We start from the raw sequence: 72,089 nt of genomic DNA on the forward strand, positions 1-72,089 counted from the left end.
GTTTAAGAACAGACTTTCAGGGTAATTCATAGAATTTCGCACAAAAGTGGCTCACGCGTCTGGCGCACAGTGTCCCCGTGCGATACACTGCGCCAGCCGCGTGCGATGAAATCCTTTTCATCGCACAGCGTATTCATGGATTTTAGCCTCAAAAACCAGCCGTGGCGCAGAGTGGCGCAGCGACCCTGCAGCAATGCCAGTTACGCCCCCAAGAACGCCCTCGCGCAAGGAAAAGCCTTCAAAATTCCCAAATCATCGCAAAGGGCTGCGCTAACCCTGGACCAGTTCACAGGGCAGCCAAACAGCAAACGCCAAGCGGGGAACGTGTATTTCAGTCGTTCGCGGGAAGTTTCACACGCGATTGTCCTGGGTACGTGTACATCAGGGGTGCGCGGGAAGTAACACACGCGATTCCATCAGAGTACGTGTATTCCAGGGGTGCGCGGGAAGTATCACACGCAAAAGCAGCAGGGTACGTGTATTTCATGGGTGCGCGGGAAGTATCACACGCGATTCCATCAGGGTACGTGTATTTCAGTAGTGCGCGGGAGGTATCACACGCAAAATCAGCAGGGTACGTGTATTTCAGGGGTGCGCGGGAAGTATCACACACGATTCCATCAGGGTACATGTATTTCAGTGGTGCGCGGGAAGTATCACACGCAAAATCAGCAGGGTACGTGCATTTCAGGGGTGCGCAGGAAGTATCACACGCGATTCCATCAGGATATGTGTATTTCAGTGGTGCGCGGGAAGTATCACACGCAAAATCAGCAGGGTACGTGCATTTCAGGGGTGCGCGGGAAGTATCACACACGATTCCATCAGGGTACGTGTATTTCAGTGGTGCGCGGGAAGTATCACACGCAAAATCAGCAGGGTACGTGCATTTCAGGGGTGCGCGGGAAGTATCACACGCGATTCCATCAGGACACGTGTATTTCAGGGGTGCACGGGGAGCACTACACATGAATTGCCCGTGTGGGTCCTCCCAGGTGTTCCCTCTACACCCTCCATGGCCCCTGCAGGCGCCCACACCACAGGGGACTACCCTGCACATGTCCCGCAGGAAGCCCATCCACCATGCCCCCCAGCCAACCCACATGTCACCTTGCACTACTGCCCACCAACGCATGTCGCCCTGCACCCCCACCCCCCAGCACTTTGGTGCACCCTCCACCAGGCCCCCACTCATGCCTCCCTGCACCCCCACCCTCCAGCATCCAGGGGCACCCTCCACCAGGCCCCCACTCATGTCCCCTTGTACCCCCACCCCCCAGCACCCAGGGGCACATTCCACCAGGCCCCAACTCCTGTCCCCCTGTACCCCCACCCCCCAGAATCCAGGGGCACCCTCCACCACACCCCCACTCATGTCCCCCAGCACCCCCACCCCCCAGCATCCAGGGGTACCCTCCGCCAGGCCCCACTCATATCTCCCTGCACCCCCACCCCCCACCAGTCAGGGACACCCTCCACCAGGCTCCCACTCATGTCCAACTCATGTCTCCCAGCACCCCCACCCCCCAGCACTGTGGGGCACCCTCCACCAGGCCCCCACTCATGTCTCCCAGCACCTCCACCCCCCAGCATCCAGAGGCACCCTCCACCAGGCCCCCACTCATGCCTCCCTGCACCCACACCTCTCACCAGTCAGGGGCACCCTCCACCAGGCCCCCACTCATGTCCAACTCATGTCTCCCTGCACCCCCACACCCCCTGCATCCAGGGGCACCCTCCACCAGGCCCCCACTCATGTCTCCCAGCACCCCCACCCCCCAGCATCCAGGGGCACCCTCCACCAGGCCCCCACTCATGTCTCCCTGCACCCCCAGCCCCCACCAGTCAGGGGCACCCTACACCAGGCCCCCACTCATGTCCAACTCATGTCTCCCAGCACCCCCACCCCCCTGCATCCAGGGGCACCCTCCGCCAGGCCCCCACTCATGACCCCCTGCAACCCACCCCCCAGCATCCAGGGGCACCCTCCACAGGCCCCCACTCATGTCTCCCTGCACCCCCACCCCCCACCAGTCAGGGGCACCCTCCACCAGGCCCCCACTCAAGTCAACTCATGTCTCCCAGCACCCCCACCCCCCAGCATCCAGGGGCACCCTCCACCAGGCCCCCACTCATGTCTCCCAGGACCCCCACCCCCCAGCACTGTGGGGCACCATCCACGAGGCCCCCACTCATGTCTCCCAGCTGTCATGATGCCTGCCCCCGGAAGACCAGACCAGGCCCAGCAGCCCCGGAAGCAGGCATCATGCCACTTGGAGCATGCCCAAAAGCCCCAGTTAGGGGCTGTTTGGGTGCAGTCATGGCACCTATGGCGCCAGGCTCATAAAGATAAATATTAATAAATATTATTGATAACTTACCTGAAGCAGACCATGCTGCATGAAGACTCAAGCCAAATGAGGCTTAGGAGGGACTATTTTACTGAAGGGACTATTTAATGACTTGGGTGGGGCTGTGGAAGAATACTTACCTGGATCTTCTTCCAAGGCTATTTAAACCACGCCCGGACAGCCACACGTGCTTCGCGTTATTCTGCTTGCTGCAGCGTAACGTTCACCGTGTTTTCAGCAGCTCCAGTCTTCAGCCACGCCCGCTTCAGTCCTGGGACTCCTGAAACAAGAAGAAAAGACGGATAAAGGTTAGAACAGGAGTTTTAATTTTAATCCTTACCTGAATCCTGATCCATTTCGCCACGGAGCTGAAAGACAGAAGTCTTTGAAGCATCGCTTCGCATTCCTACGGCGCCGCGCTGAACTCACCTGCTTGGCGGTACTTCAACATTCCATCACGCTCTCTCCATCTCGCGGCCGCCCTCCGACACCTAAGGAGACAAAGACAGCAAGGTGAGCAAGGGGACTCTCTAAGGCTATACAAGCTACCCCCAAGGACTTACCTGATTTACCACGGGGGGTACTCACCTCATCTCGGGTCGGCGCAGTCAACTCTGCTTCATCGCCGTACCCCGGCCCCTAAGGGGAAAACCACAATAGACTTACCTGAATCTTACCAATTGCCATTTGGAAATCTTCGAGTGGATTAATCGGCAAACTGCAAGGAATCGGACAGAGTGAAGATCAGACATTTGAACTCTTATGAACAATTGGACTTTAGAGTCAATACTGGAACTCACCAATTCCTCTACGCCAGTGAAGTAACTTGTCATCAACGCGCCCCTGCGGTCGACGCAGGATGGAGAGCTCATCCTTCCAAACCATAAGGTGAGACTAAGGAGGGGACATCAAGAGTGATCTGTGGGAAGACAACGGGAGTGGGGAGGGTGGGTTGACACTCAATTCCACGGGTGGTTAATTCCTCTTCTCCTTTGCAGAAGAATATTCCTGCGAGCCAGACAAACTAGGCTGAGCGGGCCAGTCCAGTCAGTCATCTCGGCGCTACACGTCACGCTGGTGGAAACAACAGCGGCCCAGTTCCGGTCGACGCCCCCGTGGGAACCAGGTGAGCGTAACAGAACGCGAAGCCTACCCACAAATACCCACCTGGGCGTCATGGAGACCTCGGAAACTGATCAGTTGGCCCAATTATTAGGGGAATTAAGGGCCGAAGTGCATTCCGCCCGCCAAGAAACCAATGCCCTCAGGAGGGAACTGATAGTGTCCAAAGAACGAACTGATGAGTTGGCCAGACAACTATTACAGAGCCAGGCTGGACAAACACCTCTACCAGGACTTGGGGCAAGTCCAGCTCCTGTACCATCGAGTAACCCGGTGCAGATAAATTTACCTGGAGCCGTTCCTTTGGCTCCGCCTGAACGCTTTGCCGGAGACCCAAAAGGGTTTGCAACATTCATGAATCAATGCCGCTTGCACTTTTTATGTAGACCTGGAGCTTTCCCAAACGATCAGGCCAAGGTAGCCTTTGTACTGTCATATCTCAGCGGCAGTGCAGTGGATTGGTCCATTCCACTAGTTCACCAGGATGACCCGATTCTTCGAGATTTCCAGGGTTTTCGAACAAGCATGGAAAGACTATTCGCCCGACACTCCCGAGGACAGGCTTTGGACAACAAACTTTTATCCCTACGTCAAGGTAACCAGGATCTTTTATCTTGCATTGCAACTTTCAATAGATTAGTAGTGGAAACCGAATGGCCTGAAGCCAAGCGAATCACATTATTCCATCGAGGACTTCGGGGAGAACTCATAGATGTTTTGGCCCAAAGCGTGAACCCACCTCAAGACTGTGCTGAATATATAGATCTAGTGGTCCAGCTCGATCACAGACTTCAAACCAGGAAGGCTGACCGAACCAAGTTTGAGAACAGGGTGTTGGTTAAAACCCACGTAAGCTCCAAGGGAGTAGATGTCTCAGAACCTATGCAAATCGGGGGGGTTAAAGGACCCTTAACCCAGAAGGAAAGAGATAGAAGACGGCAACTGCAATTATGTTTATATCGCGGAACTACTGGTCATTTTCTTCGGAACTGCCATGTAAAACCACCCAAGAAAGTTATAGGAGCAGCAGACAAAAACCATGTGAAATCTGACTCGGGAAACGACCACGCCCGGCAAGCGTAGAGGTCCGCTTGCCGAGCTTAAAGAAGGACACTCTGACCTCGCATTTCACCATACCCATGGTCCTTGTAGATCCAGAGCCGCCATCACGCATGCACGCGGTAAAGGCGTACGTAGACAGTGGAGCCATAGGAAATTACTTGGACTGGGAATTGGCTACCAGGATGAATCTATCTCTCACCCGCAAGACCACGGCCGATGTTGTCACCACTGTAGATGGAACGGAAATTGCCTCTGGACCCGTAACTCATTCCACTGCAGAGATGACATTGCTGAGTCAAGATGGGCATCAAGAGGCCATGGTGTTTGACTTAATCAAGGCCCCACAGTTTCAGCTGATACTGGGGATACCTTGGTTGGAAAAACATAATCCCTCTATTGATTGGCGAGAGAAGAGACTAACCTTCCCAGAATGTGCTCACACCTGCTACCCAAGGAAAACTCAAAACTCAGTCCTGGCCCCAGTAATTCCAGTAGCCATACAATTACCTGTTGAATACCAAGACTTTCAGGATGTCTTCCAAAAGGAACAGGCAAACACCTTACCACCTCACAGATCGTATAATTGTCAAATAGATCTTGTACCTGGAGCACAACCACCTTGCAGCAGAATCTATGCCCTTACGGAACCCGAAAATCTCCATTTGCGCCAGTACCTAGACCAGTACCTTGCTAATAGCTTCATTCGCCCGTCCACGTCCCGTGCATCTTCAGCTTTGTTCTTCGTACCGAAAAAGGAAGGCGACCTTAGAACATGTATAGACTACCGCGCACTGAATCAGATAACCATCAAGAATCAATACCCACTGCCTTTGATCCCAGAACTACTAGACCAGGTGAAGGACGCTTGTATATACACTAAACTAGACCTTCGGGGGGCATATCATCTGGTACATGTCAAAGAGGGTGACGAATGGAAGACTGCTTTTCTCACCAAGTACGGACTATTTGAGTACCAGGTGATGCCCTTCGGACTATGCAATGCACCAGCAGCCTTCCAGTTCTTCATGAACGATGTCCTCCGAGAGCTTATCGACGTTTGTGTGGTCGTTTACATCGACGACATCTTAGTATACTCTTCATCAGAATATGAGCATGTAAAACACGTCCGAGCAGTCCTAGAGAAGTTACGCCAGCATAAAGTGTATGCTAAACTGGAAAAGTGCATCTTCCACACTACGGAAGTGGAATTCCTTGGATTTATTCTGACCCCGAGAGGAATCCGGATGGATACACGAAAAGTGGATGCCATTCTTAATTGGCCTGCGCCAAGTTCAATCAAAGTAGTTCAAAGCATATTTGGCTTTGCCAATTTCTACCGCAGGTTTATCCCAGACTTCTCGCACATTGTACATCCCATTACGACGCTATTGCGAAAAAACAAACGCTTTGTGTGGACAGAGGAAGCCGAGAACGCCTTCCAAGAGTTAAAAGCTAAATTCACATCTGCTAACATATTAAGATACCCGCGCCCCGAGCTTCCCTACATAGTGGAAACAGATGCATCCAGTTCAGCCATGGGAGCAGTCCTTTCCCAAAAGGATCCCGAAACTCACCAGCTTCACCCAGTGAGTTTTGGTCAAGAAAATGTTCAGCCCCCGAATTAAACTATGCCATAACCGACAAGGAGCTGCTGGCCATCAAGTCCGCCTTCACGGCTTGGCGGCACTATCTTCTACAATACCTAAAGACAGCCAAAGCCCAATCTTCGCGCCAACTCCGTTGGGCATTGTTCTTCGCCGAGTTTGATTTTGTAATAACCTATCGACCAGGTTGTAAGAATGGTAAAGCAGACGCCTTGTCCCGGATTGGAATGGGAGAAGCAGAAATAACTCTAGAACCCGTACCCATAATTCCGGAATAGAGAATCCTTGGCCTGACATCCATACAGACACTGGAGGACACTGGAGGACATTCGAAACAAGATCCGCCAACTCTTTGATTCCGTTGCCCTACAGGACTGGGCAAAGAAAGGTCCAGAGTACTCTGTCATCGATGATTTACCTTATTACCAAGGCTGGCTATTTTTACCGCAAAAAGAACTTCAGGAACTTGTCAATTCCCATTACCATGACACCTTAATAGAAGGGCATCCGGGTATTGCAAACACCGAAGCTAAAATTAGGAAGCAATTTTGGTGGCCCACCTGGCGAAAGGATGTCAAGTCATTTGTCAAGTCTTGTGGCATTTGCGCACAAAATAAAGGGCAAAAGAAAAAACCTGCTGGATTATTGCAACCATTAGACATACCACCTACCCCTTGGCATACCTTGTCATTAGACTTTATCACGGATTTACCCCCGTACCAAGGTTACAATACCATTCTAGTTATTGTAGATCTTTTTTTCTAAAATGGCCCACTTCATTCCTTTAAAAGGGATACCTTCAGCTTCAATCCTGGCCAAGGAATTCCTTGAAAATGTTGTCCGCCTGCATGGCTTTCCTTCAGTGTTAATTTCAGATCGGGGCAGTCAATTCATTTCACATTTTTGGAGGAAATGCTGCCAACTGGCAAAAATTGATGTTAGGCTTTCGACCAGTCACCACTCTCAGACCGACGGTCAAACGGAGAGGACCAACCAGACTCTTGAACAGTACCTCTGTTGTATGCTACATCAGTCTGAGGGGAATTGGAAAGACATTCTGTGGATCGCAGAGTATGCGTACAATAATTCCGTACACTCAGGAACTGGACAAAGTCCTTTTTTTACCATTTATGGGCACCATCCTCGAACCTCGGATTTGGACTCACCCCAGCATTTAGAGATGCCCGCAGTGGACCATCTCCACGCTGTTATTACACAAGCCTTTAAAGAAGCAACCATCCATTTGCAAAAGGCTAAGGAAAAATACAAAAAGGATGCGGATCAGCACAGAAGTGAACCTCCTCAATACCAAATAGGGGACCAAGGATGGTTAGCAATTAAGCGCTTATGATTCAAGGGGACTCGGACCTTTAACCCCAGGTATTTGGGACCTTTTTCTGTCAAGGCAATTATTAACCCAGTGGCCGTCAAGTTGGACCTACCTGCTCATATGCGAATCCATCCCGTCTTCCACGTGTCTCTTTTGAAGCCAGTGCAAACAGGAACTAGGCTAACCACTCCACCTGAACCTATCCTCATAGACGGGGAGCCCGAGTTCGAAGTCAAGAATATTTTGCACTCAAAAAGAGTGAGATCAAAACTCTTTTAGCTAATTGACTGGAAAGGTTATGGTCCGCAGGAAAGGTCTTGGGAACCTAGTGAGCACGTGCATGCACCTCGTTTAGTGAAGAGGTTCCATCAGGAATTTCCAGACAAACCATGGCCAAGGGGGAGAACGACTTTAGGAGGGGCCTTGAGGGGGAGTGCTGTCATGATGCCTGCCCCCGGAAGATCAGACCAGGCCAAGCAGCCCCGGAAGCAGGCATCCTGCCACTTGGAGCATGCTCAAAAGCCCCAGTTAGGGGCTGTTTGGGTGCAGTCCTGGCGCCTGTGGCGCCAGGCTCATAAAGATGAATATTAATAAATATTATTGATAACTTACCTGAAGCAGACCATGCTGCATGAAGACTCAAGCCAAATGAGGCTTAGGAGGGACTATTTTACTGAAGGGACTATTTTGTTACTTGGGTGGGGCTGTGGAAGAATACTTGCCTGGATCTTCTTCCAAGGCTATTTAAACCACGCCCGGACAGCCACACGTGCTTCGCGTTATTCTGCTTGCTGCAGCGTAACGCTCACCGTGTTTTCAGCAGCTCCAGTCTTCAGCCACGCCCGCTTCAGTCCTGGGACTCCTGAAACAAGAAGAAAAGACGGATAATGGTTAGAACAGGAGTTTTAACTTTAATCCTTACCTGAATTCTGATCCATTTCGCCACGGAGCTGAAAGACAGAAGTCTTTGAAGCATCGCTTCGCATTCCTACGGCGCCGCGCTGAACTCACCTGCTTGGCGGTACTTCAGCATTCCATCACGCTCTCTCCATCTCGCGGCCGCCCTCCGACACCTAAGGAGACAAAGACAGCAAGGTGAGCAAGGGGACTCTCTAAGGCTATACAAGCTACCCCCAAGGACTTACCTGATTTACCACTGGAGGTACTCACCTGATCTCGGGTCGGCGCAGTCAACTCTGCTTCATCGCCGTGCCCGGCCCCTAAGGGGAAAACCACAATAGACTTACCTGAATCTTACCAATTGCCATTTGGAAATCTTCAAGTGGATTAATCGGCAAACTGCAAGGAATCGGACTGAGTGAAGATCAGACATTTGAACTCTTATGAACAATTGGACTTTAGAGTCAATACTGGAACTCACCAATTCCTCTACGCCAGTGAAGTAACTGGTCATCACCGCGCCCCTGCGGTCGACGCAGGATGGAAAGCTCATCCTTCCAAACCATCAGATGAGACTAAGGAGGGGACATCAAGAGTGATCTGTGGGAAGACAACGGGAGTGGGGAAGGTGGGTTGACACTCAATTCCACAAGTGGTTGATTCCTCTTCTCCTTTGCAGAAGAATATTCCTGCGAGCCAGACAAACTAGGCTGAGCGGGCCAGTCCAGTCAGTCATCTCGGCGCTACACGTCACGCTGGTGGAAACAACAGCGGCCCAGTTCTGGTCGACGCCCCCGTGGGAACCAGGTGAGCGTAACACCAGCACCTCCACCCCCCAGCACTTTGGTGCACCCTCCACCAGGCCCCCACTCATGCCTCCCTGCACCCCCCAGCATCCAGGGGCACCCTCCACCAGGCCCCCACTCATGTCCCCCTGCCTCCCACCCCTCACTAGTCAGGGGCACCCTCCACCAGGCCCCCACTCATGTCTCCCTGCACCCCCACCCCCCACCAGTCAGGGGCACCCTCCACCAGGCCTCCACTCCTTCCTACCACCCCCCACCCCCCAGCAGTGCGATTCACCTGTGTACGTGTATATCAGGGTTGCGCGTGTAGTCTGACACGCGATATCAGCAGGGTACATGTATTACGGGGTTCGCGGGAAGTTCCACACGTGATTGCCCTGGGTACGTGTATTTCGGGGTGCGCGGGAAGTTCCACATGCGATTTCAGCAGGGTACGTGTATTCCAAGGTGCGCGGGAAGTTCCACACGCGATTTCAGCAGGGTACGTGTATTCCAATGTGCAAGTGAAATTCCACACACGAATCCAGCAGCCTACGTCGATTCCGGGGGTGCCGGCCAGCCCTACAGGTGAATCCGCCGTGTGGGTCCTCCCAGCTGTTCAACCAACAACCTCCACGGCCCCTGCAGGTGGCCCACACCACAGGAAACTACCCTGCACATGTCCAGCAGGCAGCCCATCCACCATGCCCATGCCCCCCAGCCAACCCACATGTCACCTTGCTCTACTGCCCACCAACGCATGTCTCCCAGCACCCCCACCCCCCAGCACTGTGGAGCACCCTCCACCAGGCCCCCACTCATGTCCCCCTGCACCCCCACTCCCCACCAGTCAGGGGCACCCTCCGCCAGGCCCCCACTCATGTCCAACTCATGTCTCCGAGCACCCCCACCCCCCAGCACTGTGGGGCACTCTCCACCAGGCCCCCACTCATGTCTCCCAGCACCCCCACCCCCCTGCATCTAAGGGCACCCTCCACCAGGCCCCCACTCATGTCCCCCTGCACCCCCACCCCCCACCAGTCAGGGGCACCCTCCACCAGTCCCCCACTCATGTCCCCCTGCACCCCCACCACCCAGCAGTGCAGGGCACCCTCCACCAGGCCCCCACTCATCTCCCCCTGAACCCCCACCCCCCAGCACTGTGGGGCACCTGCCAGCAGGCCCCCACTCATGTCCAACTCAGGTCCCCCAGCACCCCCACCCCCCAGCACTGTGGGGCACCCTCCACCAGATTCCCACAGATGTCCCCAGGCCAACATGTCATCACAATCTAGATCCCTGGCCCTTATGGTCAGCCTCCAAATGCCAAACACCCACCCGAGTATTGCATCCACCCACTTAGAAATGTCAATAACATGATAGAACCCCAATTGCAAGTTTGGAAATGAACACATGTCCCTCACATACACCCAATGGATGTCAGTGAATGTCAAAACCCATATCATGATATGCATGAAACCAATGAGATGATACTACACATTGAAGGTTGAAGAAATAATATGTATTAAAAGCAACATAAATTGAATCAAAAATAAACAAACAAAAATGGGAATTAAAAAAAAAAAGAAAAAAACAGCATGTCCGTGAAATAATGCAAAACCACAAATCAAAATCCAAAGGAAAGGTGTCCAAAGTCACAGTCCACAAAATTAAATCCAATGGAAAATTAAAATTGAAAACCATTGCTCCATGGGTAAATCATAAAAACAATTGAAAATCCAACAGTCAACTATATACAGATAAACAATCCAGCGTCCATGATCCCAACAGAAGAAATGAAACCTATCTAATAACACTACCTAATAAAAAAAACCACATACAAAAAAGTGGCCCATTGTCCAAAAGGTCCAAAAAAATGCAAAACCAAAGTAAACCTAACACTAACTACAGAACTATTTACAAGGGCAGCGGGCGACGGCTCACTTCAGGATGTTCCGGCCCAGGGCATCATCAAACTCCTGCTCAATGTCCCGGAGGCGGTCCTCCTCCATGGTCCCGAGGGTCTGCAGGGCCGTCGACATGTTCACCTCCAACTCCCTGCGGATTGCCTCGAGGCACTCGGCCCGCCTCAGGGCCCTCCGCATGGAGTTCTCCGCCCTGACCATCGTGAGCCGTGCCTCTTCCGCCTGCTGCCGCTCCGCATCTATGGCGTGGCCCAACCGCTGCCACACGGAAGACACTTCCCGTCCTGGGTCCTCCTGCCCTCCAGCTGATGCCTGCCCCTCCGATGTCGAAGGCCCCGAGCCATCATGGCTCCCACCTCGTTGCTGCTGCTGCTGTGCCTCTGCCTCCGCACTGCCTCCTGCTGCCTGCACATCCTCCACTGGCTGGGGTGCAGTCGTTGATGTGGCCACCCCTGCTGGACGTCCGACTCCCGACTGTGGCAGGGATGCCTCCTCCACCAGCCTGGCCGCACCGTCAGAGGCAGCTCCACAGGGCACCCAGGTGACTAATGGGTGGGAAGATGGCACGGAGGACGACTGGCGCATAGGGGGTTCAGTTGAGGAGGGGGTCTGAGCAAGCCCCATCAAACGGAGGAATCTGGCCAGGGTGACCTGTCCCAGTAGGCCGACGCGGACAACGAGCCATTTGAGATGACGTTCAAGCTCCACATGAAAAGACTTCAGGTCACCTCGCATGGCCCGTTGACGCAACGCCACACCAGTCAGGACAGGCTCAACCCGGACCCGGATAGCCACGTCCGCAGGCAGAGGAAGGCCAGTTGTTGTGAGCTCAGCCCCTGCCTGAAAATGGGTCTGGACGTAGGCATCCCTGGTGTCCAGACATTTGGTCGACCTAAAACTGGTCGAATGACATTTGGTCGACGCAATTTGGTCGAAAACCAAATGGTCGAATTTTTTTTTTTAATTATATATTTATTTTTCGGGTTTTTGTTTTTTATAAAAATGGGTTTTTAGAAAAAAAAGGGGGGGTTGGGGGAGGGGACCCCCCCCCCCAAAAAAAAAAGGGGTGAAAATAAAAAAGAAAAATATTCGACCATTTGGTTTTCGACCAAATTGGTTCGACCATTTGTCTGGTCGACCAATTTTTTTCGACCAAATGTCTGGTAACCGGCATCCCTGCAGGTGCAAGATGATGCAGTGACAGGATCAGGGACAGGATTGCACACAGGCACCTCTGCGGCGGCCTGTGCTGCCTCCTGTCCCTGGTCCTGCACTGCACCACTAGCACCAGTGGGATCCCCACCTCCAGACCCCGTCTCTGGTGCTTGCACGGCCTCCTCCTCCACCAAACCCCCCACCAACCTGGATGACTCTGTGCCATCTTCCCCTGTTGGGCCCTGTGGGGTCCCAGCTGCCCCTTCTCCTGCCGAGGAGTCCAACTCCAACCTCCGCCTCTTGGACCTCCCCCCGGCAGCTGCGGCCTGGGACGCAGCACCGGACTCCTCACTCCCCGACGAGATCACAACCTGGGAGGGGAGCCGGGGCTTGCGTCTCCGGCTGGCGGTGCGATCCCCGCCACTGTGCTCCACAGCACCTTCTCCGCCCTCTTCATCAGTTGACGCTGCAGACAGGGAGAAATAAAACACAGGCATCAGGGCACTGTACAATGGACACATACACACATGACAGTTGTACATGAGTGGCATTGGCAAACCTCAGACATGGCATCACAATCGCCAACTTCACATGTCACTTCAATTTGCACACATGAGCCATACCACAGCCATATCGCAACTGCCAGCACCATCCATACACATAAAACAGCATGAGCAGCAAAGGTGAGCCAGACATCACATGCAACACAGGGAGTGCACTACACATGCACACACACCACCACACTTGCATGCATGTGTACACCTCTGCCAACTGTCGCAGTGTTCAGATGGGCATCCATGTCACATCTGCCAATCAGGCTTCCACATCCCGCTGTCACATGCATCCATGTTGCATCACTGTTGTACCCTGTCAAATACACACACATGCACATGTGCACAGTGCTGATACATGCAGCTGAAAACAACATACATGTGTGACATCACGAACATGCCTACTTACATACACATTCATCCAAACATGTGTGCCCACACAACTGCATTTGGCATGCAAGCCTACACACACAAGCACCATCCATGTCTCACACATGACAGCCCTCGCATGTGTTAGCCTCACGGCCCTGTACACCCCCACCCATACTCGGCCCCATACAAACAGATGTGCAACCTGCACACTACTGGCACATCACCACACACACAGCTTACAATCATGATGCATGTACACTTACTGCTCGCCTCCAGGCGGGTCTGCCTCTCAAGGACCTGGACATGAAGCGCTGGGGATATGCGTTCCAGGACCCTCATCTGATCTTCTGACAAGTGGCCCCGGCGCCCCTTAGCATCCGCTGCCTTCAAGAGGCGCCGGGCCCTTTTGAGGGTCCTGGACCTGAAGTCCTCCCAGCGCTTCTTGACATGTTGGAAGTCACGGACTGCCACCCCCTCCGCGTTGATGGCAGTCACGATGTCCATCCAGATCCGAGTCTGTCCTTCCTTGTCGGCGCGGGAACTTCCGAAGAGGGCATCATATTGCCCCAGGACTTGGGGCTGGGCTGTGGAGCGATGGAATCCCAGTCGGGAGTCTTCGGTTCCAGCAGGGGTGGTCACAGCAACAGCACCCCTGGCTGATGTGCAGGCAGCAAATGGCAGGGCACGTGGGCAGCAGGCAATCAGTCAGCAGCAGATGGCAGGTGGGAGCATGCTCGGGGTTCTGGGGGGCAGTAATTCAGCCTTTTGGGTAGGAGCGTGGTCTTCCGTGTGCTTACGCGTGGCCAGCTTGATACGGAGTGATTTGGCACGTGAAAATCCAGCACGTCTGCGTGTAATTCGAGGAAGAGCCTTAGCGCGTAAGCGCGTCAGCACACGTACGTGAATTCATTGGCCCAAAGGCCAACAGTGCGTATGCGCGTCTGTGACGTGCGTGCGCGGGCGTTTCCCTGTACTCTGGTGCATGTTACACATCCAATGACTGCACGTAAGAGTGTCAGCGCGTGTAATTGGAGGATGGAGCCTTAGCGCGTACACGCGGAAGTGACGCTGGACGTGTGGGCATGTCTAAAAGGTACGTGTAGAATGCCATTTCTTTGTATGTGCTTTTTGTGGAGAGCGAGTGGGTGAAATCTGTACTTCTTGTCGGTTCACACGCGATTTACTTCACGGCGTTCCAAGTTCGTACTCCCTGTTACCTCTGACAGCTTTTTCTCTTCTTGTCTTTTTCCTGGGCCTGTTTCCTCAAACAGCGTTCACTTCTCCTGTTGTCCTGTCTCCTCAGACAGCGTACAATTCTTCTTTTGCCGGGGGTGTTGCCAACGCACCCACGTGCGTATTTTACACGCGATTTTTACTGGCAGATGGTGAGTTGCGCACATATTTGACATCTGTGCTTGCCCCGTGTGTTGCCTACCCCTTCAGAGGTCAGTCTAGGCTGCGTGTGACACGCATACGTTCATTTTTGTGTTTGTGGGTGCCACAGAGTAGTGCAGGTTTTTTTTCCACGCACGTGGTCTAGGAGGGGTTGCGTGCACATTATCTACCTTTTTTGGGGTGCCTTTGTGTTGCGTGACCCGTTATTTTCCCCCAGGGGTCACATACAGCCTTGCTAGAGCACTAGGGTATGAATTCCATCTCGTACCCTACCCCTTTGACTCCCAATTGCCCAGGGCAATAGTTTACTGCAACTCCCATACGCACAACAACATCAGTGCCATGGTTGGGAGGCGAGCACCCGGTAAGGGTGGCAAAGGTGGGCGAGCCACAAGAGGTGGCCGTGGTGGATACGGTAGGGGACGTGGCCAGGACTTGCAGGGTGCCCCTAGCCCCCCATGTGTGGGTGACCAGTCAGGGACACCCATGCCCGCCCCCTTGTTGAAGGTAACGTGGCTGATACAATCCCTACTCAACCCCTGTTGGATCAGCCCATTGTGGCACCAGACCTGGCACTGGATGACTCCATGGCTGACTTCCAGGTCAGCAGCTCTAGGCCACGTGTGGCGGTGCACGTTGGTGTCACCAGCCCACGTGGATCAGGGGCAGCTATGTCATCTGCTGCCCCGAGTAGGCAGGGTGGGGAGGCTGCAGGGGCAGCTGCGGCTCCATCCACCCCAGCTCTGAGTGTCCCAGCCAGGACAGTGTCGGTCCTAGTCCATCCTGCTGAGGTTCCCCCTGACCACATCACACTTCAGCTAATGCCTGCACCAACTCCCATTGTGAGTGTTCATTCCGACACTCCTAGTCCACAGTCCACCGGGGCTCCTGCCCCTAGTGTCCAGAGCGGCGTAGGACACTCAGTACCACCACCACCTTCCAAGCGGAAGAGGAAAAGTGCTCGTCCAGTACAGGCTGATGCCCCAGACACGGCTACACAGTCCGGCCCACCAAGGAAGCCCTGCTTCAATCGGGTCGAACTTGATGCACTTGTGGAGTATGTGTCCGCACATGACACTGAAATGGTGATTACTGCAGGATACAAGACCACACTTGCACAACGTCAGGCACACTGGCAGACCATTGCGGAACTCTTAAGTGCCCTTGGATTTGTGAGGCGCACAGCTAATGATTGCTGCAAGCGCTGGAATTACCTTAAGCGCAGGGCAAAGAAAAAGCTGGCCTCAAGTCATGCCGCAACTCTAGTGACTGGAGGTGGGTCTCCGGCAGAGGGCATAGAACTCACTCCACATGAGTATGTTGCTGGGACCTACGTCACGGAGGAACAAATCCAAGGCGTGGAAGACCTGTCAGATTACGAGGCATTGTCCGGTGAGTGCACATGCATGTGTGTGTCATCCATGTGCATGGCGTGTGTGTGAGTGCTTCTGATTGAGTGCCAGGTGAGGGGGTGTGTGCCTGAGTGGTTTGGGTCACCCATGTCCTTCATCCAAAACATTCTGCGCACCAGGATTTGGGTGTTGCAGTATCCCTTCTGGCAACAGTAGACATTCAGCCCAACCTCACGCCAGTTGCCCTTGAATTGTCATCTTGCCACAACATAGTTGCATGTTATTCTGTGTTCATTCAGGCTGATTGTCTGCATTCCACCACTTTCACTAGGCATTTCTCAGTCCTATTGTCACATGTGTGACATGGGTAGGGTACATGCCATCTGTGTGATGGCATGTGTCATGTATGTGTATTGGACATGCCAATCACAGGCCAATGTGTGATGGCACTGCTAGGCAGCATGCAGCAAATTTGTTGGTCTTCCATCTTGGTGTCATCAATGTGTGCCATTTGCCTTCCCTTCATACGCAGTGACAGTGCATGCATGAGAGGGTTATAGTCATGTGGAACATGTGTCAATGAAGTACTGTTTCTGTTGCTTCTCAGCCCTAATTGTGTTCCATGTTGCTAATGCCTGTTCCCATTTCTTTTCTTTCATGTCTTTGCAGGGGATGACGCACTTGATACTGCTGGGGTTGTGGAGATGGTGCAGACCCAGGAGGGGACTCAGGCCCGACCGGGCACCAGTGAGGGATGTGGTGTGGTGGTGGGTGAGAACCCACACTTGCTGCAGGCCGTCATCTCAAGGGGTGTCTCTGGGTGCACCTCCCCCGAGCTCTATTCAGGTGTCGATTTGGATGATGAGACCTGTGGCCGTCACAGGTAAGTGTCTCTGGGAGGGATTCTGTACTGTACAACCCACCTGCACCAGGGGTCGAACCCTCAATGGGGATGTCAGTGTTGGTAGGTCAGCCTTTGGTGGTTACGGATGCAGGGTCACACTCCGCTACATCTGATCCTGTTCCTGGGCCAGCAGATCAGAGGGGGAATGCAGTCCTGCAGCCTCAGGCAGTGCCGGCACAGCAAGGCGCAGTTCGCCTTGCCCGAGACAGGTGTGGTGCCCGCCGGCGCGGTGACCATACGCCACCAGGCAATACCGCATGGGAGCAATCCATATACGGTATGGCAAACCAACAGGCAGCATCAACTGAGATGATGGCTCAAGCCATGGATAGGGTGGCCACTTCCATTGTCCCCCAAGAAAGGCTAATTGAACAACTACAGCAGGCAACAGATTCCATTAGCCAGTCACACAGGGAGGACATGTTGGCGTCCAACAGGGACAGGCGGGCGGCACTGGAGACTCTGCGGGAAGCCATTTCCATTGAGTCCCAGGACCACAGGGAAGCCCTGAGGGTGGAACTCTGTCAGCTCAGGGCAACTCTGGTTGAGCTTGAGGCTTCAGCTAACACGAGGACAGAACATCAGCTGGAGCGGCTCACACGTACGCTCTCAGCTGAGATGCAGGCAACTAGGGCGGAGGTCCGGGCATCCCGTGAGTTGTTGCATGGGGACCTCTGCACAATTATCCTCCAGAACCAGACCTTCCACACCCGCATGCTTGCTGCCATGGAGGACCAGACTAGGGCTTTGCGTGGGCTGCCTCCCATAGTGCCACCACCTCCTGATGCAGCTGCAGAGGGTGAGGAGAGTGACAGCAGCGAATCTCTCACAATAGGGTAGCCGTGCAGGCCATGAGCCCATGGAGGTGTTTATTTATCGCAAGATCCACAAAGGTGGGTTTTGGTGTGCATCCTGTCCTTGGACCTCCTGGGTGGCCTCCCCCACCCCCCCGGGCCCATTAATGGCCATTTTTGATTTTTTTTATTTATTTTTTTTTATTTTTGATTTTTTGGACAGTGTGTTGCCTTGTAGGGCTCCCGTGGGCATACGCTGTATTGTGGCTGGGCACATGCAGGCTTGTCCTGAATTTGGTCAGATGCTTGGGTTTGTGTGACACACACCCATCCTGCTTCCCGTTTCCATGGGCTTGCAAAGGGTGTGCCCAAGTGACATTGACGTACACGGTGACGTTGGACTCCCATTTGATGTGTGGGCAGTCTGTAGTCAATATTGTGTATACATTCCTAGTGCATATTGTTGTTGTATTGTACACTGCATGGTGTATTGATATGTGCCTCTGCATCCATCTCATCCTCCTAATTTGCAGGTTCATTCTCATGTCTTCACAAGACGGTCTACTTTGGGACTGGAGTCCATGTTGTAAGCTGTGCACCGACACTCTTGCGTGGCGCTAACACTGTATACTTGGAAGTGTTCGAAGTGCTGGCATTATCAGGTAGTGAGGCTACCAATTTTTTAAGTCTGTACTGTGTATTGGTATTCTTGGTAAGTATTTGGTAATGTGTGTTGTTGGTCCTGCATTACTGTGAGCATTTCATGTGTGGCCAGTTTCCATTAGGGACACTGTAGTTGGTGACACTTGGGGCATGTTGTGGGGATTAATTTGTTTGCTCTCACATTGCATGACATGCCATGGTGTGTTGTGTGGCCGTGCCGGGGAGGGGTTGGGTGACATGGCACTGTTCTCATGTTGTATTTTGCAAGTGGGTGTTCATTTCTGCTGCATGGAAGTGTGTCTTTTGATGACACTGCATTGGTGGTGTTTGTGTAGGTAGGGATGCACACATTCTGACACTTCCAGATGAACAATCTGAGGCTGCTATGGTTCTGACAGTTGACTGTCCCTTTGTTCATCATAATTGTCAGATTGAGTCATCATTGATTGTCAGATGGTATGTGCCAGGGCAGTGTGCACTCCACAGGGGTGCGCTTTCTATGTGAAGTAATTAGCCGCCAGCTGCGTACGGGCTGCCTCACCCCATGCCCTTTCCCCTCCCATGTGCAGCGGGCGTGCATGTGGTTGGGGATGTGGGGGCACCACCATGTCCTCAGCCAGGCCCCGTCGTGTTGCAACATTGTGCAGGACACATGCTGCCACAATGATCCTGCACACTACTGGGGGAGCATATAACAGCTGCCCGCCAGAACGGTCAAGGGAGCGAAAGCGTGACTTGAGCACTCCGAATGTGCGCTCCACTATGCCCCGTGTTGCAATATGGGCTGTATTGTATCTTACCTCGGGAGGCGTGATGGGGTTCCGAATTGGCGTCATCATGTGTGTGCTCAGAGGGTAGGCACTGTCCCCTGGGGAGGTGGTGATGGGGATCATTAGTGGGGTATTGGCATTACTATGTATCTGTCATGCATGCGTGTCCTGTGGCATTTCTACTCACCAAGCAGCCACGCATCGCCATGCCGCCCAGCTTCCATGTCCCGGTTTAGGGTTGACATCCTGTAAATGAAGCTATCGTGGGTGGACCCTGGATAGTTGGCATATACTGAGGTTGTGATTCCCTTGGCATCACATACTACCTGGACGTTGATGGAATGCCAGTGCTTGCGGTTTCTATAGATGTGCTCAGATGCCCTGGGGGGACGTAGAGCCACATGGGTGCAATCAATGGCACCAAGCACTTTGGGGAATTGTGCCACCCTGTAGAAATCCTGGCTGACAGCCTGCCTTTCTGCAGGTGTTCTGGGCAGGTATATGTGCCTGCGGACTGATGGGCATGCAGTGATGATGGCCAACACCTGGTGTAGGCACCGTGGCTGCGTGGCCTGTGACACCCCCCCCACTATGGCACTTGTCCACTGAAATGATCCGGTAGCCAAGAAGTGCAGTACATTGAGGACCTTCTCCAGGGGGCTGAGTGCTTGGGAGCACAGGGTGGGTGATGTGAGGTCATCCTACCACTCACTGACCAGGTCGAGTATTATGTGTGGTGGAAACCTGTACCTCCCACACACCTGGTCATCTGGCATACCAAATAGGCTGGTTCTGGGTTTGAAGATTCTGGCCCTGACTATCCTTCTCCTCCTCCTGTGGTATCCCACGGCCACTGCTGCTAGGAACGGTATATTCATCCTGGCGTCTGAGCTTGTTTGTTGTTTGTGCACTCTTTTATGCTGCGCGGGACGTGTGCCTGCTTCATGCTGGCGTACGTGTTTCAGGATTGGTCCTTTTATTTTTTGGCGCATTGTAGGCGAGCGTGTAAATCTTCCCGCCCACCCCAGGAATACACGTAACACGCTCTCCCAGGCCCAGTCGAAAGTAAATAATCCCGGCCACCCCTGGAATACACATACCCCACTCTCACAAGCACAGTCGCATGTGTAACTTCACGCGCACACACCGAAATACACGTACCCTGTGTCATGATGCCTACCTCCAAGGAGCCAGGTCCGACCCAGCAACCCCAGAGGCAGGCATCATTTCCCCCAGGGGAGTGCCAGCGGGCCCAAGCTGGGGCCCTTTGGACTCAGTCCTGGCGCCTTAGGTGCCAGGCTCATGTTGGACCTCTGTCCTGGCGCCTTAGGCGCTAGGCTCATAAAGCTAGACATGTGTTCAAGTGTTCTAATGTGCACTTACCTGATGCAGACCATGCTGCCACATCCAGGACCTCTTGAGGCCTGAATAGGAACTACTTTACCTGTGGGACTACTTTCCACCCGGGTGTGGTCGGGGAAGGATACATACCTGATTGGAGGAAGGATACACACTTGGAACTTCTTCCAAAGCTATTTAAACCGCACCCGATCAGCAACTCACGCTTCGCGTTGTTCTGCTCCTCGCAGCTGGACGCTCACCGTGTCAGCTCCTGCATCTGGACTTCAGCCACGCCTGTCAGCATCCTGGGTCACCTGCAAAGGGAGACAAGAGACCGACCAGCTAATCTGCACCACAGAGACATCACCGACGATCCTGAAAGGGAAGACATCATTTTTAAAAGCATTTCGTTACGATCGCTGCAGCGCTGCATTTCACTCACGTTTCCTGGGTTCCTCCATCTTCAGCAGCGATCATCCGGATACACAGCCACTTCCCAGAGCCTAGAGAAAAAGACAAGAACAAGAGGGTCTTGCTGCTTCCAAGCAGGACCCCGGCCCCTATGGGGAAAAAAGACAAAGACATTAGATGAGCGAATGAAAAAACATTACCTGAGCGCTCATCTAGGATTTACCAGATCTTTACTGGAACTGCATGTTTCACTTCGGGTCGGCGCCATATCTCCGGCATTCTGAACCCCGGCCCCTATGGGGAAAAGACATCAACATCAGCGCTTTGTTGCAAGAAGTCTCCAAAGGAATCTTCATTCATCACCTGAAAAAAGACAATGAACATTATTATTTAAAGCTTGAACTTTTGAACTTGCAACAGAACTTTTACAGCGCCTTACCAGTATAATCAAGCTTACCTGAACTCCCATCCAACCTCAATCCAGTGAAGTAACTGGGTTCAACGCGCCCCTGCGTCAGAAGCAGGATGGAGAGCTCGTCCTTTCAGACCCTAAGGTGAGACTTCACGGGGAATCGTGGAAGGGTATCGTGGAGGGTTGGAAGAGAGTGGGAGGCTTGAGCATAACTCAGTCAGTAGGTAATACTCCCTTTTCACGCACAGGGGAATATTCCTGCGAGCCGGAGAAGCCAGAGTAGAGGGCCCTTCCTGTCCATCTTCACAGTCCTGCGCTTCACCATTGAAGAAGCATCAGCACTCGAAGCCAGACCTGCGCCTCCGTGGGAATCAGGTGAGCGTTACAGAACACGAAGCCTACCCACAATTTCCCACCCGGGCGCTATGGAGACTTCCGAGACTGACCAGCTGGCCCAGCTTTTGGGGGAATTACGGGCAGAGGTGCACTCAGCCCGCCAGGAGACTAACGCTCTCAAAAGAGAACTGATCTTATCTAAGGAAGGAACTGATGACCTAGCCAAAAGGTTATTACAGGCCCAGGCAGGGCACACTCCTTTACCTAATTCCGGAGACATTTCCACATCAATGGGTTTGAGTAACCCGGTACAAATTAATCTACCTGGACACATGCCTTTGGCCCCGCCTGAACGTTTTGCGGGGATCCCAAGAAATATGCCGTCTTTATGAACCAATGTCATTTACACTTTCTATGCAGACCCAGAGCCTTCCCTAACGACCAGACCAAGGTAGCCATTATACTATCTTACCTCAGTGGCAGTGCTGCCGATTGGTCTATTCCATTGGTAAATCAGGATGATCCCATTCTCCAGAATTTTCAGGGCTTCCAGGCCAGCATGGAAAGATTGTTTGCTCGACACTCTCAAGGACAGGCCCTTGATAACGAACTGCTATCCTTACGACAAGGTAATCAGGATCTTCTGTCCTACATAGCCACCTTTAACAGACTGGTTGTGGAAACTGGATGGCCAGAAAGCAAAAGGATCACATTGTTTCATCGAGGCCTGCGCGGAGAGCTTAAGGATGTTCTAGCTCAGATAGTAAACCCACCCCAGGTCTGCGCAGACTACATTGACTTGGTGGTTCAACTTGATCACAGACTTCAAAACAGAAAAGCAGATAGGTGCAAGTATGAAAACCGAGCACCGATCAAAACCCACGCTACCTCCAAGAGTACCGACGTATCTGAACCTATGCAAATCGGTGGTGTTAAAGGACCATTAACGCAGAAAGAACGAGAGAGAAGGCGGCAAATGCAACTTTGTCTGTATTGCGGGACTTCCGGTCACTTTCTTCGAAATTGTCCAGTTAAACCACTTAAGAAGGTGGTTGGAGCTGCTGATAATGAATTAGAGACACCTGATTCGGGAAACGACCTAGCCCGGCAAGCGTAGGGGTCCGCTTGCCGAGCTTGAAAACTAACTCTTTGACCTCGCATTTCGTCATGCCAATGGTGCTCGTGGACCCAAAACAGCCTCAGCAGTTGCATGCTATAAAAGCATACATTGACAGTGGAGCTATTGGAAATTACATAGACCGTGAATTGGCTTCCAGGATTAAGCTTCCTCTCCGCCCGAAAGTAACCCAAGATGTCATTACTACAGTAGATGGAACCGAAATAGCCTCAGGGCCTGTAACGCATTCCACTGTTGAAGTGACACTGTTGGGTCAGGATGGACAATGGGAAGCAATCGTGTTTGATGTGATCAAGGCCCCACAATTTCAAGTAATTCTTGGAATTCCTTGGTTAGAAACACATAATCCCAGAATTGACTGGCGAGCAAAGAAGATAAGTTTTCCTGATTGTGAACCAACTTGTTATCCAAGAAATCCAGCTATGGGTCTAGCCACAGCAACTTCCACCCCTGTACAGCTACCGTCAGAATACCAAGAATTCCAAGACGTTTTTCAGAAAGAACAGGCTAACACGTTACCTCCCCATCGGTCTTATGATTGCCAGATCGATCTGGTACCCAATGCTCAACTACCTTGTAGTAGGATTTATGCTCTTACGGAACTGAGAACCTGCATTTGCGTCAGTATTTAGATCAGTACCTAGCCAATGGTTGTATTCGCCCGTCCAAGTCTCCTGTCTCTTCAGCTCTGTTCTTCGTGCCAAAAAAAGAAGGCGACCTTAGAACGTGTATAGACTATCGCGCCCTAAATCAAATAACAATTAAGAATCGTTATCCTCTGCCCTTGATCCCTGAGCTTATCGACCAGGTGAAAGACGCTTGTGTGTACACCAAGTTAGATCTCCGAGGAGCTTATCACCTGGTGCACATAAAAGATGGCGACGAATGGAAGACTGCATTCCGCACCAAATTTGGGCTCTTCGAATATCAGGTGATGCCCTTCGGTTTGTGCAATGCACCTGCCGCCTTTCAGTACTTTATGAATGATGCTCTTCGGGAACTTATCGATGTCTGCGTCATTGTTTACATTGACGACATCCTGGTGTACTCTTCTTCAGAATCTGATCACAGAAAACATGTTAGGGCAGTTCTTGAGAAACTGCGCCAGCACAGACTATTTGCAAAACTCGAAAAATGCGTTTTTCATACCACAGAAGTTGAGTTTCTCGGATTCATCCTGACACCTCAAGGAGTCCAAATGGACTCGCGAAAGGTGGAAGCCATCCTCAAATGGCCATCTCCAAGCTCGGTGAAGGGGGTTCAGAGCATGCTCGGCTTTGCTAATTTCTATCGAAGATTCATCCCGGAATTTTCCCGAACAGTCCAACCCATCACCGCTCTCCTAAAGAAAAACAAACGCTTCGAATGGACTCTTGAGGCCGAACAAGCCTTCCAGGACCTGAAAACCAAATTCACCTCTGCACCTGTATTGAAGCACCCGCACCCAGATCTCCCGTACATAGTGGAAACCGATTCTTCCAGTTCGGCTATGGGAGCTGTCCTGTCGCAAAGAGACCCAAAAACTAACCAACTACACCCAGTGGCCTTTTGGTCCAGAAAGTTTTCTCCTCCTGAAATCAACTACGCAATTACCGATAAAGAGTTACTGGCCATCAAATCTGCTTTCAAGGCTTGGCGTCACTACCTTCTCGGGGCAAGACACACCATCACCGTAATTACGGTCCACAGAAACTTACAGTATTTAAAGACGGCCAAAGCTCAATCTTCACGACAACTCCGATGGGCTCTATTCTTTGCAGAATTTGATTTTGTAATTACCTATCGCCCTGGCTGCAAGAATGGAAAAGCAGACGCCTTATCCCGGATTGGCATGGAAGAACCTAATTCGAGCTTAGAACCTGTGCCCATCATACCTGAGCAAAGAATCTTAGGCTTAACTTCATTGCAATCTATTGAGGATATCCAAACGCAAGTAAAACAACTTCTAGACTCTTCAACCTTACTGGAATGGAGTCAAAAGGGTCCTCATTACACCGTTAAGGATGACTTACCCTACTTCCAGGAGCGGTTGTTTCTGCCAAGTAAAGAATTGCAAGAACTTGTTATTGCCCATCATCATGAATCTTTAATGGAAGGACACCCTGGTATCGCTAAAACGGAGGAAAAAATCAAACGCCACTTCTGGTGGCCTTCTTGGAGAAAAGACATAAAGTCTTTTGAACTGTCTTGTGGAATTTGCGCACAAAACAAGGCTCAAAAGAAAAGGCCAGCCGGCCTACTTCAACCCTTGGATATTCCACCGGCACCATGGCACACCCTGTCAATGGACTTTATAACAGATCTGCCTCCTTGTGCTGGTTACAACACAATCCGTGTAATTGTGGACCTATTCTCCAAAATGGCCCACTTTATCCCTTTAAAGGGTTTGCCTTCAGCTTCCACCTTGGCCAAGGAATTCCTGGAGAATATAGTTCGCATACATGGTTTCCCTTCCATTTTAGTCTCGGATCGTGGAAGTCAATTTATCTCACATTTTTGGAAGAAGTGTTGCCAACTAGCACAAATAGATGTGCGGTTATCCACCAGCCACCACCCCCAGACCGACGGACAAACCGAGAGAACCAATCAGACTCTCGAGCAATATCTTCGGTGCATGTTACACCAATCCGAGTTAAATTGGAAAGACATCCTTTGGATCGCAGAATATGCATACAACAATTCAGTGCATTCTGGAACCGGACAAACCCCCTTTTATACTTTGTATGGTCACCATCCTCGGACCTCTGATCTAGATCCACCTCTGACCCTGGAAATGCCCGCAGTAAATCATCTGCATTCCACAATAACCCGAGCCTTCAAAGAAGCTGCAACTCATTTACAGCAAGCCAAGAAAAAGTATAAAGAAAACGCTGATTTGCACTGAAGTAAAACTCCTCCTTACCAAGTAGGAGACCAGGTATGGCTAGCAACTAAACATTTACCCCTCAAGGGCCCCCGAACCTTCAATCCCAGATTCATAGGACCTTATCCCATCAAAGCTATAATCAACCCAGTGGCCTTTAAACTGGATCTACCGTCCAACATGCGTATTCATCCAGTTTTTCATGCATCACTTTTGAAGCCAGTACAACCAGGAACCCGATTGTCCAAGCCTCCAGATCCAGTTCAAATTGAAGGGGAATTAGAATTCGAAGTTAAAGACATTTCAGACTCCAAGGTGGTAAAGTCGAAACTCTTCTATCTTGTTGACTGGAAGGGATATGGACCTCAAGAGAGATCGTGAGAGCCTAGTAACCATGTCCACGCACCTCGATTAGTACAAAGGTTTCACCGGAGATTTCCGAACAAGCCCAAACCCCCGGAGGGAAGAACCTTGGGAGGGGCCTTGAGGGGGGGTACTGTCATGATGCCTACCTCCAAGGAGCCAGGTCCGACCCAGCAACCCCAGAGGCAGGCATCATTTCCCCCAGGGGAGTGCCAGCGGGCCCAAGCTGGGGCCCTTTGGACTCAGTCCTGGAGCCTTAGGCGCCAGGCTCATGTTGGACCTCTGTCCTGGCACCTTAGGCGCCAGGCTCATAAAGCTAGACATGTGTTCAAGTGTTTTAATGTGCACTTACCTGATGCAGACCATGCTGCCACATCCAGGCCCTCTTGAGGCCTGAATAGGAACTACTTTACCTGTGGGACTACTTTCCACCCGGGTGTGGTCGGGGAAGGATACATACCTGATTGGAGGAAGGATACACACTTGGAACTTCTTCCAAAGCTATTTAAACCACACCCGATCAGCAACTCACGCTTCGCGTTGTTCTGCTCCTCGCAGCTGGACGCTCACCGTGTCAGCTCCTGCATCTGGACTTCAGCCACGCCTGTCAGCATCCTGGGTCACCTGCAAAGGGAGACAAGAGACCGACCAGCTAATCTGCACCACGGAGACATCACCGACGATCCTGAAAGGGAAGACATCATTTTTAAAAGCATTTCGTTACGATCGCTGCAGCGCTGCATTTCACTCACCTTTCCTGGGTTCCTCCATCTTCAGCAGCAATCATCCGGATACACAGCCACTTCCCAGAGCCTAGAGAAAAAGACAAGAACAAGAGGGTCTTGCTGCTTCCAAGCAGGACCCCGGCCCCTATGGGGAAAAAAGACAAAGACATTAGATGAGCGAATGAAAAAACATTACCTGAGCGCTCATCTAGGACTTACCAGATCTTTACTGGAACTGCACGTTTCACTTCCGGTCGGCGCCATATCTCCGGCATTCCGAACCCCGGCCCCTATGGGGAAAAGACATCAACATCAGCGCTTTGTTGCAAGAAGTCTCCAAAGGAATCTTCATTCATCACCTGAAAAAAGACAATGAACATTATTATTTTAAGCTTGAACTTTTGAACTTGCAACAGAACTTTTACAGCGCCTTACCAGTATAATCAAGCTTACCTGAACTCCCATCCAACCTCAATCCAGTGAAGTAACTGGGTTCAACGCGCCCCTGCGTCAGAAGCAGGATGGAGAGCTCGTCCTTTCAGACCCTAAGGTGAGACTTCACGGGGAATCATGGAAGGGTATCGTGGAGGGTTGGAAGAGAGTGGGAGGCTTGAGCATAACTCAGTCAGTAGGTAATACTCCCTTTTCACGCACAGGGGAATATTCCTGCGAGCCGGAGAAGCCAGAGTAGAGGGCCCTTCCTGTCCATCTTCAGAGTCCTGCGCTTCACCATTGAAGAAGCATCAGCACTCGAAGCCAGACCTGCGCCTCCGTGGGAATCAGGTGAGCGTTACACCCTGCAAATTTGCGCGTGAAACTTCCTGCGCACCCCGAAATACACGTACCCTGCAAATTCACGTGTGAAACTTCCTGCGCACCCCGAAATACACGTACCCTGCTGAAATCGCGTGTGGAACTTCCTGCGAACCCCGTAATACGCGTACCCTGCTGATATCGCATGTCAGACTACACGCGCAACCCTGATATACACGTACAAGGCGATTCGCACTGCTGGGGGGGTCGGGGGGTGGTAGGAAGGAGTGAGGGCCTGGTGGAGGGTGCCCCTGGATACAGGGGGTGGGGGTGCAGGGAGACATGAGTGGGGGCCTGGTGGAGGGTGCCCCTGACTGGTGGGGGGTAGGGGTGCTGGGAGACATGAGTGGGGGCCTGGTGGAGGGTGCCCCTGGATGCAGGGGGTGGGGGTGCTGGGAGACATGAGTGGGGGCCTGGTGGAGGGTGCCCCTGACTGGTGGGGGGTGCTGGGAGACATGAGTTGGACATGAGTGGGGGCCTGGTGGAGGGTGCCCCTGACTGGTGGGGGGTGGGGGTGCTGGGAGACATGAGTGGGGGCCTGGTGGAGGGTGCCCCTCGATGCTGGGGGGTGGGGGTGCAAGGAGACATGAGTTGGATATGAGTGGGGGCTGGTGGAGGGTGCCCCTGGATGCAGGGGGGTGGGGGTGCTGGGAGACATGAGTGGGGGCCTGGTGGAGGGTGCCCCACAGTCCTGGGGGGTGGGGATGCAGGGGGACCAGAGTGGGGGCCTGGTGGAGGGTGCCCCTGGATGTAGGGGGTGGGGGTGCTGGGAGACATGAGTGGGGGCCTGGTGGAGGGTGCCCCTGGATTCAGGGGGGTGGGGGTGCTGGGAGACATGAGTGGGGGCCTGGTGGAGGGTGCCCCTGGATGCAGGGGGTGGGGGTGCAGGGCGACATGAGTGGGGGCCTGGTGGAGGGTGCCCCTGACTGGTGGGGGGTGGGGGTGCTGGGAGACATGAGTGGGGGCCTGGTGGAGGGTGCCCCTGAATGCAGGGGGGTGGGGGTGCTGGGAGACATGAGTGGGGGCCTGGTGGAGTGTGTCCCACAGTGCTGGGGGGTGGGGGTGCTGGGAGACATGAGTGGGGGCCTGGTGGAGGGTGCCCCTGGATGCTGGGGGGTGGGGGTGCAAGGAGACATGAGTAGGACATGAGTGGGGGCCTGGTGGAGGGTGCCCCTGGATGAAGGTGGGTGGGGGTGCGGGGAGACATGAGTGGGGGGCTAGTGGAGGGTGTCCCACAGTGCTGGGGGGTGAGGGTGCAGGGGGACATGAGTGGGGGCCTGATGGAGGGTGCCCCTGGATGCAGGGATGTGGGCGTGCTTGGAGACATGAGTGGGGGCCTGGTGGAGCGTGCCCCTGGATGCAGGGGGGTGGGGGTGCTGGGAGACATGAGTGGGGGCCTGGTGGAGGGTGCCCCTGGATGCAGGGGGGTGGGGTGCCGGGAGACATGAGTGGGGGCCTGGTGGAGGGTGCCCCTGACTGGTGGGGGGTGGGAGTGCTGGGAGACATGAGTGGGGGCCTGGTGGAGGGTGCCCCACAGTGCTGGGGGGTGGGGGTGCTGGGAGACATGAGTGGGGGCCTGGTGGAGGGTGCCCCTGACTGGTGGGGGGTGGGGGTGCTGGGAGACATGAGTGGGGGCCTGGTGGAGGGTGCCCCTGGATGCTGGGGGTGCAAGAGACATGAGTTGGACATGAGTGGGGGCCTGGTGGAGGGTGCCCCTGGATGCAGGGGGGTGGGGGTGCTGGGAGACATGAGTGGGGGCCTGGTGGAGGGTGCCCCACAGTGCTGGGGGGTGGGGGTGCAGGGGGACATGAGTGGGGGCCTGGTGGAGGGTGCCCCTGGATGCAGGGGGGTGGGGGTGCTGGGAGACATGAGTGGGGGCCTTGTGGAGGGTGCCCCTGGATGCAGGGGGGGTGGGGGTGCTGGGAGACATGAGTGGGGGCCTGGTGGAGGGTGCCCCTGGATACAGGGGGGTGGGGGTGCAGGGAGACATGAGTGGGGGCCTGGTGGAGGGTGCCCCTGGATGCAGGGGGTGGGGGAGCTGGGGGACCTGAGTGGGGGCCTGGTGGAGGGTGCCCCACAGTGCTGGGGGGTGGGGGTGCTGGGAGACATGAGTGGGGGACTGGTGGAGGGTGCCCCTGACTGGTGGGGGGTGGGGGTGCTGGGAGACATGAGTGGGGGCCTGGTGGAGGGTGCACCTGGATGCAGGGGGTGGGGGAGCTGGGGGACCTGAGTGGGGGCCTGGTGGAGGGTGCCCCACAGTGCTGGGGGGTGGGGGTGCTGGGAGACATGAGTGGGGGCCTGGTGGAGGGTGCCCCTGACTGGTGGGGTGTGGGGGTGCTGGGAGACATGAGTGGGGGCCTGGTGGAGGATGCCCCTGGATGCTGGGGGGTGGGGGTGCAAGGAGACATGAGTTGGACATGAATGGGGGCCTGGTGGAGGGTGCCCCTTGATGCAGGAGGGTGGGGGTGCTGGGAGACATGAGTGGGGGCCTGGTGGAGGGTGCCCCACAGTGCTGGGGGGTGGGGGTGCAGGGGGACATGAGTGGGGGCCTGGTGGAGGGTGCCCCTGGATGCAGGGGGGTGGGGGTGCTGGGAGACATGAGTGGGGGCCTGGTGGAGTGTGCCCCTGGATGCAGGGGGGTGGGAGTGCTGGGAGACATGAGTGGGGGCCTGGTGGAGGGTGCCCCTGGATGCAGGGGGGTGGGGTGCAAGGAGACATGAGTGGGGGCCTGGTGGAGGGTGCCCCTGACTGGTGGGGGATGGGGGTGCTGGGAGACATGAGTGGGGGCCTGGTGGAGGGTGCCCCTGGATGCAGGGGGGTGGGGGTGCTGGGAGACATGAGTGGGGGCCTGGTGGAGTTTGCCCCTGGATGCTGGGGGGTGGGGGTGCTGGGAGACATGCGTTGGTGGGCAGTAGTGCAAGGTGACATGTGGGTTGGCTGGGGGCATGGCCATGGTGGATGGGCTGCCTGCGGGACATGTGCAGGGGTGCAGGGTAGTCCCCTGTGGTGTGGGCCGCCTGCAGGGGCCGTGGAGGGTGTAGAGGGAACAGCTGGGAGGACCCACACGGCCAATTCACGTGTGGGACTCCCCGGCACCCCAGAAATACACGTAGGCTGCTGGATTCGCGTGTGGAATTTGCTGCGCACCCAGAGTATACGTACCCTGCTGAAATTGCGTGTGGAACTTCACGCGCACACCGAAATACACGTACCCTGCTAATTTGCGTGTGAAACTTCCCCCGCACACCGAAATACACGTACCCTGCTAATTCGCGTGTGAAACTTCCTGCGCATCCCGAAATACACGGACCCAGGGCAATCGCGTGTGGAACTTCCCGCGAACCCCGTAATACACGTACCCTGCAAATTCGCATGTGAAACTTCCCGCGCACCCCGGGATACACGTGCCCAGGCCAATCACGTGTGGAACTTCCCGCGAACCCCGTAATACACGCTAATTTTCACACAGCAGGTGTCCTTGTTTGTCGGTACCCCTTTGCACCTCATTTGTCTTAGAGGGCCACTGTATGGACCATTCATCATGGCTGTATATGGGTGCTTTTTGTTAGCGCACTTTTTGGCGCACATTTATTTCAGGCGCAGGGACGCTACCGCCTGCTTTCTTGTGGCGTACTTGTTTGGCCCTGTGCGCGTCTTTCACCGTGCGCTGGTTTGCGCTATTCGATTCCATGAATACGGGTTGTAGGCGAGCGTGTGGGCGTTCCGCGCACTTGCCTCCTGTACTTCCCCCGTGACACCCATATTTTCACGCGTTGTTCCCCATTCCGAGTGTTACGCCCCGTGTTATGCCTACTTTTGTGATGTGCGCCGCACTATGTGCGATTTTGCAGTGGCCGTGGCGCATGCCGTTGGATGACCTGTGCGCCGGCGTGCGCCGCGCACTTTTTCAGCGCACATCCAATGTTTTTCTCGCGCACGGACTTCCATGAATCAATGTGTGCTGGTTTTCCTGCGATTTTTGCAGTTGCACTGCGATTTTTGCACTTTTACTGCGAATCGCACGTTTTGGCACCTCTGCGCGGGAATTTTCGGCACACATTAATTCCATGAATCGACCAGTAAATCAGTAAATCATCCCCTGAAGTGTGCCTGAAATAAACCTTTAATGAGTCTAGCAATTATTGTATAGAATGCCAGAAAGACACATTATTTGGTATTCCTCTTCTTTCTTCTTTAGTATCAGTGTTGAAAGTGTTAGACTTGTGGCACTCCTGTTCTTATTTTTCTTCTTTTTTTAAGGGACCTGAACAAAAAGCCAGCCACTCCAGAAGTGAATCATCACATGGTGCTGGCCACAGCCCAGGAGCTTGCATTACAAAAAAAATATATATTTTCTTTTTAAGTATTGTTTTAGAGGTCGCAAGGGAGACCACAGAGGTTGCAAGGGAGACCTCAGTTGCGACCTCTGGCGACCCCTAAATGACATCCCTGGCATGGTTGTGAGGTTGTTGCGTTTTCTTGTGATTGTAAAAGGGGGAAGATTTATAGTATCCTATATGTTATAAATGATGTCTGAGTGAGTGCAAGAGCTGTGCTGGAATGCTAGTAGAGCTTGGAGTGTTGGGGCACCTAAATATTCCAGCATTGATGGTTGAGAACTGGGAGCTGGGCAGGGAACCAGGGTAGAAGCTACTGATCTTATCTCTCCTACCTTTTAAACTGAACCTGTAACTAAGAGAATAAAGCGTGTTCCTTTTCTACATACCTGGGTCAGCCTGGTTCCTGCTCCTTGTTGTTACTGGCCCAGTTAGATCCTGCAGGAGACAGGATACATCAACTGCTTTACCTAGTCTCACACAGTATGAGCAAAGATGTAGCACATCCTGTACCATAGAAATACAGTTACCTAAAGGCCTTCACAGAGTTGTCAGCTGCATCCGTGTCAGGCAAGTGTAGTCCATTCATTCCTGTTTTCTTTTCTTCTTTTTATTGCAGGCCATGCAGTCTTGCATTTGAAACAGAAAATCAAAAGCTATAAACCACATTATGCAAAGAAAAAAAAACACCGCTACACCTGCCTGCCAGTGTTCTGCTTAAAAGTCAAAACTTGTTGGGCCTTATTCCCATCGCGTTTTTCAGCAGTATTGCTCCACTAAACACGCTTTTGTGAATCAGGTCCTCTGTTGCACCCACCAGACGTTAGCCTTCCTATCAGTCAGTGTGAGAAGGGGTGAAGCAAGGGTGGAGGTAAGGGGCCGGGGCATCATTAACATATGGGCGGGGGTCCAAGTCTTTACACTGAACATTCCTAATACCAACCTTGATGCTGCCAAATTACTAGTTCAATGCACTCTGAAGCTGTACGTGTGTGCCAGTTCACGTTATCAGTGATCGAATTCATAAGCAACATTTCATATTCAGTTCTACACTGAAAATCTTTACTCTGTAATACAATCACTCTAACTGATGGCAATATGGCTATTTACAGTTTGGATGCACCAAGTTCTTTAGATTATGGGCCACCCTAAAGCAAACCCAATAATATATGTGTTTCTCATACCTAGTGCTCGCTCGTCTTCATCAAATAGCTTGTGTACCTCTTCTACCACGTGACCGAAAAGACTGGCTTTGAACAGTGATTTGGGAGGCTGTTTTGGATTACCTTTTGGCTGCTTTCCCAGAATGCATGCGTTTCTGTTCTAATTGAATCCGTTTTGCTTGTTTTCTTTGGATGCCCGTGTTGTTTGGTTCTACCTGGCGTGTGCCTTTTATTTCCGCGTTTTACCAGTTATAAAGAATACAATGACCTTGAATAAGCACATGAATTCAAACCTTAAAATCCTGTTCCCGAAAAGAAAGGCAACCGATCAAGCTTTCGACAAAATCTCACAAAAACCTTACAAAATCCAAACACTACCTTGTTTCCATTCCTAAAATGTAGGTTTTCATCAACCAACACACAATGTTAATATGTTGTGCTTTCTATTAAAGTGAACATTGATTTTAATTGCAGGTGGTCCATGTTCTCTTTTCATAGCCTTTGGAACTTCATTTCCTTCATGTAAATTACTAGTGATTGATTAAGTGTGGTCATTTCCTGCCCATTTTGGCATGTCACAATATCAACGTTAGTATGCAGGGAAAAAAAAGTGAAAGGGTGTTTCCGTTTCTCACAACCCTGGCAATGAAAAGGCTGGAGCAATTTCGGCCTGATTCACAGAACCTTTTTCAATGGGATTGCACCATTATAAAACACGCCTGTGAATCAGGCCCTTTGTTTCGGGATCACAGTAAAAGTTCTGGTAATATCGTTTACCAACACTTTTACTGGTCCTGCAAAGTATGAGTTTGCTGGCAGACAGATGCTGGAATTACTGGTGTCGATATCACCCCATCGGGAATTACCAGCGCTAGTAATACCGGCAACGGAAATACCGTCAATGCCGGAAACCTGTGCCGGTAATACTGGCACAATGGTATCACTGGCATATTATGAGATTGGATTTGCCAGTAATACTGGCAGATTTGTGACGGTAATACCGCCAAAACCAAGGTGGAGATAACATTACCTCAGAGCATCCTGTAAATGGACACATGTGAAGGAAATAAGGCCACATGTGCACCCAATCCACCCAGGTGCACACTATGCACACAGGAAGAGTACACAAAGGCCATACCTACCCCAAAAACACCTCTCAACACAACCATGCTGCCGCTGATTGCTGCAAACATGGAGCTGGAGCAGCATACTTGCATGGCATACTGCCTGGCATGCTTGGATGACATGGCAGTGTTCGGCACCGCAATGGGAGAGCATCTTCTCTATTTGGACCAAGTGTTGCAGGCTATCCAATAGGTCAACCTAACCATAAAGGCAAGTAAAAATGTCAAGGTGGTCAGAGTATAGTAGTCTACCTTGGGCATGACGTAGAAGGGGGGGATAAAACCCTTGCCTAGCAAAGTACAGGCTATACAAAACGGGGTCACCCATACTAATCAGACACAAGTGAGAGCCATTTTAGGCCTCACAGGCTACTATAGGAATTTCATAGAGAAGTACGGGACCAAAGATACTCATTCTTTGAATACTGTATCTTCTCCAAAATACCCCAGGACAGATTTGTAATTATGATTCTCATTAATCATGTGAGTGGGTTACCAATCCTCTAATCAGTGTCTCCGTGCTGGACACTGAAGTAGAACAAGGGAGATGGACCAAGGCTAAATAGCAATAAGTGAGCGCTGTACACCGTATAGACCACTAAATGGTTAAGGCTTAGTATAATCCGTTACTTTGGTGTATTTTATTAGAAGTACAGAGTAATCAAATCCAATAATGCCTTGTGATCATTTTTATTGTGTCTGATTACTTCGCAGACGCCATTAAGAGAATGCATTTCAGACTCTCAGGTCCTTAATCAGGGCAAAACACTGTCACATTGATCCAATCAGTACAGAAATAGAGACAAAATCAATAGATGCCACAGGTTTCCATAGGTTTCAATTATATATATACAGAATCACACTGTGTCTTACATTGACCAGTCTAAGAGGTGGAAAAATTCACAGTGTTATAAAGAAATCAACAAGAAAATAAAATAAAAACGATAACACACAAAGCCAAGATGAGAATCAAACTAAGAGGGTGTTCAAATCCAAATGGTACCATCGGAAAAAAAAAAAACATTTAGGAACGATCATATTATTTAAGAACATAACAATAATAAATCAACATTGTGGACACAAATAGATGTACAAACACTGTCAACAATAGCCAATCACTAAACCTTAATTTCTGCCATGATCTGTCATTACAGTCACTCAGTGTCACTCTTAACAGGACATGCCTCTAGACAGTACATGTCATATACCCTGTATTGAGCTGCTAATCATTCTTGCGTATGCCAGATAGTGCGAGGTTAAATCAAATCTATTGGTGATCTGTTCAGTGATGATGGTGTAAACCAAGTGGTGCCTAGGTTCCCAGATCTGATTAGTGAAATATTAGTGCAAAAAAGGAAGCTAGAAGAAACACAGACCTGCGTAAATTAAACGTGTTGCATGAATGATCACTGACGCCTGTCACAGCGTAATATCTAGAAGCTGTTTTCAACATAAAAATATTGTAAGTTTGTTGATGGAACAATCAGTTCTAAAAAAACCTACTGTGTGGTAAAAAGTAACGCACTGTACTTGTTCTACAAAGCTAGTGTGCTGAGAACTGAATTGTTAAAGTACTGCGGAAAGTGGTGTGTAGAGCGACAAAGAAAGTCGGAAGCAGGAGCCTATTGGGAGAAGGGGGCATGGTGATTAAGGATTCTGTGTAGAAAGGCAGAGGTTCAATCCGGGGGAAAGACTTGCTGGTGCTTACCGGGCGAGAGCAGCAGTAGTCTCAATGGTGGAAATCCCTGTCTAACAGTGATGCAGATCGTCTTGGCCTGGGCAATGTTGCACATCTGCACTAAGTACAATGAACACCTGCCCCCAGATCTGGACATTCCTCCATCAGAGTATGATGATGATGATGCACCAGCTGGGCCCATGCATGTGCACATAGAGGCCAGTGATGAGTGCATGGCCTGTCAAGCACTGATAGCACATTTTTGGGGAGTTTCACCTCCACTCTGTACAACCCTTGCATCATTGTAGTCATCATGCACCATCACAGTATACACGTGTTTTGAATAAAATAATGTCCAGTCAGTTGCTTCTTTCTTTTATCGTCATTTTTTATGTGGTCATCTTTCTTTGTATTCTTCTGTGGTCCTGGGAGAGGGAGGTCCTAGTTTGAGCTTTGTTTTCGGCATGGACACTTTGTGTAGTCCGCTGAGGCTCCAGTGTGTCTGTGAGGACAGGAAGCATAGGAGGATCCCAAATCTCCACTATCCTTCATCTTCTGGTGTGCCTTGGGACTGGATGTCCTAATTGGGCAGCCACCCTCCCCTTCCTGTAAACTGCAGGGTGAGTTTGAAGAGGATCAGTGTGAATTTCTGATAAAAAGTGACGATCCTGAGGCAGAAGAAAAGTCGACCCCTGGAACAGAAAATCCAAAGAAGAAGGCAACCAGACATGCCTACAGCCCCTTCCAGCAACTGGGAAGAAACCCCTGTTGTCCTGAACACAAATTGTTATGGAAAGAGGAGCTCTGAAGAGGATGACTCCTTCCCTTTGGCTCGTGGGGCCAACTAGTCATGAAATGACCTGCCAGTTGAGCCATCCACCAACATGCTGTGACCTTTCTGCAATCCGCCAATACCCAGGACCTCCTCCCATATCGCAGTGAATCTTTTTCCCATCAACACATCCTCCCACAATTTATTACCTTCCTCAAAGTCCCCTCACCAGAGCGCAGGACCAAAGAATCAAGGCAGATTGTCCAGGAGGTAAATGTTCATCCTTGGAGCCTGTGAAAAGGTGTCAAAACTGCATACCGTCACTGGAGCATGAACAATCCTTTGCTGGAAGCCCTTTCCCTTGACTACTGCTGCAACATCCCTTCCAGAGTCTCTCCTTTCATCACCACGACCAACAAGCAGGAGACTTGGTCCACTGCTACTGCACCTTGGCGGAATCCAGTTGCATCTTCTTCACAACTCCTCAAGTACTGTGGGACTCATGGTAGTACATACCTCACATAATTTTGTCACTCCTTTGCTGCTGGAGTGCTGATTCCGGTATTTGCTTGTTCGCCTATACAGTTTGACCGGCCTAGCGCTTGTGCGCCCATAAGGAGCCTTTCCCAAGGTCCCTGAAACCTTTATGATCCATAAAAGTAGTTTACTAACCTGTAATGGAAGAAGTCTCTGGAACGTTGCCTTTTCTGCTGCTTTGCCTTAGCTGCTTTACCTCAAATTTGGCTTTGAATAACTCCTAACTAGATGGGGATGGACTGTTAAAGCCTTAGGTCCTCTAACAAGTTTTACAAGTCTTTTAAAATATTGAACTGATATTGTTGGGGTTAAATAACCCTTTTTATTCCCACAAAAGAACATTTTCTGAGTTGCTATTACAAGTGATTTTACTTACTATTGAACTGTGGTCCTGATCTGTATGATTCCCTATTATTGGTTAACTCACCTGAAGTATTGCTTATGTTTTATATTGTGTTGATTATTTAAAATAATACTTACCTGAATAACTTTACCTTGTGTATTTAAAATAAAAATCTATTTTACTGTAACTACAAATGTTTACAAGTTTCTTTGGGCCTATGTATTTACTGAGTTCATTGAACTTACTTACAGATGACATCCTCCTCCTAAGATAAGCCTGGCTGCTCTGACATACTACCAAACCTTTGAGTAGTACAGACCTATACTACAAAATTGGGGCCTGTATACCAAGGGATAGTTTTATAAAGTCTCACCACAGGTAGACTTTAGGAAAACTCCCCTAACATACACCCCTCCCAAACATCCCCACCATCCCTCCACAAACAACTACCACCCCAATCACCCAAAACACTCCCCTGGGCCCCTCCGAAGACACCCCCTCCCCAAACACCCCATTTACAAACATTCAAAACACCCCCCTCCCCAAACACCCCACCTCCAAATACCCCAAAAAACCCCACCCTCTTCCCAAACACCCCCTACCAGAACTTCCTAAACAACCTCCACCAAACACCCCAATCCCCTCCCCATGGCCCCTCCAAACGAACACGACCAGGTAAGCACCCAGTAATGTCACAATCACTTCTGGTCCCTCTTTGGCATGGTGCCATTTGCAGGGTCCATTGGGCCCTGGAGTTTCTGCGACCAGTGTTTTTGCCTGCAATTCCGGGAGTATTCAGTTGTCCCGACAGATGATGGTGGGACAGTCCTTGGGCCCCACATATTCCCCAGGGTTATTCGCAGGGCATGGGTCCGAGGCAGTGTCATTTCCCTTGTGCAAGGGTGAGGAGGGTAGCAATGGCATGACCTCTGGAATGGGCACTCCTTTGGCTGGAGGCCTGTAAGCAATCACCTGGAAGGTGCAGGTCCTGCAGCTGCTGGCATGCTAGTCTGGTCAATTCATCATGGTTCTCCTCAATAGCATGCAGGCACGCATTGAGTGACTGTATTCTGGGCTGTGGCAGTGGAGGGGGGATGCACAGTGTTTTTGGGCTGAAACACAGGGTTATATAGGTGGTTTTCCCCTCCTCCATGCTGTACACACCATGCCGACCTGGTGGCTGCTGAGATATAATATGATATGGCATTTATAATGCACCTATACACAAGTGTTTCAAGGCGCGGCAAGGCAAGGGAGGGGGAACAGAGGGAAGACAGAGACAACAATCTTACTAGACCAGGTGTCATTGAGATCATGCAAGTGCAGGGGAGGGGTGAAGGGGAAGAGTGTGAGGGGGAGTGGGAAGGGGGGGGAAAGTGCAGTACATGGGACTGACAATAAAAACAGCTATACATACAAGTGTGGCAAGCTGGTGGCAAGTGCAAGGGTACGTGCAGACATCAGGTGTCAAGTGCTGGTAGGGGACTGTACAGAAAACAGTCCCCAAGTGCAGGAAGGGGACCTGGACTGAGATCAGAGGGTTGCCAATTAACCAGTTCAGTTTCAGTTTCAGCCAGGAGTTCTGCAGGGGAGAGGAGGAGAGAAAGCAGAAGCAAAGAGGAAGGTTTTGAGGTGCTTCCGGAACCAGAGCTGGTTCTCCTCAAGTTTCAGGGAGACAGGGAGGCACAGAGGCTGTTCCAGAGGGAGGCCTCAGCCAAATAAAGAGATCTACTACCAACTCATTGCTTGGAGAAGCGACTGACCCTGAGGGAGTTGGAGGCGGATGAGTGAAGAGCTTGAGAAGCAAGCTATTTAGGAAGAGAGAGTTGAAGGTATTGAGGCCCCAGGCCCCAGAAGGCGTTGTGGACAATGCAGAGGGTGTTGAATGTAATCCTTGCAGCCACTGGGAGCCAGTGCAGAGATTTCAGTCCTTGAGAGATACAATCCCTGGGCTTGAGGTCAAGGACAAGTCTTGCAGTCCTGTTCTGGATGAGTTGTAGAGGGCAGAGAGTAGAAGCAGGCAGATTTAGAAAGAGGATGTTGCAGTAGTCCAGCCTAGAGAGAACATAGCTTTGGAGACAGTAAGCTTCTGGGTGAAGGAGAGGAAAGGAAGAATACCTCTGAGGAGGTGTGGCTGGTAGTGTGACTTCTTAGAGACATCAGAGATGTGAGGAGAGAAGGAGAGTGTGGTTTCGAAGATGACCCTGAGGGTTTTAGCCTCACAGGTGGGAGCAGGAAGAGGGCCAAGATAGGCCAGCCAGAGAGTGGCAGGAAAGGAGTGAACAAGTGTGCCGATGAGGAGAATCTCAGTCTTACTGGCATTAAGGCAGAGATCATTGGCGGCCCACCACTCCTGGACAACAGACAGACAGTCAGAGATGAGAAAAGGAGAAGAGGTGGCTGAAGGTAGCCAAATCCAACTGTGATTTTGGTGGTGTGCAGGGCACTGGATGGATGGTTGGACCAGTGATCATTGGGTGGTATGGCAGCAGCTTGCTTTGTTGGTGCTGGCACAGCTGGTGGGTTTGGTGCTGGTGCAGCTCTCAGTGGTAGTGCTGGTGAAGCTGGTGGTGTTGGTGCAGATGGTGGTGGTGCAGCCTTCACATCTGGATATGGAGCTGCTGCAGCTGGAGGTAGCAGCAGGGCCTTCACAGGTCTGCCTGCACCTGCTGGGCTTATGTTGACAGTCCTGGTGCGTCGCTGTCAGAGGATTTGCCTATTGGGGAAAGATGAGCATGCTGTTAGTCTTCTAGGAGTCATATCTACTGGCTTGCATTGTGCTCATGCTACATTGTGTCTGTCCTGCTCGTGTCATGCAGCTACTTTGGTCTGTTTGTTCCGATGTGTGCTTCTACATGAGGGTGGTGGGTGTGCACATTGACTGTTGGTCTGCCAAGGTGGCTTGTTGTTGTGGGTGCAGTGGGCATATGATTCCTGTTATGTTCTCCTATGGAACACGTGGGCGCTCATCATGTGTTGATGTGTGGGGCTGTACATTTGTACAGCGGATTCCAGCCTGTGAGTGGCCAGTAGGTTGCAAACCCTCAGCAGCATGTTGTTCCATCATGTATGGCAATCCATTGGTGTGTGGGGGACAGTCCCATAAGCCGTTACCCTGTCTGCCACATCCTGCCAGATGCCCATCTTCCTTCTCTGGCTGGTCCTCCTGTTGCCAGCCCCAAAGAAGGACCAGCAGCTAGCACGGCCTCAGTGAACTTGGGCTTCCTTAGCCTGACGTCAGGGAAAAGTTGTTATGAGGGCCATTGCCTCCAACTGAAAAAAAGGTTTTCCTGACTTGCGTGCAGCAATGGATACGGAAGTCAGGCAAAGACCTGCATTTGTTGGGTGCCAAGAAGTGAAATTAGCAGCACAATTGTCTTTGAACTTGTAGATGTGTTAGTGGAATGCATGTTAGTGTCATGACTGCTCCACATGTGCAATCCTAGTTTGCTTGTTTTTGCCTAATTCAGGAGAGGCACAGGCAAAATAAAACAAGTGTAGGCATGGAAAAAGCACTTGCTAAGCACAGCCATAGTGGCATTAACTGGCCATTGATGGTAGCAACTGCAAAACGGTTCAAGTACCTGGTCATGTAACAGCAGTTACTGGCAAATGCCTAATAATTATAGCCAAGCCAAAACTGTTAGCTTTGCCAAGTCTTGATTTTCACAGGTTTTCAGTGAAGGACACACAGAGTGCTTATAAATCGAGTGGCTGAATGCAACCTGGTTAAGACAATTTTATTACACCAGTAGCAGGTTTACCACGCCAATTAAGTCATTAACTCTCAGAAGACTGCTTCGAAAAAACACTGGCAGGCACTTCCAGTGAAACATTTGATGGCATGGCTTGAATAAAGGGAGTTCTTAGAGTTCCCATGAGGAGGTGTTTTGTGCGGGGAGGCAAAGGAACTTTGTGGCCCTTGCACACATAGCAATTTCGTGCCTATGCATGAAATTCCCTGTTATGAATTGTGAGTGCAGGTAAGTGCTTCAGTGGAATTTGAGACACACCTTGTGCTAGGGATTTTTTTCTGGGGCCCAATTGGTTTGAGTGTCTTATAATTACTTAAAATCCACTAGATGTAAAATGATTAATTATTGTAACATAGTTTTTCTGCGTGATGACCCATTCACTATAGTAGTAATGTTAGGATGTGCCTGTACCCAACGTTAATGAGAACATTTATTATTTACACCAACTCATGAAATTCTAAATTCTTGAAGACAGATACGACATAAAATGCACACACTCTCTCATAGTAGGTGCACCTGTCATATTACTTTGTTTCACATCCAATACTTGTGCCTGCAATGTCACTTTCTTGACATCTCTGTAGCCTTTTCGGAGTGGAGGGGTTAGCTTATGATGTCTTCTGCTCCTGAAATATGGACCTTTTGGGAAGAACCATAAAGTCTATATTTGCATGAGCCCTTCCTTTAAAAGCAGAATCCTACACGTGATAGGGCTAAAGCAAGCCTGTTTTAGGGTTCCAATCCCTGTGGAACAAGTGGAACTTGCATTCTCACATGATGCCCATAGTGCTTTGTATTGACGGAAGTGGAATGTACAGGAATGGAGATATAGTGAGAAAACTAGTTAGTGGAATCTTCCACCAAATGGTCTAAGCTTCCCTGTCTACATGAACTCTGCCAATTCCCTTGCAATAGCATCAAAGTCCCCTTTGTTATACAGTACCCTGGTGTGAGGCTGGTCCTTCAAGTGTGGGTGCTCCCTTTTTGTTCCTGCTGGGAAGCTAGTTCACTGGAGAGAGGTAATAACCAACCTCACAAAGGATGAAGGGAGAGACAAAACCATCCAGTCTACTGCTGTTTCAGTTGGTAGGGCCCGGATACACATGACCATTCCACAGCTGATCTGGGCTCACAGTGCTGACACACGCATGCTTCCCAATTGATATGGCTGCTATAATCCATTGAGAAAACCATATATGTATCCGCGAAGAAATGCCGGTCTTCTGAAGGAAGTTCCGGAAGAAGTGTGAAGATGAATGAAAGAGAAGACTGTTGACGTCACATAAAGCAAAAATGACACACCCAGAAGAGATGCCAATGAAGAAAGAATATAGACCTTATTGAATCTGATGGCAAAGTAAAGAATAGAGCAAGGCACAGCTGTGTAGCTATGGTTAAGTTGCTAATCCCATAGGAAGAGCACTTTTTGGGTGGCTTATAACTTGCTCTCCCTGGACGAATCCTCACCAAACTTTGCACAAAAAGTATATGGCCCACTATAGTTATGGGGGAGTCCCAAAATGTCTTTTTCCCATAGACTGAATGGGGAAACAACTTTGCTCATGCCTACAGCCCAAACCGCTGGATGAATTTTCACCAAATTTGCGGCAGGAGCAGCGGCTTGGTCCCGAAAGCGTATTCTCAGGCACAGTGAGACTTTTCAAGGCTGAGTTCAAAGGCATTTTATTGAATGACAGACGGCAGGAGTGATGATGAATGTTGGGCTAATTGGGTGGGGAGGCATGACCATGCCAGCCCACAGCACTTGGGGTACCAGGTTACGTGCTTCTAGCGAGTGGAATATTCCAGAAGTGTACCAGCAGTCCAACCAATTGTAGAGGGCCATATAGCAAGGAACGCTATAGTTTGAGAAGCCAATAGAATGTTGTGTATTAGTATGACACAGAAGATGACTTGCACTTGGGGTGGGCTTAGTTGTCCACCTTACCTTCACAATCCAATACCCCATAGAAAGTATACTTTGATGTTCCCTTTAAGCCTATCACATCCCCTAGTAGGTTTTCTTAATTTTGCCATGTAGTATGACATCAGTGATGATGAATTTGTAGTATGAAGTTGTGCTTTTTCTTGTAATGCTTTGAGAGACCCTTGAGAGTGAATGCTGTGCGGCATCCGTTGATGCCTGTTGTACTCCCTGTTTTAACAAGTATAATTAAAACAATTGTGTTTTTGCCAAGCTTTCTGAGTCAGTCTGATTATTAATGTATGAGTAAGATCTGCATCCCCATCCATCTCAGATACTGTTACCTCTTCTTAAAGGACCTCCGGGTTCAAGATGTTAGGCTAAATACCCCAACTCAGGTACGGCTCATATTTAAATATTACAACCGCCACCAGCATGCTAATTCTCGTAGTTATGTTATTTTGGGAACTGGAGTGCATATCTTCAATGCAGCCCATGTGCTAAAAAAACTTGGCTGTCATTGAAGCTGTTATAGAGCACCTCTGCTCACTGAACTGCTCGGTGTGTCAAGGAAGCAGGCATCACTGATCAGTGTACTGATTCCGCAGGGCACAGGTCTACACAATGCTTTTGGCATGAATATTGTGGAGAGGGGTGTCTGGTCCTCAGATCACCATCTCTGAGAGAGAATGACCTGCATCATTTTATATTTAGTAAAAATGGAAAAAAGCCAGGGTTTGTACACCCATGCCAGATGGCAATCCTTCAAATCAAGGCTTAGTCGTCATGGAAATGCTCCCTGGTGTACCAAGAAAGAAGTGTTAATAGGCTGTACCTTAGGTTAGGACCTCTGTACTTGCAGCAATAGAAATTGTGCCTGTAACCAAACCCATGGTTTCTAGCTTTACCTGATTCCTTGATCTGTGTAGCAGGTACTCATGCAATAGGTTCACTCAGTGGCCTTCAGCACTTTGTTATTCATTTCACGTTTTTCATTTCCTACCTCATTCCATTTAAATCAAAAGGGGCTGTTGGAAGTTGAATAATGTCAATCTTTTATTTTCCTTAGGCTTCTACCCCCACTGACGTGTGTCACCATGAATAGACATCAATTCAATGTTTTTGCTTTTTGATGTTCTTTACTTGCAGATATTGAGGTGTTAATGGAGTGTTGCAGTCTCTTAGAAAGTCGTGTTGTTTTGTGGGTGAAACTGACACAGTTGATGCTGTCAGTGGAAATGGCATTGTGCTGGTGTTAATAAGTAGTGTCTCAAGGGGGGTAACACTCAAGTCAGGTGGGAAGGCTGGAAAATTAGTTGAGTGGTGGGCGCCCTAAAACAGATGACAAGGACATTTGAGGATGCTAGGGTGTAAAGGTGCAGACCCCCAAGTTAATCCCCAAAAATAACATGAAAGTAATCAAAATGGAGTGCACAACTTGGAAGAAAACACTAAATTTAATTTGCAAATACAGCCGGGAGAAGCAGGCAGCTCTGTGTAAACTGACCTGAAAAACAACTCAACGCACCCATACAGTATTTAAGGAGCATAACCGCAAAATTAAAATATTCTCCAAATGCAACATTCATTCTAATTCTAACATTTAAATTGGCTGGACGTCATCAAACCGTAAAGAATACTATACAGTAAACATTATCATTGGGAGTTTCCTTTCTTGTGACCATTAAAAATGTCACGTGTCAAACATGACATTTTATAGTCAATCCAAAATGCATTGTTGCCATTGGTTAGCACTCTTCTTGGTGCAATTGATAAAAAAGCACAGCTCTAATTGTACAGTGACGCCTGAAGCAGATCTGGCTGTAGCATCCCACTGAGATGGACCAATAATACAGTGAGTGTAAATCAGTGAGGTCAAAACTTTGTTGTGTCCCATTGAACACCACAATCTCTTCCCAATAATGGTCCCTTTGGTCTTCCACTCCTTGCACCGGCAACTCTTTTTTTTTAATTCTTTATTTACATTTTACCATACAAGAACACATAAATCAGTTAAAATAGAACAATCACCCAACATTGCATCCAAAGTTAACCAATACTAACAGCATGAGAAGAAGAGGGAAAAAAACGAAAGAAAAAAAAACCCTATAAAAGAACAGGTACATATTCAAAAATACATCCCAGACCTTAGCATGTAAGTGCATTTTCCCCTGCCTTCTGTAGATAATCTTTTCAATAGCCGCCAAAGAAACCATCTCATCAACCCAATCATCCGAGTTAGGCGGGATCCGGGACTTCCACCCCCTCAAGATAATTTTCTTGGAAATTGGCGCACCCCTAAACAAGAACTTTTTCTCAGCCATGGATAAATACTCAAGTAAGACACCACAGCCCAAAACCATTGTCTTAAAATCCAAGTTGATGCTGCGATTCAGGACCCCCAGACACCTAGCACAAACCTCCTGCCAAAAACCCCTGACCCGGACACAGTCCCAAAGTAAATGCTCAAGAGTGCCAAACTCCAGATCACAACACCAACCCACATCAGAATCTGACATGCCTCTGCTCTTGAGTCTCTCCGGGCACCAATAAACCCGGTTGAGAATTTTAATTTGCCTAGAGTGCTCACACAAACTAATCGAGCAGAGGTATACATCACAAGCCACAAATCTGCAGTGATCTCGCAACCCAGTCTTCTACTCCACTCATCCTTTAGACCAATATTCCCTTTGTAGCCAGCAACAATTTGGCGATACACTTTGCTCGCAATAGACTGACAGCCCATCGTGAAGAATTCCAAACTCACAGATTTGTTCCGATCAATCTCGCCAATGCATCTCTTTAATTTCCTGTAATCTGCAACTGAAAGATTTTCAATAGTGAAATTTGCAAACAGCACATCAAAATCAACCCACTCCCCATCCCTGTAAACATTACTAATCCAATGAACTCCACCAACAAACCAATCCGGCCATAATATAGGTCTGCCACCCCCTGTGATTGCTTTATTAGGCCAAATTGAGGTTGAAGGTGATTTCAAAACACTTGAACCACGCAGATCATGAAAGCCTTTCCACACATCCCGCAGAAATTCAGTCAAAGGAAATCTCCCACCACGCTTGCTAAATGTCGTAAGCACAGCTCGCGGGGCAAGAAGGAGCAATGAGGTTGCCTCCGCTACTGCCCAAGCACTCAGAGAATCACTCAGAAAAGAAAGCAAAAACTGGCAAGAGAAGGCTAGATGATACACCCTAAAATTGGGGACCCCAAGCCCCGCCTTCTCAACAGGTAACTGCAGCTTCCACAACTTAAGTATAAGAGGTTTCCCGTCCCAAAGGAAGGACTGTAGAGTCACATCAATTAATTTCCAGTAATATGGACTAATCTTCACAGGGAGCATACTCAAAACATAGTTGATTTTCGGGGCCACAACCATCTTCAAGGCGTTCACCTTGCCCCACAACGATAAACACAAAACCGACCACCTCTGCGTAGATGACTTTAGCTCACGACAGGCCTCCCCAAGTTCATCTCCACCATATCACTCACAACTGGAGTCAACCAAATCCCCAAATATTTTATTTTGCATAAACACCATTGAAATCCATAACCAGTCACCAATGATTTAGCACAACTCCTCGTGATTGGCAAAACCTCAGACTTTGACCAGTTTATTTTATATCCAGCCACCACATGGAATCGATCTAGGAGATGGCAAAGACATCTCCAGATCCTGTAAAATGAATAAAAGGTCATCTGCATAAAACCATGTTTTCTGTTCAACCCCATGGAAGGACACACCTTTCAAGCACAAATCACCCCGTAAAGCAATAGCGAGTGGTTCAATAGCCAACACAAATAGTAAAGGTGAAAGCGGACATCCTTGTCTGGTGCCCCTCCAAAGACTGAAAGTTCCAGACAACAAGCCATTCATTTTAACATCTGCCGTGGGACGAGCATACAAAAGGGAAACCCAAGAAATTCATTGCCCTCAGCGCATTGTAAACATATATCGCCAATTAACACAATCAAACGCTTTTTCAGCATCGAGAGAGAACACATCCACGTCCTCATCCAAATTCTGGGCCTGTGACATGGTCAGCAAGAGATTCCAAATATTGCTAGAAGCTTTATGATGTTTGACAAAACCAGACTGATCCATGTGAATAAGTCTTTGAATCACATCCTCAATGTGAAAAGCAAGTATTTTAGCCAGGATCCTGTTATCTGTATTTATTAAACTTATCGGCCGACAACTGGAAGTTAAGAGACTATCCTTCCCTTTTTTCAGAAATACTGAAATGGTAGCATGATTGCTTGATTCTGGAAGCAATCCCACGTCCTTGGACTCAATATACATATCCCTCAAGAGCCCTAACGCCGCAGCTGGTAAGCCATTAGGCCCTGGCGTTTACCCAGAATTCAAACAGGTAACAGCAGTCCTAATCTCATCCAAAGTCAACGGCCAGCTCAGACCAGTCATCTCCTCATCAGAAACTTTTGGAACATTCAAATTATTAAAGAAGCAATCACCATGACCAGTAATACCAGCCTCTGTTGTAATGTTAAGCATCTCTCCATTCCACCCAGAATGAGAATGCTCCCCTCCCCTTTGTTCCAACCCGGAACGTTCAAGCTCCATTTTCCCAACTGGCAGCCCTCGTCTCCGGGGGTCGCAGAATAAAGCTCCTTTCCCACTCACCTCGCCTCATCACTTTATTTCAGCCTCATTCTCATACAAGTTTGTGTAGAAATCCTTGAAAACAGCATTAATTTCACATGGATCAAAAGTGACCACCCCATTCACACCCTTTATAGATGTAATGGCCCCTTCCGAAGCCTGTTGCCTTAGTCTGTAGGTGAGCCATCTGTCACACTTTTCTCCCTTCTCAAAATAGGCACATTTGATCCTATATAAATCCTTTTCAGCTCTAGCACCCAAAATGTCATTCAAGTCCTTTTTGAATTTCTTCAATTCCCTTCTCTTATCAGCGTCATCTGGATCACGCACCAAACCATTCATAACCTCAGCAATACAGGTTTCAGTCTCCAACCGCACCTTCGCCAATTTCTTCCTCCTGCCACACGATAAGCCTATTGTAGTGCCCCTCATCGTACATTTGAACGCCTCCCATGTAACATTCTTACTAAGCTCATCCGAACAATTTTCTCTCACAAAGCATTCAGCCTCCATTCTGATTTTCTCCAAAATAACCTCATCTTGAAGAATAGAGGTATTCATCCTCCATTGAAAGGTTCTACAGCGTTCAAAATTCAAATACAGGTTCACAAATATGTGTGCATGGTCTGTGACTGCGATGCAACCTATTCAACTACTCAAAAGATTTGTAGTCGCCCCAATCAGCTGTAAAAAACATATCAATCCTCGAGTATGAATTGTGATATCCAGAATAAAATGTATACTCCTTGTAGTCAGGATGCTGCCTCCTCCAACAATCTTTCAGATCGAAATCCCTAACCATCGTCTGAAACAAGCAAAAATGTGTATCCTTTCTCTATATAGCTTTACGCCCAGTGCAGTCCACTGAAGGATCATCAACCAGATTAAAGTCACAACCAAGAATGATATTGGGGGAGTTCAAATCAAGTAACAATTGCGACACATCTCCAAAGAAAGAACCATTGTCCACTGAGGGAGCATAAACATTGCACAACACATGTCGAACACCTTGAATTTCCACCAGGAGAGCCACGGCCCTCCCTTCCCGATCACAACTAGTCTTTAGAACCCGAATAGGAGAGTCCCTACATAGCAGAATTGCAACCCCCCTACTCTTAGAGGAATAAAAGGAAGCAACAACGTTACCCAGCCATTTCCTACGCAATACCCCAATGTCCTCCAACAAAAGGTGAGTCTCCTGTAAAAAATAAACATCGCACTGCATATCTTCCAAACTGTTCAGAATTTTCTGCCGTTTGACAGGATTATTCATTCCATTGACATTCCAAGAAGAGACCAAAAGTCGAGATCCTCTAATGTCAGACATGCTAAAAGATCGAAGGAAGTCTAAAAAAGACCCCAACACAAAAATCACAAAAAACAACAAAAAAAAACCACCCTAAACCCCCTGAAAAAGATAAATGATGCCAACGCTGAAAAGTGCAACAAAAAAAAAAAAACAACCCAATACCCCGGCACCCCTCCCAAACAAAAAACTCCATAGCGTTGAATCCTATGACACGCCCCTTAGTAAAACACAAACGGGCATTACATCAAACATGAAGAGAATAACATCAAAAACCCAACAAAACACCATTAGCATAACCACTTCAAACAAAATCATAACCCATCCTCGCCCCCCCAGCCAAAGTGTGTACACAGTAGTAACTGGTACTGCAAAAGTGTACAGAAAACACATCCCATGCAAAATGAACAGAGTTACAATCCTTCCAAAAGAACCACCATTCCCACTAGCCTCCCCTTCCCATTGAGAAGAACCAAAATGCACACATATCCCACCAATTCCGTCATATCCCAAGCATACCAATATATCCGTGTCAAGAGTAGGTTCCAAAAGTGAGTACACAGTCCAATACAGTAGCATAAAACCCCTAACTAGAAACCTATAACTAGAACAGCCAAGCAAATTCCAAACACATCAGGATGATTAAGCAACAGCTCAATATGAATTAAACAATGCATGTAAATGAAGCATTGTCAGCTACCAACACATTACTAAATAATTAAACATTAACATCAGTCAATTGACATTGGCATTGGCATAGACAATAGCAACATGCAATTAAGTGCATTTGAAGTTCCCAATGAGTGCAGTATTGACATGAGCGCTAGAGGTGGCAACTCTTGTCTCAATAAACATTGCTAACTCTCTATCTGACCTCCTGGTTATCTTGTAACAATGAATAGCTGTATGAAAAATCATGTGTATGGCCCTAATCGTAGAAATGTATTTCTTCTTTTTATTCATTTTACCAAGACACTTTTACGTCTCGACTAAATGCCCTTCTCTCAGCTGGGGCGCTGTGCTCACATCCTATTTCTTTAATTTGACAAGGCTACTGTGTGGGATTTCTTGTGTATCTCACAGTGTCCTTCACAACCATTATGTATTTATTTGTCTATCGTCTGGGAAGGCATCTGCAGTCTCGTGCATCATTTCAGGATCCCTGAGAACTTTCTCCCTCGCAACAATTAGCTGAACACTGCTCTGCATCTCTTGCCATCCTGACCTTGGCTTCTTGGAGCTTTCTGTCCAACAGCAGACATAACCTGCAATTAAATGATCATAGCTTAGAAAATTGGGCTAGCACACTAGAATAGCAAAATCAACAGCCTTTACCAATGGTCTATTTTAACATGGCAGACCTCTTGTTCAATACATCAAATAGCAACTACACTTACTAGAGCTCAACCTCAGCAATCCAAATAAATCCAAACTACATAACCTTATTGAATCTATATATATTTGTGACAGTGTGTTTGTATGTTCAGAGTTGGCTCCAGTCCCATAACAGTTGGTGGGACGCAATCATGGCCCAAGGTTGGCATACCAGTCTGGGGTGTACTGGCAATAGGGAAATTTGAAAAACGACACCTATTGACCCTGCGCTATAGATGGTGTCGCAAGATTGCTGATTTTGCAATTGTTGGCTCAGAGTTCACAACAGTTAGTGGGCTGACATTTTACCCCCAAGGTCTACATACCAATTTGGCGTGTACTGGCAATGGTGTAATCTGACTAACCCCACCCATTCTCCCTGCACATGGTGGGATCCAGTCCTGTGCTATCAGTAAGGGTGCTTTCAGGAGATTGCCGATTTTGCGACTTTTTGAAAAATAAGAAGTTAGGACACAAGGTCGGCACGCCAGTCTTTAGTGTACTGGTGATAGTGCAACTTGACCAACCCCACCCATTTGCCCTGCACAGGGGTGGAGGTGTGTGTGGCCCAGTGATATCAGTAAAGGCGGTTTCGGGAGATTGACGATTTTGTGATTTTTCAAAAATAGGAAGTTACAACCTAATAAAACATATACAAGACTATAGCAAACACCAATGTGCATTTCAGCAACAGACCCATGCAATTCCGGGTAGTACCGCTAGTAATATATATAACTTTTTCCCCACTGGACGAATCCTCAAGAAAGTTTGTGAAGTTTGGTGAGGTTTCATCAAGGGAGGTCAAAGTTATAGGGGGGCGTCCCAAAATGTGTGGTTTTTCCTGTAGATGCAATGGAAAAAAAATGCTCACACCTACAGCCGAAACCGCTGGACGGATTTTCACCATATTATTGCGGCAGAAGCCACGGCTTGGTCCCAAAAGTATGCTTTTGTTGTAAATCTGTCCAGTAGTTAATTTTAAAACAACCAAAACGTAGGTAAAAAACAAATTTGTGATATCTGGGTTCAGTTGGCGGACTTACTTCCCTGTTCGGTCCGTGGACAGGCAGCGCATTGGTCAATAAAAAACATGAGTTACCTCCCTGTTCTGTCCATGGACAGGCTTCTGATTGGCCCAGAGGGCGACTTGGGGTCCGCAGACATCGGACGTACCCGCTGTTTGGTCAATAACAAACGTGATGTGAGTCAGATTTTAGGAAACCCCGGCCATGTTGGATGGGCGTGCGGTGTACGCAAACATCATGGTAAAAACACATTGAAAAACACAACATTGCACTTGTCAAACTTATGAAACAATCTCTGGGGAGGAGATGGAGGATGGGATATGGCCTTAAAAATAAAAAATAAAACGGGCCTGTTTCTTCTCCGATGTCCACGAACAATCTGTGCAGTCCTGTGACTTTTGCGAACATATTGGATGTTCGGGGGCATCTATGCTTATTTGTGCGATACATGGTTGGTGAAAAACTGTTTTTGGATGGCTTATAACTTTGGCACCACTCAATCAGACTTCATGACATTTTGGAATTTCATTTTAGACCTGTTCTGAATGGTTTTGGAAAGTGTGGTGCTGTTTTGTCAAGAGGGAACAAAATTAGAGTGGAGTCAGAAAATATTGTAAAGGTTTGTACATGTGGTGCCATTTTACGAATCTGCACAAAAGTTTGCAAATAGATTTTAGATCTAGATATAAATGACTTTGCAAAGTTTGGTGGAGAGTTTTGTCAAGCAGGGCCTAAATTAGAGGGGGGTCTCAACATTTTCAGATGGCTTATAACTTTAATGCCATTTGACGAATTTGCAGAAAAGTTTTCAAACAGATTATAGACCTAACCTTGAATGTTTGTGCAAAGTCTGAATGGATTTTGTCAAGTGGGGGCTAGGTGATATGACTATTTTATGTACGTATATTTTGACATTTTTCAAAAAATAAAACATGGGCAGATTTGCAGCAAACATGTGCAAGGATATTGGCAAGGACCTGAAAGCATGGTTTTGCAAATGTGTCTAGTTTTTTGAAAGTGTCATAATGTAGATACAAAGAAAAGTCTTATACCTTTGGTAAATGAGGTATAGCCTGTGGCCACGGGCAGTGGGCACATTGTCTGGTTCATGGCCTAAGGCGATGATCCGGACAACTTGGCCATGGTCCATGACACCAGGGACTATCAGTGGGGTTAAAGTGAGCATGGTCACCAGGGACCGGCTATGTGTTAAAGGTTTTCAAAATTGGGATATGTTAGAATGGGAAAAAACTATTCTGCTTGTGGGTACAGGTTGAAATGCTAGATGGGATTGCAGCAAATATGCACAAGGAGGGTCAGCAAGAATTTCAAAGCATGGTTTTACAAATATGACCTGTATTTCCTTTTTTTCGGAAAGTGTGAAAATGTAAGTACACAGAAAAGTGATAACATATTGGTGTCTGGGCAATAGGCCTGGCCATCAGCAAGGAGAACTGTGTACTGCAATTTGCTTATTGGAGCATGCTTCATGGGTAAAGCGTTAGGTTTGAAGGGGAAACAAATATTCTGCTTGCGTTTACAGTCTGCAGTGGTGGACTAGATTACAATAAACTTGCGAGACGAGCATTAGCAAGGACCTAAAAACATGTTTTTGGAAATATGTCTTGTGTTTTTTTCCTCCAAAGTGTAAGAATGTAAGCAGAAAAACTAGTGATATACATTTTGTGTTTGGGTAGTGGGCCCGGCCCTTGGCAAATGCAAATGTGTACTCTGATTTGCTATTCAGGGAATGTGGCATGACTGAAGCCTGTGCCCCATGGATTTGGAGACTGGCCATGGCTGCAAGCCATGAGCGCTGGCCATTTGTTACATTATTAGGGTATAGTGGACACAGAGCTAGGTTGTAGGGTAGGTGCAGTGAATAATAGGGGTGTTTTGGTTTGGCTGCGGTCATGGTGGAGTATTATGCTGTAGGCAATTGAACAATGAATTACATCCCCAGCATGTGCTGCTGATAACGACAGACATAAGTATGTGTTGCAAAAAATAGGTTTTTCAAATGAGGTTTAGAATACTTTCATATATATGAAAAGAGGAATTATTAATAACTTATATATATAGTGATGTAACACCATAAAACATGTTCACTTAAAAAAGAACTATCAAATTGACAGAAAAAGCTTTGTTAAAGGGATGTTACAGTTAAGATGCATCCCGGCCTTGGGGCTCGTCTTCTCCAATAGTTAGCCAGTTTTGTCCCACCTTGGCATCTGAAATGCAGATGCAAAACATTTGTAGAAGATTGTTAAGTGGCAGTTGGTGTGTGGAAGCTTATTATATGTGGATGGATGTGACTGTTTGAAAGCAGGCATTGAGGGAGTGGTACAAATATAAAATTTAAAAGTGCAGAATGGCTACCCTGTGTGATGGTGTGAACGTGCCATCCAGGTCTTTTAATGATCCATGTCCTGGAAATGGGACTGTGGAAACTATGGATAGTCATAAAGGTCCATTGATCATGGTCCTTAATGTAAGCTAGAGAAAAGTAAATGGGACAGAAAATTGTTTCTGTCCTTTTATATTTTTCTCTAGTATGAAATTGTCCTTAGCAACCTGGACGGGGGAGCCAGCCACTCAGGTGGCTAGGAACGTTCCAAGCCCATTGACGGCCTGCTCTCCCCACTGCCATCTCCCCCCACCCTCTTAACCATTTCTTTTATTAACCGCTCACCCCCCTACTCACCTTATTTCAGTGTTTTTGGGTGCCTCCCACACACCACCATGAAAAGGGAAGAGGGGCCCTGCTTCCCTTTCCATTGTGACCCTCTTGGGAAAAGGATTTTCCTTCCTACAGTGGGACACCGTGCATGTCCTGCTGTAGGAAGGAAAATGCTATTCTTCAGCACCCCGGTTTAATGCTTTGGCAACCGGGGGTGCTAATGGCCTTCATCCCCTGTTTCAAAGGCTGGAATGGGGGATAATGGCCCGGAGCTTTCATAAACCGCCCTCGCTTCACTTGGGCTGATAACATGGGCTGCCGGGCTATTATCCCCCATTGCAGCCTCTGGAACGGGGGGTAAATGGCACATTATTTGCATTAGCATAAGACACAATGTTAATGGGCATTTTGGAGAATATTTTGGAGAATCTTACTGAGTCTATCTGCTTTATTTAGAAATGTAAAGTAGACAGAGTCAATGAGATTATTTCTTTCAGATAAATGTTTTAACTGTGAAAGGTGGTTCCTAAAGCAACTTTTTTTTTTGCAGGAGATGTCAGATAGTAAGGTGGGGAGGGAAATGAGGGCAGAGGAACCAACCACTAATATGGAGGTGTAGGTGGACAGGGGAAGATATTGCGTGTGTGTTACATCATAGGTCAGGACAGTGTTTCCCATGATCCTTTGTTACATCTTCAAAAGCACTTTGAAATTGCTCCCCCCTACAGAGTGGTGTATTGCAGTATATACAGGGGACTGTTGTCTTCGCAAGATCACTGTTGTCACTCTTTAATCACTTGCAAGGTAGCTTGTGGGATTTTGTGTCCCACAGAAGTAGGCTGTGTGGTTACAGTATTGGCTGAGGAAGATGAGGTGGAGGAAGACAGACTACTAGTTGCTAAGAAAGGAACAAACATTCTGAGAGCATTGCAGTGGTTGGATTGGGTGTGGCGGGGCCTGGAGGTGGTCCCGTAGGAGTAATGTCCAGGTAGCCCGCGAATTAGTACAAAGTTGCACTCAGTGCATTTCACTTTGGTAACTTTAGCCTTTGGTACATTCCGAACAGTGGTAAAGAACTGCCACACCCATGATTCTCTCTGGGTACTAGAGGTAGGCACTTCCTCTACCTCATCTTCATGGGCCTCTTCATTGTCTTTGGAAGTACTGCACTTTTGTATGTGTATGTATGATTGTTGTTTAACATATGTATGATTAGGTTCCTGTATTAACAACAACACTCCAATATAATGTTTTGTTTAGATAAGTACATTTTTTAACAGATTAAGTAGTTCATGATACACCTCCTGATCACACCTGACATGTTTTTGCCAACATTATAATCACAACCCCTTGTAGGGACTTTTCATCAAAATTTAATACACATGTGATGCCATCAGTGATGTCATCAATGACATTTGTGATGCCATCTTTGATGTCATGGGTGTTAGTCTTATCTGTGTACGGTGGTGGTGCGAGTTATGATTGCTTAGTTTACCATAACTGGGACATTTCTGGGGGGTTTTCGGTTTTACTTGTAACCATAATATCCCTTTAACAAAGTTTTTCTACAGAGTTTGATAGGTTTTGTTAGTGCAATTTAACCATAACTTCCCTTTAACAATGTTTTTTTCACTGAATTTCATAGGTTTGTACCAGGATACCCTTAATTTGTGTACACGTCCCTTACATCATACTGACCCACCGCTGCCCCAACATGGTGGTGCAGAGTCTGCAGACAGCGCAACTGTCTGCACACTGCGGACAGCATTCACACTGCCCAAAAGCACAGGGGTTATCTTACATTGTTGTAGCATGCAGCAAACAAACAGAAGATGTTTAAAGGGCAACACATATATTACACGGCCACGGTAGTGGCTGTGTAGTTATGGTTAAGTTGCTAATCCCATAGGAAGAGCACTTTTTGGGCAGCTTATAACTTCGCTCTCCATGGATGGATCTTCACCAAACTTTGCAAATAAAGTATATGGCCCACTCTGATTTTTTTGCAAAGTTTGGTGAGGTTTGTTCCAGGGGGAGCAAAGTTATAGGGGGGTCCCAAAATTTCTTTTTTCCCCATAGACTGAAGGGGGAAAAAAGTTTGATCATGCCTACAGACCAAACCGCTGGACGGATTTTCACCAAATTTGTGGCTTTTGTAAATTTGGTGAAAACCCGTCCAGTAGTTTTTTTTTAAATGAGCAAAGCGTAGGTCACAAAAATTTGTGATATCTATGTCCGGTCCGCGGACACACTTCCCTGTTCTCTCCACAGACAGTGTTCTGATTGGCTAATCGGCTTGCTTCATGTCCGCGGACATGCAACGTGTTCGCTGATTGGATGGTGAGGAGCGTGAAGTGCGTCAGATTTTTGGAAACACCCACCATCTTGGATACACGGACAGCAGCCGATGTCCGCTGACAACACGGTAAAAACATATGAAAAAACACAGCAATCCACTTGTCAAATTTATCAAATAATCTCTGGGGAGGTGAGAGGTTATGAGGATGGGATGAGATATGGCTGCAAGAAGCAAAAAAAAATGGGTGTTTTTGCCACGAAAGTCTGCGAACAGTCCTGTGAAAATTCGCAAAAACACCTTAGCGTTACAGGGTTGGTGAAATGCAGTTCTTGGATGGCTTATAACTTTGGCACCACTTAATGGAACTGCATGAGATTGTGCATGTATATTTCTGGGCTGATCCTGAGTGGGTATGCAAAGGTTGGTGGGATTCTGTCATGAGGGGGCAAAATTAGAGGGGGGGTCCCAAAATAATCTAAAGGCTTATAAATGAGGTGCCATTTGATGAATCTACACTCCATTTGGCAAATTGATAATTGATCAAGATATACATGTTTTTGCGAAGTTTGGTGGGATTCTGTCAAGAGGGAGCAAAATTAGAGGGGGGTCCCCAAATATTGTAAAGGCTTATAAATGTGGTGTCATTTGACAAATCTACACAAAGGTTTGCAAAAAGATTATACATCTATATTTAGATGTTTTCATAAGGTCTGAATGGACTTTGTCAAGTGGGGGCTAGGTTATATGACAATTGTATGTGCATACATTTGACACTTTTGAAAAAATAAAACATGGCTGGATTTCCAGCAAACTTGCGTAAGGAGCATTGGCAAGGACCTACAAGCATGGTTTTGCAAATTTGACAAGTGCCATAATGTAGCTACAAAAAATAGCAGTATACCTTTAGTGACTGAGGGGGTTCTACGTGATTTCATCGAAGTACTTTTCATCGTGGGACTTTTCATCGCCACTTTTTCATCGACCAAAACTCTTTTTTTTAATTATTTTTTTATTTCCGGGGAGGGTTACCCCCCCAGACCCCCCCTTAATTAAATAATCATACCCCAAGCCCAACAAAACAGCCACCAAAAAAAATATTTTTTAAAAACGAGTTTTGGTCGATGAAAATGTTGGCGATGAAAAGTCCCACGATGAAAAGTACATCGATGAAATGCGTGTATACCGACTGAGGGGTAGCCTGTGGCCATGGGAAGTGGCCAGATTGTCCGGGTCATAGAATAAGGTCATGATCCAGACAATCTGGCTACTGGCCATGACCACAAGGGACAAAACATAGGATTAAAGTGGCCATGTCCACCAGGGTCTGGCTTTGTGGTAAAGTTATTCGAAATTAGCATAGATTTGAAAGGGAAGAAAAATGTGCTTGTGGTAATATGGTCATAGGGTTCTCTTTTTGCCTTCTGCAGGCTGCTATGGAAAGCGAAGAGGGGCTCTGTATGGAACCCTCACCTTCCCTTTCCATGGTGGCCATCCTGAAGCATCCCGGTGTTGGAAGAAAACTCCTATTTTTTAGCACCCTGGGTTCCTGCTTCGGAGACCTGTCCACGGAGCGAACAGGGAAATGGGTCAGAGGAGCAGACCCAGATATCACTAATATTTTTGTGCCTACATTTTGCATTTTTTAAAGAAAAATACTGGATGGATATACACCAAATTTATAAAAGCACGCTGTCGAGACCAAGCCGCCGCTCCTGTCGGTTTCGGCGGTACGAATGAGATTTTATTTTTCCATTGTGTCTATGAAGAGAACAAAATTGGGACTTGTGTTATAACTTTGCCCCCCCCTTGACAAAATCTCAATAAACTTGCTGAAAATATTCAGATTGGGTCATATACTTTTTTTGCAAAGTTTGGTAAGGATACGTCCAGGGGGAGTGAAATTATGAGCGGCCTAAAAAGTGTTAGTCCTATGAGTTGAGCAACTTAACCATAAACCCACGGCCACTACCGCAGGCCGTGTGATATATGATAAAAAGTATATAAAGAAATACCTTGCTGTATGTGTGTTTCTATGTGCAGCACACAGCCTGAAAGCTCCCTGAAGTGTGGCAAAACTACATTTACTTTAAATACAATGTTACACCACAGAAAGCATGTGATACCTATGTCACTACCAGGGTTCTGATGCCTTGCTAAAAGAGTTTTCTTATCTTGTACTTATGTGCACCTTTAGGATGTTGGGCTTGCATATTTGCACTCCCCGTTTAGTTTATTTGTTAACTAATAACTCTTCCTCCTTCTTCCTATCCCAATCATCCTTTGGAATTCATATCTTAAAGACACCACTTAAGCATTCCCCCTGTGCAGCGCACAGGTCATGAATGGACAATCACCACTGGCATTACATATTACCAAATGTTCAGTGTATTTCTCAGGATCTGGAAGTGACTTAGAGAGTATGCCTGGGGGACAAATTGGATTTCCCATATAAACCATACAGTGTTCATTCTCACCATTCCACTTATCTTTCTGTATATGAACATGTTTCGAGAGGGGTGTGGCAGCATCATAGGGTTGCTTTAGTGTGACTGACACCATGGATGTCCCTTTAGCCCCAATCATTTTGCAGCAACCCAGAACAATTTGGTGGTTACAATGAGCAATGAGTACTACTCAGATCCCCATGGATATTGCAGAATTAAACATTTTGCGGCATAAAAAATGAATGTGTTCCAGCACAACATTATTTTTTGCTGCATTCTTTTACCTGATTAAGAGGCTTCACAAAAATGCCACAATAATTGCAATTTTGTGCTTCAAAACATGATATTTTATGCCGCAAAATATTTCATGCCTACTACAAGGAGTTGAAATAGCACTTTTTTTCTTGATATTACTCAACCAGGTGGGCACCCAAGAAAAAGTGGTCAAGTACCAGTCACTTTCAGACACCCTCCTACTGTCTTTTTCCATAAGAGTGTGGAGTTTGTGCAGTGCACTGATTGCTTCAGTTAGGCTTCTGTTCTCTGTGTCATTTGAGGGCACAAAAGTGCAGCAGAATCTTCCTATCTTTGCACACACTCCTCTGTCCATAGCTGTTATGAGGTCGAGGACATACCCCTATTGCAGGGTGGTCAACTGTACTGCTCTACGTTCTTCTCTGATAGTGTTTAAACCCACTATGTACTGTTTGCCAGCTTCAACAGCTCCCAAGAAGTGATCTTCAACCATTTGGCACTGGTGACTCTCTGGATATCAGGTGCAAGAAGTGACATACAAAAGTGGCTGTTTTAGTAAAAATATGAAATTCCATAGGCATTTCTGTGAGTCTACCAGAGGATTCCTCAGAAAAGTAGCTACTGTTGCTTCTTTGTAAGTTAAGGGACTGCCTAGGCTCTAATGGTACAAGTCTTTAATATCAGGATGTTCACCAAATGACACAAGATCAGAATGCAGTGCCCCAGTGTTGGTGAGTTCAGGGTAACAAGGAAACTAATGCTGGCCCAACACGGTGGAAGTTGGGTGTATACCAGGGTGCTGCATGCCCAGTACATTAGTGCTGCTGTTGCTCCGCTTGATAGCTCCATTATTATTGGTCACTTCTTGTTCACTCCCAGTTTAAAGCTACCCCTGGATCTGAAACCCAAGAAAGATTGTGTGAGTGCCTGTATTTTGACAGGTTTCTTGTGTTCAGCTATCCAAGTTATTGTGTGTACATTACATTTCCAAATACAAAAACAATTATTTTTCATATGCCTGGACACTTCTTCAGAAAATCCCACCAATACTTCTGCCCTCAACCCTGAGTACTTCCACCCATAAATCCTCACAAAAAACAGCACCCTCTATCTGTAATCATGGTCTTATCCTACTGCAAGGCAACACATGACCTTTTTCATTTTTGCAAGAAATCAAATGTTGTGTTGTAAATGATAGCTTCGTGTTCCCTTTGTTTCATAATGCAATATATGTTCCTTTTTTTCTTTCCTTTATGCCATTTTCTTTAACTTGATGTAATTATCTTCATAAACAACAATGTTTTCCTCCGCCCACTTTACCCAAGCCCTGTGTCCATGGAACAACCCCCTAACCCTGCATAAGGCCAGGTGGACCAAACAGTGTGCTGTCTGTGCTGGTACCTCCTGTAGGATAAAGGGATTGTGTGTGCCTGTCACAGGTGGAATCGGGAAGCAAACATAACAAATATCATATGTCCTCTTTCTTTTCACTACCTGTGTGTGGTTCTACCACATTGTATCAGTGTCAGTGTGATGCTCACCCCTAGTACTTCCCAAGACCAATTCTGGATTCAACACATCCCTTTTGCTTCTGGTCATGGACCTATTCATTTTTCCTAATTCAGCAATATCATTAACACTATGCTGTACAAAACCCCGCCCATTGTAAAACCAAAGGAAAGGAAGAAAGAAAACAAAAGGGAAACAACGATAAAACATACAATATATTTAATTACTCCTCCTGTTCTTGTCTGCTGTGGGTTTGAAAAAAGAGATCATGGTTGCCTAAAGAGACAAATTAAGGTAAAGTCAGAGTTAGCAGACAGGCACTTCTCTTCTTTCTCTACCTTTTCTTCCCTTCGATGGGGATGTTGCCTTTGTCCCTCCAGACGTTTGATGGATGGAACAACACTTTGTGGCCCACATTCTTCATGGCAGTTGGTGTAGCATACATCACTTTTCAGGGGCCAATAAAGGAAAGTTGGTGCCACTTGGGTGTGAAATTCTTGATGTGCACCTGGTCACCTGGATAAAGATGAGGTTTATGTAACAGTAACTATTCCAGTTGTGGCATTCTTCCTTCTGCTGTTAATGCAGCTAGCCAACTTCAACAGGGTTTAACCTGTCAGGTTAAGAACTTAAAATAATTGGTACGTTCCCTAAAATAGCCCTGAAAGTCATCTCTCAGTATCTCTGCTGAACTGTGAGCATCGGAAGGTGTACGGACAGGCGTAACCGGTGCTTGCAGTCTCCTCGTTGTAACTTTTTCATACAGGGTTCCATAAAGCTAATAGAGCTACAGGTAAGCAATACAGACAGCTATAGTGAAGTATTTTGCACAACTATGCATGCCGTTCATTTAGTATGCCATTGAGATGCTCTACTATACCGCTGGATTTGGTTGGTTATGCCTAATGTGGCAGTTATTTATTTGAAGAGGTTGTTGAAAAATGTGGCCCATTATCAGACCTAAACACCTTGAAAATACCCCACTTTGGGAACACCTTTGGATTCAGCATCAGGGTGAGCACAGGGACCTGCTACAAGCCAATGGAAGAATGAGCACATCACATCAATCAAATAGCTAAAATGATTGCATCTAGTAAGCAAAGCTAACAAATCTGTTTGGAGATGTCTACTGAAGGTCAGAGAAAATTGTTTTCAATGTGTGACTATAGGTATAACGTTCGCAAGTCACACAATCAGGAACAAACTCTGGCATGTGTTCCTGCAAATTTGGGATAAACCAATCTTCTTGTAGTTTGGCTGCAATGTACTCTTTGGTGGTGTGTGCTGGGTAATGCAATTGTTCAAAGACAATTTTAAGTGATTCCTGGGGCATGACGGGCTTCAATGAAGAGTTTTGTTTCCATATTAAATCTGTGTGGGATAAATAACACCCTCCCTTTGTCCATAGTGCTAGTTCTTGCTGAGGAGCATGTCCCTGTAACTCGATTATTTGTGCCATGGATAGGGCATCGTCGGGTTGAGTAATTTATTCTTTCTGTCTTGGAATATGTGTAAGTGTGGCAACATTTTCTGTAATGTGTGCTAAATATGCTGTTTCTTATGCTGCTGTGTCTGCTACATAATTGCACTGCGATATTAAGTCTGTAACATTTGTATAGGCTGCACATTTCACTACTGCTAATGCTGAAGGAAGGGGCAGTGCTTCTATTAATCTGGAAATTAAATCTACATGTTGCATGAGTGTGCCATCTGATATTTTAAACCCTCTCCTCTTCCACCTGGACAACCCTGCAAGCTCTTTTGATGTGACATGTGCCGATTCTGAATAGATGTTGACACAACATCATTTTGACACTGCTACAGCTGTCAGCAATGCCACACATTTGGCTGCTTGTGCCAAATAGTGTAATGGAAATCTATGTTTACCATTACCTCAAACTCCCTCCTCATATCATAACACTGCTGCCTTGTGTGACTGAAACCAGTATTCTGATTGATCGTTTATGACACGTCAATGAAAAGTATCTCTTCTTCCTCTTAGGGATCTTCCTTAACGTGGGTTAGGTCATCTAATGTGTCCAGATATGCAATACAATCAAGTATATAGTCAACTTACTGTACTGGGTCTGCAAGAAATGGTGCTGTATTAACAATGTGACACCTCACTTTGTGAATGGAGGGATTTAATAGTATCACCTCACAACCCAAAGCTCATAGGGTGGTAAGGGTTTATATCGATTTATCCAGGAAAACAAATACTACATGCTCTACATAAAGTGCCACTCGGCAGCCCTTAGTAATTATTAATGATTTTTTTAATGGTGACAGCTGATGCTGCAAGTGCGTGGTCACATGGAAAATATCCCTGCATTAATGGGTCTAATAGACCACTGTAATAAGCCAAAGACATGTGTCCCTGTTAATTGTTCTAGGCAAGGAGAGCCATCATCACCTGACCATTAGAATGTGAGAAAAGAAAAAAAATATTTTTTAGGTTTACTGTGATTTTATCGCTGAAAAACCAGTGACGCATATTTACAAAGTGCAATAAATATTGCAAGGAAAAATGTTGAAATTCCTTTTACATTGCCCATTGTAAAAATACCTTTTTTAGGAGGGACACCCCTTGACCCCCCTTACCTTTCCTTCTCCTAAATTCTCCTTGTCTCCCTCCCCTTACCCAATTTTAAACTAAATATGTTTGTCTTTTTTTACACCTGCAACTCACCCCTATTATTACACTTTATTGACTTTATTTTGATATTTTTTCTGCTGGTTGGTATGTTTTACCCACCCTATTAATTCTAGTATATTTTTTCATCTCTGTAAATTCAGTTGTTAATGTTTCCTGCAATATTATTACTGGGTACCTGTTATTTATAATCCGGGGTCGCTAAAACAGGTGCATTACTAAGTGCACTCTATAATTCCTTGAATGAGTCGATCATTATAGGTGTCCATATTAGAGGGAACTTCACTTTCTGGGCTTCATTCAACCCCTGTAGGAAGGGTTTGGTGTAACTAGAATAAGATCCAGGACTGGCAGTAGTTGCACAGGCCCCAGCATTGTTGCATCTTTTTCTCTGTGCGCAGCTATGTTGTGTTTTGTACTGCTGCCACCCTTTGTGGGGTATACTTCCTCCCTGCTGATTATATTATCTTCCCTAGATACTACCTTTATATTGCAGTATTGCATTTTCTCTTTGTCAAACTTGTATCCCTTTTTTGCCTTTTTTGCCAATAGTGTCAAGAGCATCAGTGAATCCTCTGTACAATGATTCTCTATGGTACTACACACAAGGAGGTCATTCACATGCTGTATCACTGTGCTTTGTGTCTGCAAGTTTCCTCAAATCCATTTGTAAAACTCTGTTAAAGATGCTTGGGATTTGCAAAACTCTTGTGGTAAACAAGTGTGTTGAAATCTTTGCCCGCGGTAGGTAAACACAGTAATGTGCTTGTAATCTGGGTGCAATGGAATGGACAATAATACACTCTTATGGTCAAATACTGTGAAGTAGGTTGCTTCTGTGGGAATTTACACACAATGGTGGCTGGATTGGGATTTGTTTGAAGGGGGGAGGTCGAGCACCATCCTCCAAGACCACCTTTTCGCTTTTTTCACTGAATATATAGCCGTATTACATAGGGAATATGATCGCTGTATGATGCCATGTTACCACAAATCTAAATTATTTAGTAAATTCCCAAATCTGATTCCTGTGACATGGGATACTGTTTGTACGACAGCAATATTGCCCCTGGCTTCAGCTTGATGGGAACAGCCTCTATTCCTTTCAAGAGACACACATCATGGGGGCCGCTAGTCCATATTTCTTTAGGCACCCTGTTCATGTCCTTGCTAATAGTGTTTTTGTAAGAAGTATTTTCTGGGTAACCTGTCAGTGTTCTACAACCACCTGACATGTAATGCATATCTGAAACGCCATTGTAATCTGTAAAATGCTGTTTGTCAAGCGCTATTCTGGGTCAGTGCATAAGATACTGCACCATTCAATGCCATCATCATCTGCACCCTGCAGAATCACATTATCTTCATTCGTTATTGCTGCTTCTAAGTGTATTGTGATAGTGTTCCCTGGTGCCACCTTTGGTCTAAACACAATTTCTGTGGATAATCGGAATGTGGGTTCTTTTATCCTGGGCACCCATCCTAACAATATTTGCAGACCATCAAGCAATCATTCTGGGGAGAGTGGTGCAGTATGTTAATTGTTGTTTGTTTTGAATACATCAAGGGTGCTACAACCTCTTTCATGCCAATGATGAGGGATACATCTTCAGTGAAAGAAACTGTTACAACAACCCCAGAGAATCCCTGCATGTCCATTACGTTTTTTGACAAAGGAAATATTCCTTCCCCAAGACAAGCCTTGGTTGTTCCTGTGTTGAACAAAACTTTACTGAAAGGAATGGGCACATTGGAGCCCCCTGAGGCCTATTTTATTGAGTATCTGTACCTTTTCCTGGGAATCTGAAAAGATTTCCTCCCAACACTTTCATTCCTGTGCAGTGCGGAACTGCACTTTGGGGTAACAAGTTTTTGTCTCATTGCTGAGCATGAGTTTGTACCTGTGCTTGGAGGGGATGTAATTGTGAGTATTGGGGCAGCTGCTGCTGTTGGACAGTACTCTATTTAGTATGGGCATATGAGGGCATCTGGGTAACTGGGGGCATATGCTGTGGGGTGTGGGCAACTGGGGGGCATCTGATGTGGGGCATGGGCACCTGGGGGCATCTGTTGTGGGGCATTTTGGACATTTTGTGGACATTTAAATTGCATGTGTTGGGGTTGCATCTCTGGCTGTGTGGAATGTGTTATAATCTGGTATGTAGGGATATACTGTACTTGATTTATTTCTGCTCCTACACTCTCATGCAAAGTGTCCCATTCTCCTACAAATATATAACAGTCCTCTGAACGTGGGTCTTGCTCCTCCATATTCAAATTCAGCCCCCCTTCCTCTCTGAAAGCCATCCATTGCTTGTGGAAAATACCCTCCCTATGGAGAATACCCTACTTGTGAAGGATACCCTATTGCACTTCCCCCTCCCTGCTGAGAGCTGTACTCATGTTGCCCTCTGTGTTGCTTGTAATTACCACTGCTTCCATGCTAAATTTAGCTAATTTCTTTTGTACTACTTTTGCTTCTGCCTTATCCACTTGTTCAATTTTGCTTCTTTACTTATCATGTTTTGATCTGCAATGATGCTTGTATATCGGCCCATCGTTTAGTCTCAATGCCTACCACTTTCTCTAATTCTGCCCGTACAGCTTTGGGGAGACGTTTCACTATTATGTGATAAAAAACGGGGATGTTCCAATCCCATGCTTGTCGAGTCTCTAACTGCCACATCTCCTTTATTTGCTGAATGTACTGTGCATGATCCTCATCTGTTCCCATAGTGAGAGCTAGGATAGACTGCATGTCTGATGTATTTGGGAACATTTCCTTTAGCACTCACGATACATATGCTCAGCAGTTATTGAATGACGCGCTATCATGGTCATTACTGTTCAATGTCACCCTCTCATAACCTGCCTTTCTCCAAAGTGTGTCTGCCTGTTCAATCAATAACGAGGCAAACAAGCTTTTCATGTCCCCTACATCTAAGGTAATCCCTGCTGTCTGTTTCGTGAAGGCATAAATCCACTTGCCACTTGCTGTTAGGAATGGCAAGCCGTTTATTACATTTTCCCTATCCATATTTGCCCAATGAATGTACAAACACCCCCCGCACCCTTTCTGTAATAGGGGGAGTTGTTCCCCCAGCATTTGGGGCTGCTATGTCTCCTCTTCCTTATTGGTACTCCCTACAGCTATTTTGGTGGGCCTTTTACTAAGCCACCCAGACCATGATGGTATCCAATCTCTTTCCTATCACGGCCATGATATTCTACTTCTGTCCTCCCAAATGACCCTGCCACTGCCTCTTGCATTACAGCCCAGTCGTCATTGCATTCTTCCTGTGCGTCACCACATGGTGAGTTGCTATCCACCTTTTATAAGATAGGGAGGTCTGTGACAGGTTTGCTGTCAAAGTTAAGCATAATCGTCCATGATGTCCACTTGGTTTGGTAAATGGGGACTTACCGGTCCCCCCAAGGTTGGAATGGACCGGTAAGTCCCCATCTCACCAAACCGGAGTCGGACCCGGTTTTGGAGGCAGCCATGGCGCAAATAGCGCCATGGCTGCCTCCAAACTCGGAATGAGGCCCATTATCTCTCTGCATTTGCGTCTGTTTCCTTATTTCTGAAAGTCTTTTGTTTTTAACAGTGTTTGTCGTTGTAATCCTAACTGTGTCTGCTGATGTTTTTCTCATAGCCCCTGCTGGTTTCTTTGTCGGCCTTCTTTTATTGTCATTTACATGCTGCATCCTGCAATGGGCTGTAGAGGATATAACCTATAAGGGGGCAGGGCTGGTGCTAAAGGCACTGTGACCTTCTCAATACTTTTAACTACCTCGTCATTGGGCTTTTCTTCTTCTTCTTCTTCATCCAACATTTTCCACAATTCTAGTATGCTTTGCCTACTCTTCAGCCTTTTTTCCTTTCTGTGTTGACAATAGGTATGCGCACATGTGTTCTAAAACATCTTTTTCATACATCCCCTGTGTGGGCCAGTGTCTGAACAGATATTCTGTGGTCCCCTGTACCCACTCTGCATGGTACTTCAGTATTTTAAGCCTATACTGTGTAATCCTTGTATGCATGTGTTCTAAATAAGTCTCCATAACGGCAACTGGCCCCATCCCTCCCTACTAAATATTTGCCAACACTGTTCCAGCAGCCTGGTATATTCAAAACCCTTTGCGTCTCAACAATAATCCAATTTGCAAAAAGTCCAATTTGTCGCAATAGTTCATCCGACCAATAAAACAATTTGTAAGGAACAATCCATTGATAAACTGCTTTTCTTTTTCATTCTTAAAAGGACATGCACTCACACATCACCCTCTGCTCTTCTTACTCACACATTCATCATATCAACCAAATCATCCACATATCAACAGAATAACCTCTAATTACACCACTCCAACAAAATGCAACCAATAATATTTACAAACATATCTTACTCTTGTCCCTCCCACAGAGAGATGGAAGAATCCCTTTCTACTTCTACACAGTGCTGTCAGTCCCCTTATAGGGGGAGATCCCACATCAATTTTAATCTATTTTCTACTTATAACATCATCTTTACCAACAACGAAGGAGATCCACTTCAATATCTCATTAAAACCGAATGCAATAATACACAGCGCTGTATTTCCCACAATGGAGAAGTTCCCTTCCAACTTAATCTACTAATCAATTAGACAACAAATTAAACCAACAATAACTAACTTTAAAAAATCCACAATACTGCCTTTTCATACAAGAGTACATGCACGTGATATAGAAATTTGGACTCCCCCGATGCTGAGTCTCCCCTCTCAACTGCATGCATTACCTTGGTCAGTAGGCCATCTAAGGGATCAGGCAGACCTTTAGGTAACTCAGCGTCTGCTCACGTCCTCAGTTGTGCGTACAAAAACTGGTCTCTGCAGGCCTGCACAGCATCCCCAAGGTGTGCGGCGGGAATCACTCAGCTCTTTGTGGGGTACTGAAAATCTCACTGAGGCCTTCATATGTAAAATTGCAGTACCACCAAGGTAATCCAAAAAATAGCACAAAAGTAATCAAAAATGAAGTGTACAACGTGCAAGAAAAAGCTGCTTTTAATGTGCAAATACAGTGGAAATTAACCGAAAAACATCTCAACACGCCCATTCCGGGCTACAGTATTTAAGGCTGAAAACTGCAAAATTAACATATTCGTCAGATGCAACATTAATACTAATTCTAACATTTCAGTTGGCTATTAAAGAACTCTATACAATGAACATTATGATTGGGAGTTTACTTTCTCATTATCATAAAAAAAGACATAATTTCAAAGTCAACGCACAATGCCATGTTGCCTTTGGTCTGCACTCTTCATGGTGCAATTGATACAAAATCTCTGCCCTACTTGTACAGTGACTCCTGAGGCAGCTCTGTCTGTAGCATTCCACTGAGATGGACCAATGATCCAGTGAGTGGAAATAAGTGAGGGCAAAACTTTGTTGCATCCCATGGAACACCACCATCCCTTCCCCATAAATGGCCCTTTGACATTCTACCTCTGGCACCTGCAACTCCCATCTCGATACATGTCAACTCTGCATCTGACCTTCTAGTTTTCTTCTCACAATGAATAGCTGTATGTAAAAACGTGTACCCGGCTCTGCTCCTAGAAATGTATTTCTTCTATTTATTCATTTCACCAAGACACTTTTATCTCCAGACCAAATGCCCTGCTCTCAGTGGGGGTGCTGTGCTCAAATCCTAGTTCTTCAATTTGGCAATGCTACTGTGTCTTATGTATCTCACTGTGTCTTTCACAACCATTATGTATTTATTTGTCTATCATCTGGCAAGGCACCTGTGGCCTCGAGTCTCATTTCAGGCCCCTTACAACTTTCTCCCTCACAATTAGCACACAACTGTCCTGCATCTCTTGCCATCCTTGCCATGGCTGAGTAATAAAATTACACGTTCAGTGTGGTATGATGGAATGCACTTATCAGCTGTGAGAGTAGCACTTTAAAAGGGGCAGGGCTCTTCCTGATATATGTGACATTGAAGGCTTACTAAAATGAATCCATAACTGTTGGGGCACAGGTAAGGATAATCATGCTTAGTGGTTGAATGAAGCACGGTATATGGACCCAACAAGCATGCTTCTGCTTTAAACGTGTGAAATCATTTTTCTCGCGGCAAAAGGCTGTTGCAGCTGGTAAATTAGCGCATAGACTGAGAACCCAGGCCACCGTTCTGAGAAGTACACAACAGTTGTTATTTTTCAAGGTCACCAGATTAGAGCTGCCATGTTCTGCCAGCGAATAATGAATATGTGACAATTTTATAATTCAAAATCATTTATGAAATGTGATTTTCTAATGGGGCCGGAAAGTCCATGGCAGTTTCAAATCGCCCCATAGAACGCTTTCCCTTGAAAAAGGGTTAGAGTGTCCCCGATATACATTTGTGCAGCAGTAAGTCTGTGGTACAAGGCTCTAAAGGTGACATGGTGGGAAGCCCTTCCCATGAAAGTCAGGATGAGATGACCAGGGCAGAATATTAAAGTTCTGCTGGTTGCCTCAAATGTTTCAATGACATCATTTTGACTGTGGAAATTGGGGGTGGATTGTGACGCCACAGGGCATAATTGCAGGCGGTGTGGGAATGTTTGCGGACCCAATGGATGATCACAATGTATGTTTTTGTATGAGGGTCCAAAGTGCAGAGTCCAATCATTTCTGTGTTGGGAGATATTTTCATGTGGCACGATTGCAAATGCTAATTACTTTGCTCTGTATAAAAGTCTTTATTTTGGGGGGTGTTTCTTTGACAGCATCTTATCATGCATTTCTGCTCCACGTTCTGTTTGAATTTGCTGACCCAGCTGCATTTGGGGCCCTCAATAAAACTGTGTTACTTCTTGCAGCGGTGTTCTACGAGGAGACCTCTGATACAGCTGCTTGGAGCTTTCTGTCCAACAGCAGACATAAACCTTCCATTAAATGATCATAGCTTAGAAATGCAGCCTAGCAAATGTATGGGAGGATAGGTCCATGGGACCCCCTCCCTGACATGCCCCCCCACCCTACATGAGGTTCGTGGCTCATCAGAGGCCCCCCGACACCTGTGCTCAGGTGATGGGGTGGCTGCTGATCGACACACAGGGCCAATCGAGTTGCACTGTAACAGACCATGGACTCCATTTTGGGAGCATCAAGACTCCATTTTAGATAGTAGCTACCTAAACCCCAACGTGACAGCCTGCCTGTGAAAGCTGCAGCTTGGCCCCCGCTCACTGTGCACAGGGAGCCATACATTCCCACAGCCCCCCAGGCACAGAGAATCGTGCAGAGCCACAAGGCCATCTCCCCCTCCTCGTGCCAAGGTCCGCCAGGGCTTGCTGGTGCGCTGGCAGCACAGCCTCACCTCCTCTCATTCTGCTGGACCCGCTTCAAGTATTCACCTCCCCCATGTCCGAGGCCGCCATGGATGGCCAAATTAATTATTTACAACCTGGTCCTAAACCCCACTGCCTCAAAGGGCCAGAGGTGTACCCTCGCTGATCCAGTAGTACTCCAGTTCACCCCAAGTTAATGGGCCTTGGAGATAGGAATGCAACCCTGTACTAACATATCATAAAGTAATTCTTCACCACATCTAACAAGACCAGAATGACAGGGCAGCTCACCTCATGCCCTTAGACCAAACACCCAAGTTTATGACACCCGGTCAACAGGTCAAAAGTAACAGTGCACTGATGTATTGGTACAGCTTCACATTGCATGTGTTTTCTCCAGTATCCTATTTTCCCTTAGAGTAACATATTGCAGGATTTACAGGACAATTGGAATCGTCTAACGGATGAGTGTTTGTATGTGTGGCCACAAGGGCAGAATGTAAAGGCAGCCATCAATCAATGACACTGACCGCGCCTGGCCTGGCAGCCCCACCCCGATGAGCCCGCTGACCCATCCACTCCACGTTGGCACCACGCAGATGTCCACCAATCCAAGAGCGGCTCATCACTACTGCACCTATAGTTAGCCAACGCCACCCAAACCATGAGACTATGTGCCCCCTATAGTGTGTAGGACCTGTGACCCGGTTTTGTAATAAATAAGACTGTCTTCGCTATTGTCAGACAGAGAAGTCCTTTGCATGCCCTATTTGACTAGATAAAAAACCCTTTACATTCATCCGCACTTGGTCTTGGTCTCATTCCCTCCTGGGGTGTGTCCTTTACTGCCTCTCATTGTGGGAGGGTAATGTCTTTTGGGGATGCTTGCTTTCAGTGGTGACCCCGACGTGATTATATTTTTAATTCTTTCATCGTCCCCTCTGGCACGAGAAATTCCGGGCACCAGTGGAGACGCACGGCGCGCCTGCTCAAGAGAGCTGCCCGCCTACGGCAACTGGTACGCTTAGACGTGAACACAGAGTAGGCCAAAGGGTACGAGCTCCCGCTCCCAAAAAAAACTTTTAGTACCACTCGCCGGAGCTGGGGGCGGCCATTGAGTGTGAGGCAGTGCCGCCTGGACGGAACCAGTCTGGAGAATCTCGAATCAAGACGGGGGAGGGGAGCAAGATTATAGAAGGTAATTTGCGGGGTACTTTCAACTATCAATGCTATCTATGCTTACTTTTACTTTCTCTGCATACGGCCATTAGGACAAAAATAAGGTGAAATAAGAGAATATAAAGACGGGAACCTAGCTCTGCAAGCGGGCCAATGGCGGTGCCGCATAGTGCAATCTTAACTAGTGCTGGGAATAAGTGAAAAGTGGAATATAACATAAGGGTGTCTGGGAATAAGGAGACTCGGTGTATACATTAGAAACTGCTATTTTCTTCCTTCTCCTACTTCAGTCGGGGTAACTCGGGGGTTAACAAGGGGTAAA

This window comes from Ambystoma mexicanum, chromosome 6p, assembly GCF_040938575.1.
Source record: "Ambystoma mexicanum isolate Mex_15411 chromosome 6p, UKY_AmexF1_1, whole genome shotgun sequence".
Taxonomy (NCBI): domain Eukaryota; kingdom Metazoa; phylum Chordata; class Amphibia; order Caudata; family Ambystomatidae; genus Ambystoma; species Ambystoma mexicanum.